Here is a 59,087-nt window from a genome sequence, read left to right on the forward strand (position 1 = left end):
AGTCAGTAACAAAAGAATAGAGAAAAAAACATATAAATGATATGAAAGGAGAGGAAAACTAAATAATAATAAAATAAAACAGGGGTTTGAGTCCAAGAGCATCTCTAAGTTCAGTAAGGAAATACATTTCAGGGCTTTTGTGTCCAGATCTGGAAAATACTTTGAGATGATTCAGAAGTGGGCTCGGACTGTAATATGTTGCTAAAATAATCACATTATTCAGTCCAGATTTTTGTCTTTCATTAATACTCCAGTTTTAGTCCACATCATATACAGAGCAAAGAAATGTTTTAGAGCAAAGCCAACTTTGAGAATCGGTCCAAAGTCACAAACTAAGTTAGGCTGTAATAAAACATTTTCCACAGTCTCAGTGTCGTCTTCACAGAATCCACAGAAAAGTCTTCCAGTTCAGCCTAAAGTGTGAAAACTAAGAAAAGTCGTTCACAAGTTTAAATTCATCGTCATATTTTTGGCCTCCTCATCCTCACTGAAAACAACATATTTCCTTTTCAGCTTGCCAGGCTAGCATTTTGTTGACAAAAGGTTTCTTATCAATCGATTCTTGTCTTCCCTCTCTTGCTGGATACCTTCAACAGTTATCGGTTTCACTTCTACAACAAGGTTGGAATATCTCCCAGTCTGTTGAACCATTGTTTTAAAGGGTACCAGGACGATCTTCATACCTGTATTGTCCATGAAGTGAGTCACGGACCATGGTGCTTTTTGCTCCCAGGTATCCAAAAACTGTGATTTTCTGTTAGCACCAATGTGTCCTTAGTTTCACTTGAGTGTATTATGTGTTGTGAACTCATGCTTGTGTAGTAAGCTCCAGTACAGGAGAGCTTGTTGGTGGAACTTTGACAGCTTTGTGGGCACTTTGAGAATATCATGGTAGAGAAAGTCAATACCTCCTAATTTCTGTGTCTGACAAAAGAGCTCAACAATCTTAGTTTAAGGCTCCGTTCATAACCACAAAATCTAAACTCCTCTACACTCTTAACCCTATCAGCTCATCTCCTGTAGAGACATTTATTATTTTTCTAAATGAAATTCAAATTCACGCTGAATTTGAGTCATTCTGTCACAAACTCATCTCGGATAATAAACTCTTCCAAACACTGTCGTGTTCCTTTGAAGCCATGAATTTAAAGTGGATGTTAGCCGCTCTCTGTGGACCCAGGCGAAGGATTACATTTGGGCTCTGAACACGCCCCCCGGGCCCAGGACGAGCGGCCCTTAGAGTCCGGGCCCTCTGGGTCCACAGCCTCAGTGTTAAGTGACTGACAGTTAGTATCCACAGACACAATGTCTCCACAAATACTCAGTCCATCTGCAGAGACACACAAAACAGCAGGAAGCCTCAGTTTGTGGGTGTACTCATTAATCATGATACTTTATTAATCCTTAAGGAAATTATGTTGGTTACAGTTGCTCCAAGACAGTAACAGGCTAAACTAAACAATACAACATGTTACAGATTTTTCAAATTTAAGAAAAAAAATAGCACTAATATACACAAATCACTCAATTATAAATATCAAGAATATTATGGATGGATGCTGCCCTCGTTTCTGCTCACTAGACTTGATCTGATCTCTTTATTGTCACTGTATAACAAAAGTACCTCTGTGTGACACGGAGTAGAAGTGAGAAACCCAAATGTAAAAACATGGAGCCGTGGGGAGTGTGAAACATGGAGAACAGGCTTCTTTAATCAAACACAAACACAGCGACTAACAGCTCACAGTGGAACACACACACACGTATGTCAGGTATCAGACAGAAACAGGAGAAACATCACTGCCTCTAAAATAAGCACACTGACAGGTCAGCTATGACGTGCTCTACAGAACATCAGCAGCTCGTTTCACTGAGCTCTAAAGATGCACTTTACTCGTCTACATTCGCTCAGAGCCTCACGGCTAACAGCCCGGCCTGCTGACACTCATCATTTCCAGTGTTTCCTTCATTTAACGTGACACACCGACCCTCTGAGGACGGGAAATGTTGAGCTCTGCCTCCCAGAAATGACCCTCGGGCCCTCAGCTGCTTTCCTCTGAAACAAAAGAAGCTCCACGTGCTGCAGGAGGAGGTGGACGGCCAATCACGGACACCTGTGGCCACGTCGGCATTCTTCACCTAACCCTAATGACGCGCTTAGACCAGGGGTGTCCAACTCCAGGCCACGAGGGCCGGCTTCCTGCAGGTTTTAGATCTCACCCTGTTTCAGCTCACCTGAATCAGATGATTAGTTCATTACCCGGCCTCTGGAGAACTTCAGGACATGTTGAGGAGGTCATTTAGCCATTTGAATCAGCTGTTGGATCAAGGACACATCTAAAACCTGCAGGACACCGGCCCTCGAGGCCTGGAGTTCGACACCTGTGACTTAGACCATTTCCTTCATCAAAGACAAGCAGCAGACGGCTCCACCCGTCCATCCACCTCAGCGTCCTGCCAGCCACGACTGCATCACCCAGCTTTGCTCACAGCATAATCACTGTGGCCACCGGAGGGCGCTGCATCAGGTTTGGGAAAACACCTGGTTCAAGGTAAAAGTACTGCATTAGGGGAGGAGATGGTCATTTCTGGCAGACAGAGTTTTTGGTTCCTGCTAGCGCCACCTCGCAGCTGTAGTTAGCCTGGGGGTGGTGTTGCAGGAAACACGATGGAGTCGTTAAAACAGTGAGGAAACCACCGGTGGACGACCACGCTGTGTTCGTCTTCAGCTCCGAGTGGCCGCCGCGCCGTTCGACCTGAGGCGGCCATCTTTGTAGTTCAGGCGTCGGTGGGGGACTCGTCGTCGTCGTCTCCGTAGACCACGCCCTTCAGGTAGGCCCGTTTGAATTCCTCAAACACCATGTCGTCTGATTCACTGCAGCACAGACACAGTGGGAAGGTCAACAGCAATCTTCGCTTCCTGTCTCAGCAGTTTAAGTCACTTCCTGTTCTTGATAAACAAGAAAAAACTGAAAGACGTGTATGTTTACACACACGATGTGTTTGCCGTAAACAGTCACATGACCACACGGAGGCGCTGGGGCTCAATCCTGAGAACTTGCGATTGGTCGATGACCAGCTTTACCACCTAAACCACAGCCGCCCGATGAAGGTTGTAAAAACTAAAGTGTGAGACTTCAGTCTATCAGCGGTGTCAAACATAAGGCTCGGAGGCCACAATGGGATCGGCAAAGCCTCCGATCTCGCCCGCTGGGCAAACGTGAAGGAGGGCAGGAATTTTGGAATTTTAACTGTGTTTTCATTTCAAAATCCGTCCGCTGTTCACACCGAGGTGATGACAGAACACGACAGCATAATATTTTACAGTCACAGGACGAGCGAATCTTCTACATGTTGACAGATTTCTTTGATCTGCTGCGTTTCGTTGTCGTGTGGAAAAAGGAGACGTCTGTTTTATATTATTTATGCCTCTCAGGGATTAAAAGTGGGATTAAGCTTTACAGGGACAGCAGGGGTGCTTTGCTGGTCCGGCCCTCCATGTAAGATGAGCTTGACCTTCCTGCTCCACGTGAGCTACGTCTGCTGTTCTGCTCCTTCTAAATTTAACCAGTCAGATTCGAGCCCCTCCCGCCCTTGTAAGACAGAGAATGGGCCTGGGAAGCCCCAACCTTTCCCTATGATGTCCGTCACACAGAGGAAGACTTCACTGTGTGGGACAGGAAGTGATGTCGTTTACTGTCACACTTACCTGTCCTTGGCTGCAGGTCAGTCAGCATCAAGAAAAGAGAAACAGGTGAAATATGAACAATTCAATTATCTTTTTTATATGGTGCCAAATCACAACAGCTGGCTTCATACTGTCAGGTAGACCCTACAGTAATACACCTGAAGGGTCACACTGGGAACTCACAAGAGTGTGCACCTGAGAGTGTGTGTTTACGTGTGTGTGTGTGTTCACATGTGTGTGTTAAACTCTATTAATCGGTGCTAATCTGGATGTTAATCTGTGTGACGCAGCTTCTTGTTTATATCATAAACTGCTGTCAGCAATACACAAGAAGCAGCTTAAAACATACATGTACACACACACACACACACACACACACTCACACAGCTGGACCAGCTTATGAGCCGGTTTACATGAGAATATGTTCTGTGTGTGTGTGTGTACGTGTGAGTGTGTGTGTATGTGTGTGACTGTGTGTGTGTGTGTGTGTGTGTGTACGTGTGAGTGTGTGTGTATGTGTGTGACTGTGTGTGTGTGTGTGTGTGTGTGTGTGTGTGTGTGTGTTGTGGAAGCTGAAAGAAATCTGTACCTGGTTCAGGTTTGGGATGCATGAGCCTGAATGGAACCTCCAGAGACACCTCACTGTAAAGCAGAAACACAGTTGTGAGTCCAGATGTTTTACACACACACACACACACACACACACACACACACACACACACACACACACACACACACACACAGTGTGTCTGAGCGTGACCCTACCTGGACCCCACCGTCCTGTCAATGAAGGGCAGCAGAGAGAGAACAGACACAAAGCGTCAGATTGCTTCGGAGGTTAATTTTCCCTCTGATATGACTGTCAGGCGCAGCGTGCGGGCACGACCTCGGCTGAGAGAGCGCTCCTATTGGTCAGTGACACTTCAGGATCTCTGATTTGAAAAGATGGAGTTTCATGACCCTGGCACATGATAGAGGTATGTGGTTGATGTCGAGGTCAGCTGACCCAGGAGGCTGTCACAGCCCCACATAGCAAAATTGGTATGGCCCAGATCTGGATGACAAACCACTTATCATGCCAGGAGTCAGACAGCAGTGCCGGCTGGACACCAGATCTGTGCCGGACCCGTCTGCTGTCTGGGGCCAAGCTGTTGTTGACGTTGAAGCTGTTTTTGTTATTCTGTGTCATCAGTCGCTCGTATTCAGAATGTGCTCAAACCACTGCCTCGTCACACCTGAGCTGCTGTAAGTGAGGTCAAGCAGAGGGCCTGTCACGACCTTTGACCCCTACCAGACACCTGAACATGCACACACTGTTAACAGCAGGAAGTGTGAGACTCACCCTGAGGCGACCATCCTCAGCACGACCTTATAGGAGACCAGAATCCCCTGAACCTCCTTCAGGACCTCCTGCTTCACACTGAGACACAGACAGCTCTCATCAGCTGAAGGAAAACTTTCTGAAAGTCATGCAACGCTCTTTCGCTAAGCTCAGGAAACTCAGGTGCTCTCAGCATTGTGTTCTAGCACGCTATGTCATGTGACTGTAGGGAGGTCACGCATATGTGTTCCATGACACACCTGCCAATCACGTGGTTAAAGAACAGGTTCACAGCTCTGTCAGGGGTCACAGACGTCTGAAAGCACGAGTAAGATTTCAGGTTTGTCAGCACAAACTGAGAGTCAGGAACCGTTTGCAGCACAGAGCTTCAGATCATCCAGAGTCCCCGTGGGGTTTCTAACCCAGCAGCTAGAAACAGGTCAGAGATCTGAGACATTAGGAGGGAGACGTCTGAATCATCGAATCAAATAATCGTCTCACTAACGTTTGGGAAGCTTCTGGTTCCACCTCTAAGAAGAAAGTTAAACTGTGGAAGCTTCATGACCTGACAGAACAAAAGGAGACCTCGACTCTGACACTTGGATGAGTCCGTTTCTATCATATTTCTAATTTCAGTGCTTGAGTTTCTGGAAAACATAGTTCAGTCTCCTGGAGGCTTCCAGTCGTCAGAGGTCATCGAGCCGTGATTTAACTGAGGCTCCATCACCTTGATGGCCTGACCGGCCTTCAGGCTCACCTGATGGAGTTTCCGGAGATCTCGTGAGAATGCAGCTGGTCTGAACACTGGAGTGTATTTTGCCCAGAATGCTCTGATGACAGATCTGTCTCACCTGCCAGGTTAAATCCTGTGAACCTGTCCTTTAAAGAGCAGCCGTGTTTCCTGTCTAACACCTTCATTAAAACCTCAGTGTGTCTCTGACATGCTCGATGAAGCCAGGTTGGTGTCCTCGTGTTTAAGTCGTCCATCCAAAGCGAGTCCTCTGCGGTCTTTGTTGTATGCCAGCAGAGGGTGCAGGGTGTACTCCTTCTTCAGACTGGTGCCAGAAGGCACAGAGTCACTGTAACCAAAAACATAACATGATTAGAAACGTCTCTGTCAAACCCAGCATGGTTCAAACTAACCCAGCTGACAGTGTAAGGTCACTAAGAGTATCTTTGGACCGAGATGTATCAGGTACGACACGGGCACATCTGTTTTTAAACAGATCAATGCAAAAATTAAATGTACAGGAAACATCTTCCTTTTGAAAAAAGAAAAAATGTTCTGTCTGATCAAACTGAGACCATGAACACAACTCCTGCTTTAAGTTCCCTCAGAAAAGATTCAAAAATAAATATACTTCTGTTACATCCTTAACTCACCTGGTCTCCTCTTTGGCCACAGACTTGACGTACTTATCGTTGGAGTAAAGGATGACGTGGGTCACCTGCTCGACTAAGCACAGAAACTCAAAGTAAGCCAGCGTGCTGCTGCAGGCAGGGAACACACCTGTCTGCTGTCAGCTGTAGAGGCCTGCAGGTGAGGCAGCGTGTCACCGCCACAGACACCTTTCCTCTTGTTTACAAGGAGCAGCTTTTCTGGTTAAACATCTCCTCAGGTCACAACTTTAAGGCTTCCGTAGGAGCCTGTGTGGTTTCAGTTTGGCCAATCGTGTCTGAGCAGGCTTTGGTTGCATGGCTTTTTAAATTTATGCTGGTGGAAGGAAGTGTTATCAGCTGATGTCTCCAGTCAACCCGATGCCACTGCAAAGTGCGTATTAGACACGCCGTCCACTGTGTCCATTTCACCCTTTGCCCCTCCAAAGAGTGAAATGTGCAAGCGTGCAGTAAGCTGCAGTACCAGCAGGGGGAGACATTTTATTTCAAGTCATTATGTATTGAAATAAATAAGCCAACAAAATAATGACGGGAAAGACATGATTAACATGTTTACATGTAAATACGTATTAGCTGCCTAGCTTAAATGTTTCTGGAGAGTAAGAACTCTGGAATGGACTTCATACAGTTTTTGCTCACTACAGACTTCTTGGCTTTAAATCAATGGTCTCCCCTGATGGTGATGCAACTTCTGCATGCTTGTACATTTCACGCTTTCCTTTATAAAAGGAAAAACTGAAGAAATGATGCTTGGTGGCAGAGACACGCTGCGCTACGTCACCTTTAAGTACTCTGAAGCCAAACTGATGTCACCTGACAAGCTGATGTCTTTGATGTTCCTGCTGGACGAGTTGGTGATTTCAACATTGGCTTTAAGCGGCTCGCCGTGGTAAAAAGTCTGCAGACAGGTAAGCAGACAGGTGAAGTGCTTTCATGAGTACATCTGTGAGAGCCCCCCAGCTTTCAGAACCTGGTGGTTCTGGTGTCTGACTCAGGACCTGACTGAAGCTCTGACCTCTTTGGGCAGGCTCAGTTTCACGTGCAGGGGTTTCTCGGACATCAGGAACTCGAAGGTTGTCTCTGCGCTGGGAAGCAGTTTGCTGTCCTCTGGACTGAACTGGATCTTACGGATGGTGAGACGGACAGAACTCCTGCAGAGAGGACGGAGGAACACGTGAAAGGCTGTCCATCGAGTCCGCAGACTGAGATCCACTCTGGGCGACTCACTGTTTGTCGATCTTCTCGTCCTGGTTCTCACCACAGAAAGCTTTCACCTCAAACTCCACCGCACATTTCTGTCCAGCACACAGAAACACACAGTTTGCACATTTACAGCTCATATCAGTCATCGGGCGAATTGGCTGATTTCAGAGGACTGCGTGAAAACGCAGAGAGAGGGAAGCTGATGTGAAACATCAGTGTGTGGACTCTGAGACTTTGTGGTGCCGAAGCAATGTACAGATGAAGAACATGAAAGGCTGAGTGTAGTGATGGCATTACCTTCCCCACGTCGGACAGTCCGGGCTGCAGAGCGATGGAGCAGGGCAGGTTGTCTGGAAACTGAAGCACAGAGTCGTTTCACAAACGTTAGACTGTCACGCTCGTCCTGCACGGTACCCGAATCGGTACGTCTCATTCTAACCTCTTCAAAAATAAACACAGGAATAGTAACTAATCAAGACAATCTATACGATTAGAAGAGTGAAGCCCACCCCTTCCTCTGTAACTGCGCCACAGACACGCTGGTGACTACAGAACAACGACCTCGCCCGTGTTCAGATTTCAGTCAGTTTCTCGGAGGTTCTCATACAGCTACAGAGAACCCTTCTCTGTATTTCTGAAAATTTCTTCCCTAAAATGTTCGATTGTCTTTCTGAACGGTTAATGATCATTAATTTCTAACCTCTCAGAGAACTCTACTCTTTTCTGCTCAAATGTGGACATCCATCCATCCATCCATCCATCCATCCTATTCTGCTGGAGCCTATCCCAGCTGTCTTAGGGCGAGAGGCAGGTTACACCCTGGACAGGTCGCCAGTCTGTCGCAGGGCTAACACACAGAGAGAGACAACCATTCGTACCTATCTGCAATTTAGAGTTTCCAGTGAACCTGACCTGCATGTCTTTGGACTGTGGGAGGAAGCCATAGAGAACCCTCGCACACACGGGGACAACATGCAAACTCCACACAGAAAGACCCTGGCCTGATGGTTGAGTCAAGCTCAGGACCTTCTTGCTGTGAGGCAACAGTGCTAACCACCGTGACACATTTCTAGTGTGGGTTTTTTGTTGTTCTGACTGGTGCTCTAATGTGTTTATTCATTCTGTAATCAGGTTTTCCTTTTCTACCTTGAGGATTTTGGATGACGATTTAGGCCAGATCTGCACTGGGTACAAAACCTAACACAACAAAAAGGACTCTATTCCAGACATGACAAATGTGGCCTTTCTGTTTTCCATCCTTGAACCTGATGGAGGGATTAAACCTCTTCCTCTGATCTTTCCAGATGTTTCAAGCTGTTCCTCACCTCGAAGAAAAAGGGGAAGGCGTTGTTTCCAAGCTTTCGCAGCAGCTTCTGCTGGATCTTGGTGTGGGTGAGCTTCTCTTTGTCCTGCAGCTCGGGGTAAACCTGCCGGGTCACCAGGAAGAGGTCCCTCCTGAAGGCCACGCCCATCACATCCATGTCCTGACGGCCGTAGCGAAATGTGCATGACAGCATCACGTACACTAACAGACACCGAGAAACAGCAATGAAGCCGCACATCCAAGAACGTGCTGCACCAGGAGAATCTGGCTCCATCAAACCTAAATCAGTGTGAATAGAAGCTGGAGAAACGTCTGTCAGAAGCTGCTTATTGTTCTCTGAGATCTTTTGTGTCGCACCCACCCCACACTGCAGAGAAATGTTCATCTGCACAGAAAGAAGCTTTCATTCAGTGAAATATGTTTTACACAGGAACCACAGTCATAAGCCCTGTGGAGCTCCTCCAGTAAAGCTGGATTTGAGCTTCTCCACACTGACGGGCTGAAGGAGGGAGTCCCACAGCGCCTCCTCCGGGTTCTGCCTCATGTTACTGCACACATTTAAACACACTGACCTTTCTTTCCTTTGAGCTGCACTGGGTCAATCACAATCACGCCATCTGTAGGAAACAGGAAGTGATCGAATCACAACACATTCCTGACTGTTTTAAAGGTTTGTCACTGTCCTCCTACTGGGCATGAGCAGAAATGATCAACTACTTCCTGCTCTGCTACCATCCACATATCCATGGCTAGTTTACAATTAGCAGGTAACCCAGTGAGTCCTGTTTTTCAGTCTGATCACTGCGGTGTATGGATCCCACAGCACAGGCCTCAACATTCATCAGGAGCGCTGTGTGGTGGAAAAGCTCTGTTTAAAGAGTCGGTCCTGGGTCTTTGACCCAGTTTGGAGTGAATTATGGTTTGTGACTCAGATTTCATATTCTAGCTCTGTATTAGTCACTCTTTATTTCTGTATTTCATAGTGCTCTGAACTTTTCATTATTCACATTTCTAGTTCTGTGTTTCTTGTTCATGTTTGGTGTCTTCATTTCCGGTCTGTCCCCGTCTTGTACCTGTATCTCTCTCCTTCTCTGGTCTGTCTTTGTGGCTCTTTACTGTCGTAGTCCTGTCTCTGTGTTCTGCTCATTTGTCTCCACAGTCTGTCATGTCTCCATGTCTTTCTTCCCCAGTCTCTGTGGGGTCCCAGACTCGACAGAGTTTATGCTTTTTTCTCTCACAGGGCTCAGCACATGCAGAGATGTCATGAAGACATAGGCCTGCATCGGTCAGTCCTCCATCTTTAAACATTTTCATGAAACATTTTTCAAACAGCAGTAAAAGCAGAGCGAGAGCAGGTAGTTAGCATCGGGACTCACCGACTGGATCCACAAAGTCGCAGTGATCCACAAAGTCCCTCTTGGCCATGTAGACGGTCACCTGAAAACACACGAGGGTCACGTAAGAATGACTGCAGGATCAAGAGCAAACACCTCCTCGTGCCACACCTCCTGCAGCACAGGTGCCCCTACTAAACCTGTCCTGCAGAAGATGTGTGGATGGGTACGTCTTTCTGTGGGAATAAGTCAGTGACTTGGAGGACACTCAGAGTCTGCAGGAGCTCCACATTCACTCTAAGCAGGGTGGACCATCACATGCTTGCAGAGGCAGAAATGACAGCACAGCTCTGAGTAGAGGTTTTTATTTGTGCTTTTAGTTTCCCACACACCGGGAGCAGGAGGCGCATCGGTTCGGTTCATCGCTGGAGTTAATGTTTTTGAACCTTTTCCCATTCTGAGGTCAGAAATGAAAAAAACTGAATGTTTACCCGCAGGCAAAGCAGACATTAATATTACGGTTACTCTGTCACATGTCAGTTCAATTTGGATTTCAGCACAATGAGATGCCATCGGAACCCAGAGTGTCCGGATTAATTCAATTCAATTCAATTTTATTTATACAGCGCCAAATCACAACAAAAGTCGCCTCAAGGCGCTTTATACTGTACAGTAGATACAGAGAAAAGCCCAACAATCATATGACCCCCTATGAGCAAGCACTTTGGCGACAGTGGGAAGGAAAAACTCCCTTTTAACAGGAAGAAACCTCCAGCAGAACCAGGCTCAGGGAGGGCGGGGCCATCTGCTGTGATTGGTTGGAGTGAGAGAAGGAAGACAGGATAAAGACATGCTGTGGAAGAGAGACAGAGGTTAATAACAGATATGATTCAATGCAGAGAGCTCTGTTAACACATAGTGAGTGAGAAAGGTGACTGGAAAGGAAAAACTCAATGCATCATGGGAATCCCCGGCAGCCTACGTCTATTGCAGCATAACTAAGGGAGGATTCAGGTTCACCTGGTCCAGCCCTAACTATATGCTTTAGCAAAAAGGAAAGTTTGAAGCCTAATCTTAAAAGTAGAGATAGTGTCTGTCTCCTGAATCCAAACTGGAAGCTGGTTCCACAGAAGAGGGGCCTGAAAACTGAAGGCTCTGCCTCCCATTCTACTTTTAAATACTCTAGGAACAACAAGTAAGCCTGCAGTGTGAGAGCCAAGTGCTCTAATAGGGTGATATGGTACTACAAGGTCATTAAGATAAGATGGGGCCTGATTATTTAAGACCTTGTAAGTGAGGAGCAGGATTTTGAATTCTGGATTTAACAGGAAGCCAATGAAGGGAAGCCAAAACAGGAGAAATCTGCTCTCTCTTTCTAGTCCCTGTCAGGACTCTTGCTGCAGCATTTTGGATTAACTGAAGGCTTTTCAGGGAGTTTTTAGGACTTCCTGATAATAATGAATTACAGTAGTCCAGCCTGGAAGTAATAAATGCATGAACTAGTTTTTCAGCGTCAATCTGAGACAGGATATTTCTAATTTTAGAGATGTTGCACAAATGGAAGAAAGCAGTCTTACATATTTGTTTAATATGTGCGTTGAAGGACATGTCCTGGTCAAAAATGACTCCAAGGTTCCTCACAGTGTTACTGGAGGCCAAGGTAATGCCATCCAGAGTAAGAATCTGCTTAGATACCATATTTCTAAGATTTTCAGGGCCGAGTACAATAACCTCAGTTTGATCTGAATTAAGAAGCAGAAAGTTAGCGGCCATCCAGGTCTTTATGTCTTTAAGACATTCCTGCAGTTTAACTCATTGGTGTGTGTTACCTGGCTTCATGGATAGATAGAGCTGGGTGTCATCAGCATAGCAGTGTAAATGTATGCTATGTCTTCTAATGATGCTGCCTAAGGGAAGCATGTATAATGTAAACAGAATTGGTCCTAGCACTGAACCCTGTGGAACTCCATAATTAACCTCAGTGTGTGAAGAGGACTCTCCATCTACATGAACAAACTGGAGTCTATTAGATAGATATGATACAAACCACTGCAGTGCAGTACCTGTAATACCTACAGCATGTTCTAATCGCTCTAATAGGATATTATGGTCGACAGTATCGAACGCTGCACTGAGGTCTAGCAGGACAAGCACAGAGATGAGTCCACTGTCAGAGGCCATAAGAAGATCATTTGTAACCTTCACTAAAGCTGTTTCTGTGCTGTGATGAGCTCTGAAACCTGACTGAAACTCTTCAAATAAGCCATTCCTCTGCAGATGATCTGTTAGCTGTTTGACAACTACTCTTTCAAGGATGTTTGATATGAAAGGAAGGTTGGAGATTGGCCTATAATTAGCTAAGACTGCTGGGTCTAGAGATGCTTTTTAAGTAAGGGTTTAACTACAGCCAGCTTGAAGGCCTGTGGTACATAGCTGACTATTAGAGATAGGTTGATCATATTTAAGATTGAAGCATTAATTAATGGCAGGACTTCTTTGAGCAGTTTTGTAGGAATGGGGTCTAAAAGACATGTTGATGGTTTGGAGGAAGTAATTATTGAAGTTAAAAAGAGTCTAAATGAATATCAATGGTACTGAAAGTAGCTGTAGATAATATTACATCTGTGGGATGATTATTGGTCATTTTTTCTCTAATGATTAAAATGTTATTTGTGAAGAAGTTCATGAAGTCATTACTAGTTAACGTTAAAGGGATTGTTGGAAAGGCTGTCAGTCTCCCCACCGCAGGGAAAAGGGTTACACCACCTGAGTCTGGGTGCAGTTTCCCCCTCCAGGGGCAAGGGTACCTAGACTCGGGGCTTAGAGTACGCTTGGGGAGTGTGATTGTGTGTACAGCGTCTCTCTATGTCTGTCTCCACGTTGGGTGAGTGTTGAGCAATTGTATATGAGAGCATGAGGGTGGGAATAGATGTTTGTATCTGTGTGTGCCTGTATGTCTGTGTCTATATGTCAGGTTGGGTATCAGACGCCACCTCTCTGAGGACATCTCAGGCCCTCCAAGGTTTGGAGGCCCATCTCCCCCCACCACTTCCTCTGCCGGTGGCGGACGCCCTCAGACATCGGTGCGTTGGTGGTTCTCTGTCTCCGGGGGTGGGCGCCCAGGTACCCACCGGCTCACTCCTTGGCGGCTGCTTATTGGGGCCTGGAGCCTGGGGCTCGCTCGGGCCACTTTGGGGATGGGGTGCCCTCGGCCTCACGGCCCGGGGCTCGGCCACTCAGGCACAGCTGGCTGCCGGCGGAGCTCACGGGCACGTCACTGCAACCCCCCCTGGCTTCTGCTCCGCGGCTGCTGAGTGACCCCTCATCTGGGACTCTCCTCAGCTCTTTCTGGGATAGTGGCGCGGCTGCCCCTCTGTTGGTCTTCCTTGGTCTCTTGTGTTCTGGGGGCCTCTGGATGTCTGGAGTCTTGATCTCCTCCATACCTGCTTCATGCCCTGGAGGTCGGGGCAGTGGCCCCCCACACCCTCTAGCAGATCATTACATGAAGGAACCTTTTAAAAACAAGCGCGTTCATGCTCACAGGTGTACACACGGGTGATCACACACACAAATTACACCCTTTTTGGCTCCTACCTCAAAGCACACTGTGCGCTGTCGATCTCACGTGCTGCACAATAATGTTTAATATTTAGTATTTACTGTCATATTCTCATATATCATTGTGATCTTGTTTATTACTCTCGTTTTCTTCTGCTTGCTTTCTTTTTTCTTTCTCAACAGGTGATCCAGGTGATCGATATATGTATTTTTTGTCTGCTTATTCTGTTGGTTTTTGTTTTTTGCCCTTTTTCCCCGTCCCTCTTCTCAGGTTTTTTTCTTTCCCTCTTTCTTTCTCCACATTCTCTCCTCCAGTCAAGTCTGTCCCGTATTCAGCAAGTGAAAATAAAATAAACAATAAAAAGTTGAATCAAATGGACCATTACGGCAAGGCTGGGATGGTCCATTTGGTAAAGTAAATCCGTTGGGCATCTTTCTTCGCCTTTAGACAATAATTCTGATGGCAAAAGAACCAAACGGGACAGGTTAAAAAAAAAAAAAAAAAAAAAAAAAAAGGAAAGGCTGTCAGCTGTGTGGGGGAGCCCCCTTGTGGTGAGAGAGCACAGTTGCACTACTGAGCACATGTTCCAGTGATCAGAGTTGGAGCTAACGCATAGCAAGAGCCACCTGGCAGACTGACTCAGCAGGGGATGTCTACACACGGTGTGAGTCGTGTGCGTCGCTAAAGAACTGTGAGTAGACGTGGAGCCCTGCCTGGAAAGGACAGTTTTAGTCTTTTATGCCAGTTAGACATTTAGTAGATGTAGAAGTGCAATGTGTTTTGACCTGTTCGCTATGTGGCTAGTTCATGCTACTAATGCTACTTGTTATGCTACATGCTTGCTAGCTGTAAGCTAAAGCCATTTGGTGTTTTGTGCTATATTGTTGTTGGTTGTATTGGCAATCAATGTCATGTACTGTAAGGGTTTGGGAGTAGTGTATGAAACTTGTGCATGTAAATGTTCATATAGGAATTCCCATTTGTAGTGCTGGTTAAATTTGAAGAAAGCTAATGAATCATAATTCATGACTTAGATGTTTATTACATTCAGTATTCTGTATATGTTCTGTTCACAGACCACACCACACCCCTCACCACTTTGTAAGCCTGCGGTTGCATTACTGTGTTGCTGTACTGTGCTGTTAAGCTAAGGAATCACAGTAAAGACGGTATAACCTCTATCTGTGCGTCCTGTGTGTTCTGACCGACACCCCAAGGTGAACACCACCGCTATTCAGCCAACGCCTATACAGTCCTGGGTTCAACCCAAATTAACAGGGATGGTTGGCTCAACAGTGCTCTGACTGTTTGTCAGCCTGGCTACAGTGCTGAAGAGAAACCTGGGGTTGTTCTTATTTTCTTCAATCAGTGATGAATAGTAAGATGTTCTGGCTTTGCGGAGGGCTTTCTTATAAAGCAACAAACTATTTCTCCAGGCTAAATGATGAACGTCTTAATTTGTGGCACGCCATTTCCTCTCCAGCTTACGAGTTATCTGCTTTAGGCTACGTGTTTGAGAATTATACCACGGAGTCAGGGACTTCTGATTTGAGACGTTAGTTTTCACAGGAGCTACAGTATCCAGAGTCGTACGTAGTGAGGAGGTAAAATTATTAACAAGATAATCAACCTCTGATGGGGTAGCGTTCAGATAGCTGCTCTGCTCTGTGTTGGTACAGGGCATTGAAGATGATAACAGTGGGTGGATTATATTCTAGATCTTGTTTTAACATATGGCATAGAAACTGAACATTTAACAGTGTTTCCTGAAAACCCTCTCCTGTCTGATCATTTCCTGATAACATTTACATTTACAATAATTGATTACACAGCAGTGGAGAGTAGACTTTATCACAGTAGATGTCTTTCTGAAAGCGCTGTAAGTTTAAGAGTGTGATTAAAGTGGTGGGTGGGTTCTTTTACATTTTGAGAGAAGCCAATTGAGTCTAATAACAGATTAAATGCCACGTTGAGGCTGTCATTTTTAGCATCTACATGGATGTTAAAATCAGCCACAATAATTATTTTATCTGAGCTGAGCACTAAATCAGATAAAAAGTCTGAGAAATCAGAGAGAAACTCTGTGTAAGGCCCAGGTGGACGATAGATGATAACAAGTAAGACTGGTTTCTGAGTTTTACAGCTGGGGTGGACAAGGCTAAGCATCAGGCTTTCAAATGAGTTAAAAGTCTGTCTGGGTCTTTGGTTGATTAATGATCCTGTTGCACACAGAGCGGTGGAGGAAGATCAGGGACCAGAACTTTATGGATGCCTTAAATGGTGTCCTGAGTACAAATCAGCATCCTTTCAGTGCTGATGTTCCCATTAGGGGAAAACTTTAGACTCTCCAAAAGGAACTTTGATATGATCTCTGCTCTGGGTTATTAAACCACATCTTCTCCATGACTTATGATGTCGATGTTGAACTATCTTCAGAACTTACCGACTTGTCACGGGACACCTTTTTAAAGACGACGTGCTTGGGACTCATGCTGAGTGTTGGATCTTGACCTGCAGCATAGAGACATTCACATATCAAACGTTCATCATCTCAAAGTTAAATCACACACAGCCCTCACACCCAAACATCCACTCGTGCATCTATGGATGATTACAGCATCCCAGTAATATGACCAACTGAGAACACAGGCAGCAGATCTAACGCAGTTTTCTTTAACATTGTACAAACATGAAATAAACTCAGACTAATAATAATAATAATAATAATAATAATAATAATAATAACTTTATTTATAAAGCGCTTTCAAACAAAGTGCTGTACAACTATTTAAAACTAAAAAGATAAGTAAAATAAAAGCGATACATAACAATACAGGTAAAAGACACAATACAAGTTAAAAACAGTAAAAATTTAAAAACTAAAAGCGATAGAATTAAGACATGTAAGATAGGGTGAACAAATGTGTCTTCAGCTACATAAAGATGTAAAAGGTCGGAGAGGTATGTAGGTGCCAATCCATTTAAAGCCTTGTAGGTGAGCAGCAGGACCTTAAAATCTGCTCGAACCTGACAAGGTAGCCAATGCAGCGAGTTCAGTACAGGGCTAATGTGCTCAAATTTCCCAGTCCTTGTTAAAATGCGAGCAGCTGCATTTTGCACCATCTGTAGACCTCTAAAACTTTTCTTTGGTAGCCCAGAAAGAAGAGCATTACAATAATCAATACGTGAAGACACAAATGCATGGATAAGAACCTCTGCAGTGTCGCTTGACAAAACTTGTCTGATTCTGGCAATGTTCCTCAAATGATAAAAGGCGGTCTTTGTTATCTCTTTTACATGAGATTCGAAAGAGAGCACCATGTCGAACCACACGCCCAAGTTTTTTACCTTGTCCCTGCAATTTATGACACTGTCTTCAATTCTCAAGATGAAATTTTGGGACAAGTGCTGAAATTTGTGTGGCCCAATGACCATCAACTCTGTTTTATCAGTATTTAGGAGCAAGAAATTATCCGATAACCAGCCCTTAATTGCAGATAGACAAGATTCTAGTTTAGAAACTTCAGCACAATTTCCAATGGTTAAAGGAACATAAAGCTGCAGGTCATCAGCGTAACAATGAAAGGTTACATTAAAAGAACGTAAAAGAACACCAAGAGGCAGCAGGTACATAGAAAACAGCAACGGTCCAAGTACAGAGCCTTGAGGGACCCCGTGCCTCACTGGACAGGTCTCGGAGAGATCATTTTTAAAACTAACAGTCTGAGACCTCCCAGACAGGTAAGATCTCAGGAATCCAGATGATGAACAGGCATTTGGACAAAGAAGACCAGACAGATGTTTCCGTCTGGTGGATGGAGGACTCCAGCTGTGGTTTCTAATGTTTCGGTGGGTGATGGTCTGGGCTGTACTCGGGTCAGTTATGGAGCCGTGCGGCTGCAGGCTGTGCTCAGTGAGGTTTCTTCATTGTCTGGAGTCACAGACGCCATCCAGACAGAGCACATTCTCCTAAAGCTGCAGATGTGCCTCAGCATTAATGACGACGTCACAGATGTGCCAGCTACCCCTGCATCTGCTCGGAGGAGGTGGGGGAGTTTCTGGATCTTCATGTGGATGCAGTGATGTGCTCCACTCATGTTCATGTTCCGTGTTCCATCCACCAACACCAACCAACAACCACTAACATCAACCAACATCCACCAAGATAAAACAACATCTACCAACATCCACCAACATCAACCAACAACCACCAACCATCCACCAATATCAACCAACATTAACCACCAACCATCCACCAATATCAACCAACATCTACCAACACCTACCAACATCCACCAACATTAACCACCAACCATCCACCAATATCAACCAACATCTACCAACACCTACCAACACCTACCAACATCCACCAATATCAACCAACACCTACCAACATCCACCAATATCAACCAACATCTACCAACACCTACCAACATTAACCAACACCCACCAAAATCAACCAACATCTACCAACATCCACCAACTTCAACCAACACCCACCAACATCAACCAGCATCTACCAACACCCACCAGCACCAACCAACATCCACCAACAACCACCAACATCCACCAACTTCAACCAACACCTACCAACACCCACCAGCACCGACCAACATCCACCAACAACCACCAACACCAACCAACACCCACCAACGCCCTCCAACATCCACCAGCACCAACCAACATCCACCAGCACCAACCAACATCCACCAACACCCACCAACATCAACCAAGATAAAACAACATCTACCAACATCCACCAACATCAACCAACAACCACCAACCATCCACCAATATCAACCAACATCTACCAACACCTACCAACATCCACCAACATTAACCACCAACCATCCACCAATATCAGCCAACATCTACCAACACCTACCAACATCCACCAATATCAACCAACATCTACCAACACCTACCAACATCCACCAACATCAATCAACAACCACCAACCATCCACCAATATCAACCAACATCTACCAACACCTACCAACATCCACCAATATCAACCAATATCAACCAACACCTACCAACACCTACCAACATCCACCAACATCAACAAACAACCACCAACCATCCACCAATATCAACCAACATCTACCAACACCTACCAACATTAACCAACAGCCACCAAAATCAACCAACATCTACCAACATCCACCAACTTCAACCAACACCCACCAACATCAACCAGCATCTACCAACACCCACCAGCACCAACCAACATCCACCAACAACCACCAACATCCACCAACTTCAACCAACACCTACCAACACCCACCAGCACCGACCAACATCCACCAACAACCACCAACACCAACCAACACCCACCAACGCCCTCCAACATCCACCAGCACCAATCAACATCCACCAACACCAACCAACATCCACCAACACCCACCAACATCAACCAGCATCTACCAACACCCACCAGCACCAACCAACATCCACCAACAACCACCAACATCCACCAACTTCAACCAACACCTACCAACACCCACCAGCACCGACCAACATCCACCAACAACCACCAACACCAACCAACACCCACCAACGCCCTCCAACATCCACCATCGCCCACCAACACCAACTAACACCTACCAACACCCACCCACATCCACCAACGCCCACCAACATCCACCAACATCCACCAACACCAACCGACATCCACCAACATCCAGCAACGCCCACCCACATCAACCAACGTCCACCAACACCCACCCACATCCACCAACACCAAGCAACATCCACCAATGCCGACAGACACCAGCCAACACTTACTAACACCCACAAACACGCACCCACATCCACCAACACTCACCAATACCCACCAACATCCACCAACGCAAACCAACACCCACCAACATCCACCAACATCCACCAACGCAAACCAACACCTACCAACGCCCACCAACACCCACCTACATCCACCAACGCAAACCAACACCCACCAACATCCACCAACGCCCACCCACATCAACCAACGCCCAACAACACCCACCAAGATCTACCAAAACCCACCAACATCCACCCACATCAACCAATACCCACCAACATCCAGTAGTTCCAACCAACACCCACCCACATCCACCCACATCCACCAACGCCCACCAACACCCACCAACACAAACCAACACCCACCAACATCCACCAACACCCACCCACATCCACCAACGCCCACCAACACCCACCTACATCCACCAACGCAAACCAACGCCCACCAACATCCACCAACGCCCACCCACATCAACCAACGCCCACCAACACCCACCAACTCCCACCCACATCCACCAATACCCACCAACATCCACTAATGCCCACCAACACCCACCCACATCCACCAACACCCACCAACACCCACTAATGCCCATCAACATCCACCCGCATCCACCAATACCCACCAACATCCAGTAATTCCAACCAACACCCACCCACATCCACCAACGCCCACCAACACCCACCAACGCCCACCAACACCCACCAACATCCACCAACGCCCACCAACACCCACCTACATCCACCAACGCCCACCAACACCCACCAACATCCACCAACGCCCACCCACATCAACCAACGCCCACCAACACCCACCCACATCCACCAATACCCACCAACATCCACTAATGCCTACCAACATCCACCAACATCCACCCGCATCCACCAATACCCACCAACATCCAGTAATTCCAACCAACACCCACCCACATCCACCAACGCCCACCAACACCCACCAATACCCACCAACATCCACTAATGCCCACCAACACCCATCCACATCCACCAATATCCCACATCTCTGCAGCCTCCTCCTCTGACTCCACCTCTCCATCCGATCATGAACTGTACGTGAGGGACTCACTGACCTTTACAGTGACAAAAGTTTTTCTCAGATTGTTGAATTGTGTGCTCACATCCTGACACGCAGAGTTGAACCCTCTACATCTCCTCTGAAGCTCTGAGAAGATATTCTCGCCGTTCCACCTCATTTGATGACAGATGATAATCCAGTTTTACTGGGGTTTTTTTTAATCAAACTTAATGCTCCATCATATAAAATCAGGGGATACTACAAAAACAAATGTATGAGTTTTAACTTCTGGTAACTCGTCACCAAGTGTAAAAAGTAATTGATCAGATTTGTTGTTTCACATCAGCTGTGAAGCTGTTTGTGCTTTTAGGTGAAGCTTCACAGAACTAAGGAACATCAGCTGACCTTCAGACTTCCCCAATAAACAAATGAAAACCATCATCAAACACTCATTCACACTGATAACAGATTCATCTTTCACTGAACAGACTGACCTGAAGCTGCAGTGATGAAGACGAGCTGGACAGAAGCTTTGAAGCTGATCAGAACGATCAGCTGTATTTATAATCAGCACACACAGCCTGGTCAGCATGCACGTCATTACAGGGAATAATCCTGCAGGCAGACACACACACACACACACACACACACACACACACACACACACACACACACACACACACACACACACACACACACACACACGTTCACCTTTTCTAGTGGGTTGATGAATTTTCTAAATGTCTGACTGACGGCAACAAAAACATAAAAAACCAAAATAGAAAACAAGAAAAACAGATTTGAATAAAAGTGGAATTAAACAACACCTTTAATCTAAACCCCTGACCTCACCATGAACCTGACCGTTGGAGCTTTGCAGTAAATTTGAACCTTTTAAATTATTTTTCTATCATCTCATATCCTTCATAACTTTTTCAGCTCAGCAGATCTCCGCATCAAACTTCTGGGCTGAAAAACACGTTTAAAGTCTTTTAAAAGATGCAGCCCGGTCGCTTCTACAGCGGCTGCAGGAGTCACAGTCAGAGCACTGAGCCTGCTCTCTGTGAGCAGCTGCGTGATGATCGATCAGAGTGTGAAGAACCTGCAGCAGTTTCATGTCTATTCATACACACACACACACGTATATATATACACATACAGATGTATGAAGACTAAAAGCACATGGGGTCAGATGGTTTTGGTTTGTGTATTGATTGATATTAATATGTCATTAACATGATCAGCAGGATGCGACTCAGCTGAGCCGATAAGTTTCTGTCACTCAGACTCAGCAGTCTGAGTGCTGACAGCAGCAACACACACACACACGCATGCACGCACACACACACACACGCATGCACGCACGCACACACACACACACACACACACACACACACACACACACACACACACACACACACACACACACCTGAAGCTTTGGTTGGACCTGTGTTGGTCCATTCAGCTGCTCGTTGATGTTTCTAAAAGTCTTAAAGGTGAGTCACCTGCAGGACCTGAATGTGAAGACATCGTGGATATCAGAAGTAAGCGGACATGTTAACCTTTGACCTCAGTCACTGACACAGAGACATGAAACTGTTTAAGCTGGTGTGCTTTCCTGAAACGACACACTGGGCTCACACAGGAAGGATATCAGCAAAGAACAAACAAGCAAAAACTGTGTAACTGCGACAGACGTTAGACAGGATTTACATTCACATGTTCTGTAGTTTAAGACATCAGCTTGTTAATCAGACAGCTTTTTCAGCTCTCACAGGCTTACTTGTTGTTCCTAGAGTATTTAAAAGTAGAATGGGAGGCAGAGCCTTCAGTTTTCAGGCCCCTCTTCTGTGGAACCAGCTTCCAGTTTGGATTCAGGAGACAGACACTATCTCTACTTTTAAGATTAGGCTTCAAACTTTCCTTTTTGCTAAAGCATATAGTTAGGGCTGGACCAGGTGACCCTGAATCCTCCCTTAGTTATGCTGCAATAGACGTAGGCTGCCGGGGGATTCCCATGATGCACTGGGTGTTTCTTCTTCACTCACTATGTTTTTATACACCAGAGACGATACTGGGTACACCTTGCTAGTACTAGGTTGCACTCCTGTTACCTTCAGAGTAGAGAATTATTCATGCAAAGTTTCAACAAGGTGATTCCTCAGAGATTGTGGTCTATCCTGAGACATAATGATGCCTCATCTGGAATTTCAACAGGCATCTTGACCATGCCGTGCAAACAGACAATGAGTTCAATTCAATTCAATTCAATTCAATTCAATTCATATAGCACATAATCACAACAGCAGTCATCTGAAGGTGCTTTATATTGTAAGGTAAACACTTCATAGCACACAGAGAAAAACCCAACAATCATATGACCCTCTATGAGCAAGCACTTTGGCGACAGTGGGAAGGAAAAACTCCCTTTTAACAGGAAGAAACCTCCAGCAGAACCAGGCTCAGGGAGGGGCGGGGCCATCTGCTGTGATTGGTTGGGGTGAGAGAAGGAAAACAGGATAAAGACATGCTGTGGAAGAGAGACAGAGATTAATAACAACTCTGTGCAAACTCGAAACCTTTAAGCTTTAGCCTCATTCCTCTGCAGATGATCTGTTAGCTGTTTGATAACTACTCTGTTAATAGTGTTTTTGAGAAGAAAGGAAGGTTGGAGATTGGCCTATAATTTAGACAGCTGGGTCTAGAGATGGCTTTTATAGTAAAGTTTGACTACTGCCAGACTGGCTAAACACAGAGAATGAGTGAGAGCGTGAGGGACATGAAGAAGTGACATTTGTAATCAGACATGACCAACTACACACAGAGGCAAGACCAAGACAAACAGGGCACGAAAGGGAACAAAACTCAATGAACCAAGATCCAGGACTCTCAAAACTGAACATAGGCATGACACAATTCCCTAAAGTAAGAACAAACAACACAAAACACATAATACAAAATGCCGCATGAACCCAAACGAACTCAAAATACTGGGTCAAAACCAGGACCATAAAAATGGAAGTAATTATTGAAGTTAACTCAGAAAGATCAATTGGAGAAAAAGAGTCTAAATGAATATCAATGGTGCTGAAAGTAGCTGTAGATAATGTTACATCTGTGAGGTGATTATTGGTAATTTTTTCTCTAATGATTAAAATTTTGTGAAGAAGTTCATGAAGTCATTACTACTTAACGTTAAAGGGATGGTTGGCTCAACAGAGCTCTGACTGTTTGTCAGCCTGGCTACAGTGCTGAAGAGAAACCTGGGGTTGTTCTTATTTTCTTCAATCAGTGACGAATAGTAAGATGTTCTGGCTTTGTGGAGGGCTTTCTTATAAAGCAGCAAACTATTTCTCCAGGCTAAATGATGATCCTCTAAATTTGTGACACGCCATTTCCTCTCCAGCTTACGAGTTATCTGCTTTAGGCTACGTGTTTGAGAATTATACCACGGAGTCAGGTACTTCTGATTTGAGGCCTTAGTTTTCACTGGAGCTACAGTATCCAGAGTGAAAAGGTTTATGTAACCTAACTCTGACCATAATCTGCTGTGCATCAGCCACACACTGTCCTGTAGTTTCTATGCCATATGTTAAATCTAGAGTGTGATTAAAGTGGTGGGTGGGTTCTTTTACATTTTGACAGAAGCCAGTTGAGTCTAATAACAGATTAAATGCCATGTTGAGGCTGTCATTTTTAGCATCTACATGGATGTTAAAATCAGCCACAATAATGATTTTATCTGAGCTGAGCACTAAATCAGATAAAAAGTCTGAGAAATCAGAGAGAAACTCTGTGTAAGGCCCAGGTGGACGATAGATGATAACAAGTAAGACTGGTTTCTGAGTTTTACAGCTGGGATTGGGACGGTAGGCAAACTAGAGGGGATTGACAGTGTCTGGGACCATGTGGTTGATGTGTGTGAGAACCAGTTGTTCTAGGCACTTCATGGCAACTGGTGTGAGTGCTACTGGCCTGAAGTCAGTTAGGGGACTGGTATAATGGTGGAGGACTTGAAAATTTGTGGAGCTACTGCCTGGGATAGTGACAGGTTGAAGATGTCGGCATACACAACAGCTAGTTGTTCCCCACAGGTCTTCAGAATTCTGGGAGGAACTCCATCGGGTCCCACATCCTTGTGGGGGTTCACCTTCTTCAGAGCTTTCAGGACCTGTGTGTGTTTGACCTGGAAGCCAGTGCCCATGGGGTCGCTGGGGGCCTTTGAGGTTGTGTCTGTGTTCAGCCTGTCAAACCTGGTGTAGAAGGTTTTAAGGCTGTCTGGATGGGTGGCATGTCGGGTGTCTGTGGTAGTTGTGGTTCTTGATCGGTTTGTGACAGATTTAATTCCCTGCCATGTGCTGCGTGTGTTGTGGTATCTGGAACAGCACATGGAGGGTCCAGACCGAAGCGCCTCAGCTGGACTTCCTGCTGTGACGTGTCTGTGCTAACTGCTACTCCGCTGTGCCGTTACGATCTCTGACCAAATACTGCCTTTTCTTCTGTTTCACCACAAGAGTGGGCACACTAAAATGTTCTTTTCAGACCCTGCCCCATGGTACCCCACGGTCAGAGTTGTGAAGTAATGAAGTACAAATACTTTGTTACTGTACTTAAGTAGAATTTTAAGGTGTCTGTACTTTACTTGAGTATTTATTTATTTGAGTATAAGTTTTCTAACAACTTTTAACTCTTATTGTCACATTTTCACATACAAATCTGCACTTTCTACTGCTTACATTTTAAAAACAGCTTCTTTACTTTTGGTTCAATCATTTCAGTTATAATGTTTATGATCGAGGATTCAGGTGGGTTCAGTTACATCAGGTGTAGAAGAAGAAGAAGAAGAAGAATCTTTTAATTGTCCCACAAGGGGAAATATGGGTGTAACTGCAGCCAGAAAGACACATATGCAAACAAACAGTACACAGGACACAGAACAGAAACATACACAATTTTTCTTTAAACAGAGTGCTGTACCGTTATTAAATTAACAGATGATAACAGACGGGTTATATGTCAAAGTTAATTTAGAAAGCTGTTTTTAACCCTCATAATGTCCTCCCGATTTCCACACACCTGTGGTCCTCAGGGGTCAAAAATGTCCCCACTTCATTTGAGTGTTTTTTAAAGTATAAAGTATAAATTGTCAATCAATTCAGTGTTACACCTTAGTTTTACTTAAGACCAACACATTAACACAAAATATACCCAACACTTTACATTTTAGGGCCACCAGACCTTGTTTACATAAAGTGCACTGTGTTTTTGAGCGAAAATAAAACAAGAAAATAAAATATTTAAATGTTCAGATTATTTTGACTATCTGGCTAACTACAGAGTGCTGTATGTTGAACTTTAGTGAGAAAGTTTTTTTTGAACCATTTATATTTTTTAAATGGCAGCACATAATCACACCTGTGGTCCTTAGGGGTCAAAAATGTCCCCATCTGGTTTGATTGATACTTAATTACTATGAAGTGGATTTTCCCCCCACTTTTAATTAAAACTTAATTCAAACATTTTGACACATTTTTTTTAAATTCCATTTCAAATTTAAGTCTGATAAAAACCTTATAAAAATGAATTTGTTCTTTGTTTTCGGGTAAAAAATAAATCAAATCATCAGTTATTGTGATTATCGTTTCACAACCAGAGTCGGTTGCTTTAAAAGCGCTCCCTGGACTCCAAATGACCTCAGCCGCCTCAGCAGGTAGAGTCTGCTCTGACCCTTCCTGTAAACAGCATCAGTGTTGTGGCTCCAGTCCAGTTTATTATTCAGGTGAACACCCAGGTACCTATAAGAGTCCACTATCTCAATGTCCACTCCCTGGATGTTGTAGTACATTCATTTGTGTTTCAACCAATGACTCTTAGATTAATGCACTAAATTCAGCCTTCATACTAACAGTGTTCAGTCGAGGATAAACACCGTATAAACAGTATTACTGCCAGAGTCCATCCATCTATTTTCTTCTGCTTATCTGGGGCCTGGTCGCAGGGGGAGGAGCCTAAGCAGAGAAGCACAGACCTCCCTCTCTCTGGGGAACACCGAGCCGTTCCCAGGCCAGCCGAGAGATGTACGCTCACCAGCGTGTCCTGGGTCTGCCCCGGGGCCTTCTCCCACTGGGACATACTAGGAACACCTCACCCAGGAGGCGTCCTAGTCGAGCCATCTCAACTGCCTCCCCTAACCCTACTATCAATGTAGGGAATGGAAATCAGGCAGGGAAACTCATGAAACATCTGTTTACATCTGGTTGAATTCAGTTGTGTGAATCCACAAAGAGCAGCAGGTCAGCTGATCACAGTCTGAAGATCAAGGATATTAGGACCACCAGGAAGATGATCCCCAAACAGGTGTGGATGACCTTTCCGAGCAGGCTGGCAGATGCACTGAAGACCGAGTCACAGCGTCTGAGGTCAGAGGTCTGAGGCTTTTGGGTGATGAAAAATGTGGTGATGAAGCTGATTGTTGGGGCCAGGAGACAAGCCCAGGTGACCCCGGAGATGATTTTTGCAGCTCGTACTGTCTGCATCATGTGAGTTCCTGATGGATGGATGATCTTCAGATACCTGGAGAGACCAGAGGAAGGAGGCAGTAGATAACTTTACTAATCAATCACAGCAGTTCCTGTTCTCATCTGCAGAAGCCGTCAAGAAGAGAACAAGATTCATGTTTATTAAGCTTTTAATATTCTTATGAACTACAGCCTGAAATCAACAAAGGTTTTCTACCTGTTAGCAGCAATGTACCCCATGAACAGGATGCTGGAGTACATGTTAAAGTATAGCACAGGGATTCCAATGCTGCAGTGGAGTTGGTGGATGGTGATGGAGCTGCTGGTGTAGCTGGTGATACGGAGGGGAAGGCTGAGGCAGAGCAGGAAGTCAGCAGCTGTCAGGTTCTTCAGGTAGACCGTCAGGCTGCTGGGTTTCTGCTGCTGAGCTCGACAGAAGTAAAACTTCACGGTTGTCATGGGATGTGTGCAGCAGGAGAAGAGGACCCAGTGTGCAGACTCCAGGAGGCACAATAGTGCAGTCACAACAGCTTCATTGCTGAACATAAAATAACTAAACTGAAAACACCAATAAACTAAACAGGCAGACTAGCAAACGGAACAAACAGGCTGTGTCCCAATTCAGGGTCTGCAGCCTTAAAGGCCGCATTTTAAGGCCGATTACGTCACAGCGACGCAACGAAGGCTGTCCCAATTCAAAGGCTGCTCGAAATGCGGCCCTCAAATGCGTCCTTCATTTCCCTGAATTTGAAGGATTTGGCGGTGTAGACTTCGTGGCCCAACATATCCCAGACTTCATAGCGCGGCGGTGGGTGTGGATAATTTTGCAGGAAAAAAAAACAGCAGATGGCTGAACTTTTAAAAGTAAGTACTGAATATGATGTCACTTATTTATGTGCAAATGTTGAATAATGGAGAACATTAAAACATTTCTTTTGGCCACATGTCGGCAAAGTTATGTGACATTAGTGATGTTTGCACTAACTTGGTTTTAAAGCCTTTACTTTCAAATATACGCCGTTCAATAGTCGACCTTAATCTTACAGAGAATGTGATGATTTTATGGATAATTAAAGTCAGTCATATATCCACAAACACAACAAGCTGAAAGTCAGTGATGCTGCTCGGTTTGCAGTCCTGAATATCACGGCACAAGCAGGATTCACTGCACTGTTAATGTTAGCTATGTTATATTGCTGCCTCTGCTTCTGCCCAGCAGAGGCAGCAGTGAGTCAGTCTCAGATGTTTGCAGCCTGATACACAAACTGTTCGGTCTCTTCACACAGACCGGCTCACTACGCTTGCAGGCAAAAGACTGCTCCATCACGACGGCTGGTAGCACTGCAGGACTGAAGTGTTGTTTTTTCCCCAGCCCAGATTACTTGGATCATCCATGGAGGAAAAACAAAGATACAGAGACGTGTGATCCGTAACACGTGACATGTACGTGTCACCTTACCCTGCTGCCAGGACGAATGCTTCCAATTACGAAGTTACACGCAGCGTTGATGCGGATGGGTAAATAATGCTGCTGTGTGGGAGCTGTTTGAGTCCCGGAGGCTGCTGCATGGAGGGACTCACTTTCTGTTATTAGCTGCATCTCAACTTAGTCTTAAAAAAGTATCAAATGGATCATGAAGTCCAACAAACGAGAAGCCTGCAGGACTCCCGTGTCTGATCAGCAGAGAGCAGTGAAACCAGTTTCATATGGTGTAACAGCACAGAGGACACATTTCCTGTCTTCACTGTTTCCATGTGAGACAAAGACATGAGACGGACAAACGTCACTTTATTCTCTGATAAGCTGCGATCTTTAAAAAAACTCACCTCCTGTGTTGGCCCTTTCTTCTTTTCCTCAGCTGCACTCGAACCCTGATGGCAGAGGAAAAAGACATGGACCCACACACAGCCGTGTTTGTCTGGTCTCTTATTGCATGGACGCAGTCATATATTGCTGCATATGTGCTTCATTTTTAATTAATCCAGCCTCAGATAATTCATGAATGTATCACAGAGGATCAAGTCCTACAGACTGCTGAACACCACTTCCTGTTCACACTTCCTCCTGGTCAGCCACTTTCTTTGTAATGGTTGAAATTAAACGTGACGTACTGCGTTATGTTGTAAGGACGCTGCTGACATCACAGCATGTAATGTCCACATACATGATCAAGTGTCAGCCAGTCAGGAGTGCAAATGCTGCAGATATTTTAGAGGCTATTGATGAAGCAGCGAACACCAGAGAAGACACGTGGACAGAGAGTGTGTGCAGATTTTGATGGTGCTGCAGTGATGATGGAATAGCTGGGAGACTGAAACAGGATACCCTGCATCATAACAATCCACTGTGGGACACATATTAGAGCTAGCCGAATCTTTTTGCTCTGACACGTCGATTTGTTTCTGGATGTTTTCTGGAAAAGGTTCAAGACACCTGGATCATAAAACCCCGACAAGAACAAAGAGCAGTGAAATGGAGGCGGAGAAAACGCTGATGAAGGAGATGCTACGGCCTCAACGTCGAGTGGGATTTTCTCTTCCGTGACTTCAGTGGAAACGTCAGATTCAGAGTCTGACGGACTGATTCATGTTCTACACAGTTCATAGAAATTTCTGTTCAATTACAACCAAATATTTGAGTTGACGGTTATAATTTTTATACAGTTGTTGTAATTTCATGCAGGGATAGGTTAATTGATTAGTCTAAATTGCCCATAGGTGAGAATGGTTGTCTCTGTGTGTTAGCCCTGACAGACTGGCGACCTGTCCAGGGTGGACCCCGCCTCTCGCCCTATGACAGCTGGGATAGGCTCCAGCGCCCCCCCGACCCTGAAAAGGAGAAGTGGAAGCAAATGGATGGATGTTGTAATTTCTGTTTTAACAATTTTTTGATTGATGTTTTGTTTGCTTTACAATATTATACAATAAAAATAATCTCTACCAAAAACTGAAGCGTGCCCGCCGAAGGGCAACCAGGGATTTTGAAATTTTGAGAGCCCTGCTTCCAGCAAGAATGTTTGGCTCCTTAATGTGAAGAACGCTTCACAGGAAACATCGAGATGTAAAACGAGACGACCTGGGCTCAGGAACAAGAACAGCTCGCCACCGCTGTGAGGCGCTCAGAGAGCGAGCGGCGTGGAAGAACGCTCGTGTGTCACAGGATTTATTAATCAGGATTTTTACAGGACATTTACAATCATCAGGTTACACAATCACACTCGCCCATCTGTCCGTGCTCGCAGCGAGGTTAGTGCTGAACAGTATGTAACACACCTGTGAATCAAACACACAAACCCACACAGGTGTGCTCTGACACAGTTTAATGTGAAGGTCCACTTCCTGTTTGTGGGAAAACATCACTGATGGCGGTTCACTTTACGGTCCAAACGGCCTCATTTCCACTCCGCCCCCTCCTTCCTGTTTCCACTGACGACGGAACCGAGGCTCGTGCTGACCGCCTGTCGAGGCTCGGGCAGGCGCCGCGTTCAGAACACGTGATGTGCGACACGCTGTCCTGCTGATGATGTCACAGCGACACCCACAGCAAGGACGCGGTTCTGTCTGCAGTGGAAAACGAACAACAGGAAGTAGGCAGTACCTGGGGCAAGCGAAGCGGCGAGGTAGAAATGAGGCGTTGCCGAGTGCAGACAGGAACAAACCACACGACAGTTTCTTTAATCTTTGATTGGTCGGTGCACACACTTCCTGTTTCCTGAGGCGTCCTGTGGAGTGAGGATGAGGAGAGGAAGTGTCAACAGTGAAATGTCTCTGCGTTTCCAACGTGTCACCTGACATCCGCCTGCTGTCCTCACATCAGCAGCTGCGGCGCCGCATGTGGCTCCGCCTCCTCCCGGTCATTAAAATGATGCTGAACATTAAAAGCTGCAGAAACAGAACACGGCAGCTCGTCTCCACAGTCTCAGTGGATCCTCTTCATCTTCACCGCGATGAAGATGGCAGAGGGGCCGCCACTGGCTGCCTACAGCCTGACTCCGCCTCCTCGGGCCCGGTCACATGTCTGACCACAAGATGGCGCGACTGCCTTTCTCCACGCTTGCCACGTATGCTCCCGAAGGCGACCAGGACACCGAGTTGATGGCTGAGCTGCAACAACAGTAGCAAGGAGAGGTCAAAGGTCAGCAGTGTGGCGTAAGCCGCTGGCGTGTGGATAAACTGAACGATCTTACCTGTGGTTCCGGTCTAGAGTTCGGTCCACTTTCCCCGTCAATACATTCCAGATGTACAGAGCGCCGTCAGCTGATCCGCCGGCTACGTAGCTCCCGTCGGGACTGAAAGAGAACGAGACACACTGAGCGTGCTCAGATCTCTCACACACACGTGCACACGAGTAATGAGAGGAACCCACCTGAAGGTCACTCTGGTCCAATCAGCTCCACACTTGAAACCCTGCGCACTGAACAAACACACACACAGCGAGTCAGCCGAGGTCACCTGACCATCACATCGCAAACAGAATGAGTCAGTCACATGACCACAGCGGAGCACAGGAAGTGGATCTGCCTGTGACGTCAACAGTGACTCAGTGTCGCTACGGCAACAAAAGTATCCTGGGCACTTTTCTTGGGAGTCTGACGTACGACGCGACCGTCAGTCAGTTTGACTATTTTTATATGTTACAAAAGAGCCGCTTTGTCGTTTCAGTCGTTTTGTCTGGTGAACTCTTTGATGTTCTTTTTGCTGCTGTTCGTTAAAGGTCGGCGCCGACCACCTCGTGTGCGGCTGATCGTTAAAAACACTGAGTGTGAGTTTAGGCACTGCACGGCTGAAAATCATGTTTTACACTTGATTTATAAACCGTATTTTTAGTTACACTATAATGCAACCAACACTCCTGCCTCTTTAAACTGTATTTATCATAGTAGCACCCCCCCCCCAATGTGCAATATCACTGATCCCACTGCACCTGCTCCTCAGATGGCATGTATGTGTATGTATAACTTATCTTTCTTGTGTAAATGTCTCTGTGTCATTGTGTAGATAACATTTCACACACATGGGGAGATGTTTCTTCTTCTTTCACTGTTCTTGTAACAGTGACAACAAAGAGCTGTTCTTGTTGTTCTTCTTGTTTTTGGAGGTCATTTAAATATAAGGTGATGTTTCCTCACATCACCCCGCCCTACAGACCGCCTGCCAACTCAGGTGAGATGGACTCGCCATGTTTCTGCTTCCCACCTGCACGGCTGTCTCTGAACTTTGACCGCTTCGTGTTACACTGGGCCCGCCTCACCTGAGCGTCTGCTTCACGGCGTTGGTGCGCAGGTCGACGATCTTCACCAGGTCGTCTCTGGAGCAGGTGAGCAGCTCGGTGCGATCGTGGTTCAGATCCAGAGATGTCACTCTGCCGAACAGCTCCAGCTCCCGTACGATGCTCTCCGCTCTGATCTCACACACACACGCACACACACACGCACGCACACACACACGCACGCACACACGCAGACCGAGCGTGTCATCACCGTGACACAGAGTGATGTCAGAGATGCTGAGTGATGACGGCGTTCGTGCGCCGCTCACCTGATGTCCCAGAAGCGAACCTTCTTGTCAAAATGTCCGCTCATGACGCACTGCTCGGTGCACACGATGTCGTTGCAGCTGGAGCCCGCGAACACCGTCTTCATACCTGCACAGGTGAGCGACAGTTAGCTCGGGTGAGGACTCACCGAGACTGAGCGAGCGTGCACTCACGTACAGACTTTGCTGCGAAGGTCCCACAGTTTGAGCGTGCGGTCGTAGCTCCCGGAGACGATGCGAGCGTTGTCCAACAGGAAGCGAGCGGAGAGGACTTTCCCGCTGTGACCCGTCAGCGTGTGCTGCCGGACGGACAGAAAGACACAGGTTAAGCGCAGGTAAACACACACACGGGTCATCGGCAGGTGACGTCTGCCACTTCCTGTCAGTACGAGGAACCCTGGCGACTTCTGACATGCAGCTGACCATGTCACCGTGGGGACATCACCTGACAGGTGACATTAGATGGACAACAGTTTTCTGGCCTCAGAACAGGTGTGAGATCACCACTCAGACCCCGCCCCTCGGCCTGATGCTCCATGCTGATTGGTTTTGTTGGATGACATCATCACAGAGAGGCTGTAGGAGCTCTGTACAGACCTCGCAGTGATGTCACATCCTGTGTGTCAGCAGCTGCCGAGACCATCGCTGCACCACTAGAGCATGATGGGAGCAGAGAGCGGGGCTGCTGGGAGCCAAGATGGCGGCCGCGAGGGGGAAGAGCTGAGCTTCAGACCTTTTACATGACATCACTGACCAGGAAACTGAGCCGCCACTTCCTGCTGGGCTCAGGTGTCGGACAAGAGCGCGTGGTTTAGCTCGGCGCACGCAGACAGGAGCAGCTGACCAGGACGTTGGTCAGGTGACCCTGTCACCACCAGGGGGCAGCGCTGCAGAAAAATGTGTTTCAAACAAACCGGTGCAGAAACGCGGGGGCCGGCCGCTCTGAGGTGCAGGCCACATGGAACCTTTCTGCTCCGTCCGAGCTGTTTGTTCTACTGCAGCTGCCGTAGCTATGGTTACTCAAACAGCTGACTAATCTGCTGACACACGGTTGGATTTACAGTGAGCGTGTGTGGTGCAGCTGTGTGACAGCTGGACGTGCTCACCCTCAGTCTGTAGTCATCCACGGTCCAGATCCGGCTGGCGAAGTCGTTGGAGGCGGCGAGCAGGTAGGAGCCCTGAAACACAGGAAAGCAGGTCAGTCTGAACAGGAAGTAACGCTGCCGTGTCCTTCCGCCACGTGACCACTCACAGCACTGTCGAACTCGATGCTGGTGATTCCCGCGTTGCTGCCGGTCAGAGCTCCTTTGGGCTCACAGCGACCTGAACGCAATCACAGGAAGTGATTTAGTCACGTGACCTGCTGCAGCTCCGGGGTTATTCAATCAAACATCCTAGTGCATGCAAAACAACTTCCTGTTTAAACCCCGCCTCCACTCACCTGCCACCACCTCCCACAGCTTCACCCTGCGGTCCATCCCTCCTGTTGCTAGGAGACGGGAGCCAGGGCTGAACCTCACAGCATTCACCTCGCCGTCGTGGGCTTCCTGAACACTCAGAGAGAGAGAGAGCGCAGACTGAGACACGGCCGAGCAAGTCATCCCGACGATGATGAAGAGTGGCGGTACTTACGAAGACGTGCAGCGCCGTGGTGGGCACGCGGACCTCAGCGCAGACGCCTGACGGGGCCTCGCTGCTCTCCGGTGAAGTGCTGAAAGAGTTGGCGCTCCGACGCCTGCTGAGGACGAACAAACGGTCACCTTTCATCGACAAGTGACAACGACGGTCACCTCGAGGCGCTGCATGCACGCTAGACGCTCCAATACAGAGGAGCCCCGAGCCAGCACGCGCACACACACACACACACACACACACACACACACACACACACACACACACACAAGGTGACCGTTGTTGTCACTTGTCGTGTGTGCGTGCATGCGCCCACAGACGCGCACACACACACACAAACATAAACTAATAATGGACAGTCAGTAGGTTTCAGACCAAACAGATCAACATTTGTGGCATTAATGGAACTAACTGAACATATCACTAATAAAACACAGTCGGTGTTTTCATTGACCTAAAAAAAGCTTTTGACACAATCATGAAATATTCCTCGATTAACTGGAGCACTACGGCATTAGAGGAGTGGTGCTAGAGTGGGTCAGGAGTTATTTGAGAGACAGGCAACAATTTGTGAAGCTTGGTGAATATCGGAGTGCCTGGACTTTGTTTGTGGAGTTCCACAGGGGTCAGTATCGGGACCACAGCTGTTTATCCTGTGCATCAATGATATATGTAAAACATGTGATATATTACAGGTTATTTTATTTGCAGATGATACAAATATTTTTTGTGCTGGAGAGAATTCACAGCAGCTTTTGGAAATTGTCACACAAGAAATGATTAAACTGAAACAAGGTTTGACAGAAACAAGTTTTCACTAAATTTGAATAAAACTACATTTATGTTATTTGGAAATTGTAAAAAAGATGCTGGAGCAAAATTGTTGATAAATAATGTTGAAGTAAGTTTCTCATACAAAATTTCTGGGTGTGATAATAGACAACAAGATGTGCTGGAAACCTCACATAAAGCATATACAAGCTACACTGTGCAGAAGCATCTCTGCACTGAGTAAAGCTGAACATTTTTTGCCTTCCAAATCACCCCGGGTACTTCACTGTTCACTTACACCGCCATATTTGAAATACTGTGTGGAAATACACACAAAACTTCACTTCAACCATTATGTAAAAAGAAAAAAGCAATCAGGATAATTACTAAAGCTGGATTTAGAGAGCACACTAACATTATGTTCTTGAAATTAAAGATTCTGAAGTTTATGGATCTTATAAAATATAAAACTGCAAAAATTATGTACAAAGCCAGATGTGTTACCATGAAATGAACAGAGGATGTTTTTGACAGAGAAGGGGACTATGAGGGGAAAATTAAACCTGAAGACTCTTAAAGCGCGGACGAAGGTTAAAACCTTTTGTTACCGTTTGTGGGGTAAAACTGTGGAACAGTTTTCCTGTGGACCTACAGCAATGTTCAAGCATCAGTCGGCTCATAAAGATGTTTCGAAAAGTGTTTTTGGAAGAATATGAAACTGATGAAGTTGATCATTGTACTATAACTAAACTGTATCCATCACTGTAGCTATGTTAACACGTCCTTCATTCCTTGTTTACTGTGTGGGGTAAGTGATGATGGGAATCAGGGGTAACAATGAACAGTGGGATTCAGAATGCTGAGCATGGTAGGGACTAATAAGCATGTTATACTTCCTACTCCGTTTCAGACTTAATAATTGTCATTTCATGTCATTTAGACTGTTTTTTAAATTTATTTTCTTTTTTTGTTTTGTCTGAGCACATACGTGTGTGTATTTACATATATATTTGCACATGTAAATTCAAGTATGTGTACTTGTACATATCATTTTTTCTGAAATAAAGATACAATAACACACACAGACGCACAGACGCACACACACAGACGCACACACACAGACATACCCAAACATGAGGGAGATGGAGTCAAGCAGCCCCCCTGGAGGCTGCTGGGAGATCTTCTTACTGCGGACAGAGACACATCGTCACACACATACTGAACCTCCGTAGAGGTCAAAGGTCAGCGGGCACGTGCGGCCTCACCTGGGAGTCCTGCTAAGCGGCCGGCTCGGCGACGTCTCTCCCCCCGCCTTCCCGGCGTCCTCGGTCAGCACCTCGATGTCGTCGTCCCTGCGGAGAAGCAGAGCAATGTGAGCAGGCGTGACAGGAATTCCTGTGTCACTGTTGTTCCTTTATTTATTCCCGTCCGCTGTAACCATGGCAATTTCTCTGGGACATCTTATCTGATACAAACTCAGACACGCACGCTTCAATGGGCAGCGGTTCCTTGGCAGCATCAGCAAGCTCCTTCTGCAGTTTGGCCTGCCGCCGTCTGAAACACACACACACACACACACACACACACACACACACACACACACACAGATGAAGATGACCTGAAGTGGCAGCAGCAGACCTCCTCCCGCCTCCAGCCGCCCTGCCTACCTGCTGTCCTTCTCGTTCTCGGCGTTGAGCCGGTTGGCCTCCTGAGCCTTCTCGGCCATCCAGCGCGACACCAGCTCCTGGTTGTCCTCGGTGGTCTTCCTCAGCTTCTCCTCCAGGGCGGAGAAGGTGATCTGCAGGGCGTCGTACTCGTCCTTCAGCGTCTGGTTCGCCCTCTCCAGGTCCTGTGAAACATGAAGTCACGTTAACCTCACTGCTCTGAGGGGTGACGCTCGCACGTTCTGGGCAACGAAGGTCTCAGCTTGAAAACTTGAGATCAGCTCCCTGCTCCTCCTCCTCCGCCCGACGCTCCGTGCTGATAGATTCTGTTGGATGACATCATCACAGAGAGGCTGTAGGAGCTCTGTACAGGCCCCGGTGTGATGTCGCATCCTGTGTGTCAGCAGCTGCCGGCACCACCGCTGCATCACTGGAGCATGATGGGAGCAGAAAGCAGGGCTGCTGGGAGCCAGAGGCAGCAGGAGGGGATTGTGGGTAATCAGACCTTTTACTGCTCATCACTGACCTTCATCATCTTACTCGGTTTACAGATAAAAACGATGACAACAGTTATTGGTCAGTATAACAGAACTGGTCACAGGTGGGAGGGAGTGACTCCACCTGTCCGTCACAGCTACACCACCTCAACCGCACAGGTGAGCCACGTGAGGCGGTCCTACCTGCAAGCAGCTCCTGAGCTCACGGCAGTCGCCCTCCAGGCTGGAGATCTGCTGCTGGTACTCAAGCATCCTGCAGGGGGCAGCACAGAGGCAGGGTCTGTGTTACTATGCGTGTGTGTGTCTGTCTGTGTGTGTTACTGTGCGTGTGTCTGACTTGGCCTCGTTGTTCTGGATCTCTCGGTCCTTCTGTTGGATCTGGTTGTTCAGTTCGATCACGCTCTGGGCCAGCTGATGACAAAAAACAGGAAAATAACCAATCAGCTGTTTACAGGACTGTCACATGACCAAGTCAGAGGAAGCAACATACACACAAACACAATAAAGACCCTTTTGTACCTACTCGGATCGGCTCGGCACAGTTTTCAATTCAATTCAGTTTTGTTTTTTTTGTTTTTTTATACAGCGTCACAACAACAGTCGCCTCAGGGCGCTTCATATTCTAAGGTCGACCCTACAATGATACACAGAGAAAACCCCAACAATCATATGACCCCCTATGAGCAAGCACTTTGGCGACAGTGGGAAGGAAGAACTCCCTTTTAACAGGAAGAAACCTCCGGCAGAACCAGGCTCAGGGAGGGGCGGGGCCATCTTCGTGTACATATATGTGTTTGAGAATTATACCACGGAGTCAGGGACTTCTGATTTGAGGCCTTAGTTTTCACCAGAGCTACAGTATCCAGAGTCGTACGTAGTGAGGAGGTAAAATTATTAACAAGATGATCGACCTCTGTTGGAGTAGCGTTCAGATAGCTGCTCTGCTCTGTGTTGGTACAGGGCATTGAAGATGATAACAGTGGGTGGATTATATTCTTAAACTTAGTTACAGCACTTTCAGAAAGACATCTGTGATAAAGTCTACTCTCCACTGCTGTGTATGGAACGCCAGGACTGACATCATGAATTAATTAAATACACCATTAAATAATTAATTAAATAAATATTTATGACACGTTTAATTAATTAAATTAATTATTTAATGATGTATTTATTTAATTCATTTTGGCACTTTTGGCCCCTTCAGCTATCACCATGAATTTATTTTATCTGTCAGCCTCACCCATCAAACTAAGTGGGCGGGGTTAACACTGCCACTGCAGCTTCTCTAACATCTAATTGGTTGCCGTGCAAAGTAAGTCAAGACAGGTCGATCCTAGATAATCGATTGGATGTGTGGACTTGGGGCAGCCAGGTATCCCAGAATGCATTTCAAATCACAGGCAGCAATGGTGGTGGTGTAAAGTTTTAAAATACCCCGTTTTTCTGTCACCAGCTACACTTTTAACAGTGTTTTAGCCGCGAATATCGTGGCGTAATCTTCACACGTCTGCTCAGGTTGTCAACATAGAACATGTTTGTGCTCAGATGTTGTCAGAGATGTCACTCGCTCTGCTAACAGTCAGCTGACAGAGTGTAGAGCTCACAGCCCCAGTGTTCCAGCTTCACTGGTTTTCTTTTTCTACGTTAACCGGTTTGTTTACGTACTCCACTCTCCCTGTTCCACATGTTGCATTCACAGATTCTCATTTTCACGATCGTCTCTTTCCGCCTGCTCTTGTGTCTCTGTGCTTCTGTAACATAAAGAACGAGCTGACATTTTTCTCACGACATCCGCGATCAGCTCAACAGGCCCTTAGTTTACCTGCATACCTGCTCACCTGTCAGCTGTTTAACACCTGCTGCTATTTCAAGAAACACCATAGCTGTGTCCCAAAACGTAGGCTGCATCCTCCTGAGGCCGCATTTGTAGACCGATTACGTCAAAGGGACACGACGAAGGCTGTTCCAATTCATAGACTCCTCCAAATGCGTCTTCATTTCCCCAGATTTGAAGGATGGGTCGGGTGTGGCCCAACATATCCCAGAATTCATAGCGTGGCCCAGCCAATTCCAGTTTCCAACAATGGCGGCAGCTGCTTAGTTTTAATATTACTCTTATTAATCTTTCTGGGTCACAAAATAAACTTTTAACATATTTTCAGGCGAGAAAGTAGCTGTGTAAACATCAAATATCTGCTCGGTTTATCAAGACATCACATATTTGCAAAAGTGCTCCGACGTTCTCGGAGACGTCTGTTACCCACCAGCTCGATAGCTGACCGGGAGCTCGAGGGTCACTGGAGCCGCCGAGAACGGCACAACTCCCGGCACATCATTTTCAGATCACCGCCGTCTTTGGCTACTCAGGTTAAACGTGATATATAAGTCACTTAGACAACCTAAAAATGTTATTGTTTGGCTGTTTTTAATGTTTTATTTGTTCGTGAGTAAATCGGTTTGGCTGAGATTAAAGTTATTAGATTAGATTAGATAAAATAAAACTTTATTAATCCCCCGGGTCGGTTCCTCCTTGGTTTTCACACAGCTGAATAAACGTCAAACAGAAAACTGATTAAACAGAAGTGTGAGATGGTCGAGAGTTTACTCCAGTGTCCTGTTATATTTTAGACAGCAAGGAGCAGACGGCCGAGTTTATTAAACTCCACCCAGACAGCGGTGACGCTAATCTGAAGGTTAGACCGTCCAATTTCACAGCCTCGCTCTTCCGGCCTTCTCGGTCCTTGAAGGACACGGCCCACGTAGACCGCGAAGGCCGGGTCCTCAGGAGGATGCAGGTTTTGGGACACAGCTCACGTTAACTGGTGATAGTCATAGTTTAACTGGGCAGCCGGTGCTCGATATAACGCAATGTCGGCGCATAATTCTGCATAAGATTAGTAAATATAGTTTGTTTCCTGAGCGCAGAGCTGCTGGAGCTCGTTTCCCTACAGAGCACTTTACAGGCGAACCCAATTTATCAGCGGCTGATGTCACACAGCTTTGAAACCTCACCTGAGTTTCAGCTCAGTGTTAAACACTGGACTCAGGTTCTGTCTGTCGGGTCACGTTTACTTCGCTGTTTTATTTACAACTGAGAGAATCTGTTTACTAAACTAAAATAAATGATGTTGATTTGTGTAAGTTTTTTTATGTTAGTGTTTCGGTCACGTTATGTTTACCTGTCAAAGGCTTGTTAGAAACTGTGAAACACATGGTGCAGACGTCTGGATGTTAGAAGAAAACTAATACTGCTCACGAATGAGACTAAAGGCAGGAAGGTGTCCTTTAAAACTACACATTAATAGGACCTCCATATTATTTCATAGTTAATGATATAGCGCGTGTATTTCAGTAACAGCCTACTGATTTCAGTGTAGTGAACAGTCACACAGCTCCGTGGGTGTTATCTGTGATACTGCTTAACTATAATTTATCCAAGTTAACTTCAGTTAACCATTCAGACGGTTCTTTTGCAATGACAAACATAAACACTCATGTCGTCGGTAGGTTTCTGCTGTGCCAGCTGTTTACGTTTATGCAGTAACCATGGTAACCACGCACTCTGAGCGGCTGGATCGACGCAGGTCAGACAACAATTTTACACATATGATCTTAAAACAGGACACAGCCACTCTACGTGCTGGCCTCATATCAGATGTGAACGCAGACTGAGTCTGTGTTTGACGTTTGTTTCTATCTAATCTTCCTCTCAAACATTTAAACAGCAGCGAATCTGCAGCTGAGGGAATACAAACTCAAACTGTAGTGCGCATGCGCCAACCAGCATGCAGCCTGTTACAGTCGCTCCTGCTTTTTCTCGTTAGTTTAGCTTTTTCTTACTTGCTCTTGTACTTTCATCCATTTATTATCGTTCCCTCAATCATGTGGATTGAGAGAGTTTTTGTTCTGCTGGTGGCTGTGGAACTATTACTTTTATCGAGGAACGGGACCACGGCACAACTCCAACATACTGCACAGACTGTTTACTCCAGACATGAGCTGATCGCCCTGATGCCGGTCAGACCCGCAGACGTACCAGCTGAAATCTGGAGAAACACACATCGGGGATGCAGAGGTCGAGGACAGAAGAGGAGAAGGAAGGAGACGGTGAGACAGCGGCGGCTCGAAGCGAGGAGCAGGTACAAACCGTGTCTGCCGTTATCAAATAAAATCGATGAGCTCTCAGCACTGCTACGGAGTCAGAGGGAATACCAGGAGTGTAGCCTGATGTGTTTCCCCAAATCATGGATGCACCAGGACATTCCCGACGAGAACGCTTCCACACTGTTCGGGCGGGCAGGGACAGCATCGCTAGCGGTAAGCAGAAAGGAGGTGGGCTTGCTGTTTTAGTTATCAACCAGTGGTGTACCCCCGCCAACATAAGAATCAAAGAAAGGATTTGCTGCCCGGACATTGAACTGTGTGCTGTCGGACTCAGGCTGCATTATTTACCGAGGGAATTATCTCATGTCATGTTGGTGGCTGTTTATGTTCCTCCCTCTGCTAACCCCACCGCTGCATGTGACACTATCAACTCGGCCATAGCCCGGTTACAGACTCAGCACCCGAGTGCCTTTATTGTGATCTCAGGTGACTTCAACCATGTCACACTGGACAATACACTACCTACATTCAGACAATATGTGGACTGTCCCACCAGGGGGGAGAGAATCCTGAACCTACTGTATGCTAATGTCAAGGATGCATACAGCTCCTCCTCCCTCCCCCCACTTGGAAGGTCAGATCACAACCAGATTCACCTCACCCCCCGCTATGTGCCAGTTGTGAGGAGGGAACCTGTGGAGCATTAGGAGGTGGTCAGAGGAGGCCTTAGTGGAACTACAGGGCTGTTGATATTTAATATACCTTTATTAGTCCCACAAGGGGAAATTTCATGTTTTGAGGTGACTGATTGGGAAACACTCTGTGAGCCTCACTGTAAATAACCCTAAATGCCTTTATTTAGTTCATTGCACCTTATTTTGACACTCATCGTTGTTTTCTACTACTAACTTCCTGTTTGGGTGTAGAAGCTTTTATTTTGATGGGACAATTTCCTGTAAGACTGTTTTTGGCGCAGTTTTCAGCAGCAGTCGCGGGAGTTTGAAATGTCATGGTTTAACGGAGCCTATGGAGGTATCTTTTGTTATTAGCAGCCCCCTTGATAGAGGCACAAGGTATGGTTATGACATAAATAAGGACATGTTTAGATGTTTTTGTGACAGAGGCTTCATTTGTTAGATGTTACGTTGAACGTACTTTATGTTATAATGTTTACGATTGTAAGAGTGTGGATTGTTTTGCTTACACGCTGTTTCTATGTATACATCCTCAGCTCTTACGGTGAGATTGATGGTTTACTGCCATTAAACCTTCAAAACGTCATCAGTAAAGTGTCATCCTTCATTCGGGGGGGTTCGCTACACTCACGCTGAGGACATCAATGGGCTTACTGAGCGTATCACGGACTACATAACTTTCTGCACCGACTTCATTGTTCCACCTTTTGCTGCAGTTCCAGCTGCCAGTCTTTTAGGGTATGTCTCTACCAGCTTTGCACATCTACAGACTGATTCTTGCCCATTCTTCTTTGCAAAACAGCTCCAGCTCAGTCAGATTAGATGGACAGCGTTTGTGAACAGCAGTTTTCAGATCTTGCCACAGATTCTGGATTGGATTTAGATCTGGACTTTGACTGGGCCATTCTAACACATGGATATGTTTTGTTTTAAACCATTCCATTGTTGCCCTGGCTTTATGTTTAGGGTCGTTGTCCTGCTGGAAGGTGAACCTCCGCCCCAGTCTCAAGTCTTTTGCAGACTCCAAGAGGTTTTCTTCCAAGATTGCCCTGTATTTGGCTCCATCCATCTTCCCATCAACTCTGACCAGCTTCCCTGTCCTGCTGAAGAGAAGCACCCCCAGAGCATGATGCTGCCACCACCATATTTGACATTGGGGATGGTGTGTTCAGAGTGATCAGGGCTCGCAAAATCGCTAGCCCGACGTCCCGGGGCTAGCGATTTTTCCAGTCGGGCTACCAGAATCTATCCCTGCCCTGCCCGTCGGGCTATCATAGGAAGGAAAAATATATGTCAATGCTTTTGCATTCTTTCGGAAATGTAGCTGGGTAAATATGTCATTGGCATCGGTGAACCACTGTCAATATGTGACTATGGCTGCTCAATTAATCGAATTTTAATCTAAATTACGATCTGGGCTTTCAACGATCATTAAAAATGACTGAGCCGATTATTAGCACCTCCCTCGTGCTTTACTCTCGCGCTGCTCCGTTTGGCAAATCGAGCGCACCTCTCTGCGTTTCGAACACGCGTCACAACAATTAAGAGGAGCTAACAGAGGGAAGCTCGGAAAGCTAAGCAGAAGTTATTTGGAGAGGAGAGTGACTGCCGTTGGCTGAAAAGAGGTAAAAAAAACCCTTCAGTGGTGTGGAAACATTATGGGTTCGCGGAGTCAGACGTGGATCAAGTAGACATAGTGTGTAAACTTTGGTGTCGTAGCTGCACCACAGAGCGACATGGCAAAGTTCACTAAACATAGATGTTTACATTTTATTTTTATTGCAAACATTTGCACTGTTATCTGTATTTGCACACTATTTTATACTATTTTTTGACAATCTTTAAAGCCATTATTCAATACATTGTTATTGTTAAATAAATATCATCAAATAATCGAGATCTCAATTTCAGTGAAAATAATCGTGATTATCATTTTTGCCATAATCGAGCAGCCCTATATGTGACATATTGAAATCGCATTTGAATTTGCGCTTGTTTTTTGCTTTCACTTTGCAATCGCGCGAACTGTGTATAGAGAGCGACAGTACTGATTGGTGAGTGACGATAATTTGCGCACCAATTCCTCTGACATCGTCTTATCAATCGTTAGTTTACTATCAAACATGACAAGTGAAATCTCCCGCAGGAAGCTTAAACATGTGAGAGGTTGATCGCGCAGAGAATCGCTGAGCGTTATGTGAGTGCGTGTGTAAAGGCAGCAGGATATATATTTTAGTTCTGCTGAGCCAAATAAGACCGGTCAGGGTGAAGAAGTGACAGCCAAAGAAAAGCTTACCACAAAACGGAAAAGTTATGACAAATCAGACTATAAGGCAAAAAGAAAGTGCAGCTTTATGGTTTCATGGACAAAAGAATTTCTGTGGCTGCAATATGACAAGCTAAATAACCAGGGGTGCACATAAGAGGTCCGCAGGTGCGCATTCGCTGTCAAAATAAAATACGCGCACAGGATAAGAAGTTGCAACGCGCGTTTGCGTCCATAAGATTTTCTGGAGGAGGACAGACATTTGTTTAGAACTCTTAAAGATGTCGAAGAAGCTCCTTTAAGCAATTACTTTGGTGTTCCTCCACCTCCAAAGAAATGTCAGAAGGAGTCCGAACCACAAAAGAAGCGCGTATTCCAGGAAAAGTGGTTGCAGGAGGTGAGCTGGCTTTAAACAAATGATGAACGCACAGAGATTTGGTGCAGAATGTGCCATGAAAATCCCACTCTAGCGGACAAAAACAGTGCCTTTTATATGGACGCAAACGCGCGTTGCAACTTCTTATCTGGTGCGCGTCTTTTATTTTGACAGCGAATGCGCACATGCAGACCACTCATGTGCACCCGTGTAAATAACATAATGTTCTGCCGGGTGTGTTGTTGGTTTCCCTCGATTTCTGAGTCGACAAGTGCCTTTGTTACTGGGACCAGTAATTTTAAGAAAGGCCCCCATTAGAACCCATGAGAAATGCAAGAAATGGATTATTGCTCAGTCTGCAAATAACATACTAAAAATCAACCTGAAAAATCTGTTTAGAACAGCCTACTATGTTGCAAAGAGTGAACTACCACTGGCAAAATTTAGCAGTCTTTGCAAACTTCAAAAAGCAAATGTCCTAGATCTTGGTTCCACTTGCCTCTTACCTGTGATTTCAGTGGAAATTTCAAATTCAGGATCTGACACAGACTGATTCATGTTCTACAGTTCTTACAAGTACATAGAAATTTCTGTTCAATTACAACCAAGTATTTGAGTTGATGATTGTAATTTGTGTTTCAACAATTTTTTGATTAATGTTTTGTTTCTGTTACAATATTATACATTAAAGTATAATATTGTAACGGAAACAAAACAGGAAACAAAACATAAAAAAAATTGCTCCCTTTTTTATTCGGGCTACTTAAATTTATTTTGGGCTACCAAAAACTGAAGAGTCCCTGCCCGAAGGGCTACCAGGGATTTTGAAATTTTGCGAGCCCTGGTGATGTGCAGTGTTAGTTTTCTGCCACACATAGCGTTTTGCATTTTGGTCTCATCTGACCAGAGCACCTTCTTCCACATGTTTGCTGTGTCCCCCACATGGCTTGTGGCAAACTGCAAACGGGACTTCTTATGGTTTTCTGTTAACAATGGCTTTCTTCTTGCCACTCTTCCATAAAGGCCAACTTTGTGCAGTGCACGACTAATAGTTGTCCTATGGACAGATTCCCCCACCTGAGCTGTAGATCTCTGCAGCTCGTCCAGAGTCACCATGGGCCTCTTGGCTGCATTTCTGATCAGTGCTCTCCTTGTTCGGCCTGTGAGTTTAGGTGGACGGCCTTGTCATGGTAGGTTTACAGTTGTGCCATACTCCTTCCATTTCTGAATGATGGCTTGAACAGTGCTCCGTGGGATGTTCAAGGCTTGGGAAATCTTTTTGTAGCGTAAGCCTGCTTTAAATTTCTCAATAACTTTATCCCTTGATTGAGTCTAATTAAAAGTCTGTCTTGGTCTTTGCTTTTCAAGGTTTTGCATTAGGTAATAGGACGTGGTACCTTTGTAGTACCAGATACTTCTGTAGTACCTGTACGGACGGGGTTCCAAGCGAACTGAGCAGGTACTAAAATGTGACGTCATCAGACTGCATGTCACCGATTCGCTGGTCAGTGGCGTCACTCAATGAGTGTCCCCCGAGTCTGGAGAAACGCCGTCGACCTTTGTTGTAGCGTTTGTGACGCTACAACAACTCCGGCACCCCCCGTGTGCGGCAGCCTGTTACAGCAGCTCTGCTCATTCTGAGTTTCTTTCTTTCTTATCTTTTTCTTCTCGTAATTTTTTATAACTAAAGTATTAGTAATTAGACTCTGCAACCGTGTTCTACCGTTTTGTGCTAGTTCTACTTGTTTCTACTTTTTTCACCCGTGTCTGGGGACCCAGAGCAGGGATCCTTTGTTTACTTTGAGGATCAGCTGTTAGCGCTGCGTCCCGCAGCGGTACAGTAATTATTGGAAATGTAAGATCTTTGCCCAATAAGATGGATGAGCTCACGTCGCTAACCTGGTCACAGAGGGAGTACCGGCAATGTAGCATCATGATGCTAACGGAGTTATGGCTAACACCGCTAACTCCGGACACGAGCGTGACACTACCGGGATTCCAGCTGCTGCGAGCGGACAGAACGAGAGAGAGCGGTAAGAGGAAAGGAGGGGGACTGGCAGTGTTTGTGAATGACAGATGGTGTAACCCTGGGCACATCACTGTGAAAGAACAACTCTGTAGCAGAGACATTGAGCTGTTAGCCGTTAGCATGCGTCCGTACTACCTGCCCCGGGAATTCTCGCATGTTATCGCGATAACAGCGTATGTCCCCCCTCGGCCAACGCGGATGCAGCCTGTGACACTCTCCACTCAGTGGTCAGCAGACTGCAAACACAATCTCCGAGAGCCCTCCTCATAATATCAGGGGACTTTAATCATGCCTCACTGGACTCCACACTGCCCACCTTCACCCAGTATGTGACCTGCCCAACCAGAGACAATAAAACACTGGACTTACTGTATGCCAGTGCTGAAGAGGCATACAGTTCATCACCTCTCCCTCCCCTGGGCAGATCTGATCACAACCTGGTGCACCTTGTCCCTGTGTATGAGCCCTTAGTGCGCAGGGAGCCACCAGCCACCCGCACAGTGCAGAGATGGTCGCAGGAGAGCGAGGAGGCTCTTAAGGATTGTTTTGAGTCGACTGTGTGGGAGGTGATCTGTGACGACCACGGAGAGGACATCGACAGCCTTACTACATGCATTACTGACTATATTAATTTCTGCGTGGATAACACCGTACCTACCAGGACTGTACGGTGTTTCTCCAACAACAAACCTTGGATTACCCCGGAAATTAAAGCTGTCCTCAAGCAGAAGAGGAGGGCCTTCAAATCCAAAGACAAAGAGGAGTTGAAAAGGGTGCAGAGAGAGCTGAGGGGACTGATAAGGAATGGGAAGGATAGCTACAGGCAGAAGATGGAGAACCAGCTTCAGCAAAATAACGTTGGTGAAGTCTGGAGAGGCCTCAGAACCATCTCAGGCCACAAACATCAGAACTCTCTGCCTGGGAGGGATGTGAGGTGGGCAAATGAACTGAATCATTTCTTCAACAGATTTGATTCAGCCATGAGGCAGTCTCCAACATCGGCTGCAGACTCAACCACCCCTACTGCTGCTGTTCCACCTCTAACACCTCAGACACTTCACACCTCCTCTATTCACCCTGCTCACTCCTCCCCACCCCCAACAACAGCATCCAATACACAATCAACACAAGGCTCCAGCCTGTCTCTCTCAACCACCCAGGTTAGGAGGGAACTGAGGAGGATTAAAGCCAAGAAGGCAGCGGGTCCAGATGGCATCAGCTCGAGGGTCGTCAGGTCCTGCGCGGACCAACTGTGTGGTGTGATGGAGCACCTCTTCAACCTGAGCCTGAGGCTGGGAAGAGTCCCACAGCTCTGGAAAACCTCCTGTGTTGTACCAGTGCCAAAGACTTCACGCCCCAAGGACCTCAACAGCTACAGGCCGGTGGCTCTGACATCCCACCTGATGAAGACCCTGGAGCGGCTGGTCCTGGCTCAGCTTCGGCGCCTTGTGAGCTCATCACTGGACCCACTTCAGTTTGCCTACCAGCCTGGCATTGGAGCGGATGATGCCGTCATTCACCTCCTACATCGCTCCCTCGCTCACCTGGAGACCGCTGGGAGCACTGTGAGAATCATGTTCTTTGATTTCTCCAGTGCCTTCAACACTATTCTTCCCTCGGTTCTGAAGGACAAGCTGGAGAACTCTGGAGTGGACCATCACCTCACTACCTGGATTTTGGACTACCTCACCGACCGACCACAGTATGTGAGGACTCAGGGCTGTGTGTCGGACAGGGTCGTCTGCAGTACGGGGGCCCAACAGGGAACGGTTCTGGCTCCGTTCCTCTTCACCATCTACACTGCAGACTTCTCCCACAACTCCACCCAGTGCTTCCTGCAGAAGTTCTCTGATGACTCTGCTATAGTCGGCCTCATCACTGATGGGGACAAGGAGTACAGAGGACTGACTCAGGACTTTGTGGACTGGTGCCAGCTGAACTACCTCCAGATCAATGCCAGTAAAACAAAGGAGCTGGTGGTAGACTTCCGCAGGCACAAACATCCTCCACTGCAACCACTGAACATCCAAGGTATGGACATTGAGGCTGTGGACAGCTACAGGTACCTTGGTGTTCATCTGAACAACAAACTGGACTGGACTCATAACTCAGACGCCCTCTACAAGAAAGGGCAGAGCAGACTGTACCTGCTGCGGAGACTCAGGTCGTTTGGAGTGGAGGGCCCACTCCTGAAGACCTTCTATGACTCTGTGGTGGCCTCAGCCATCTTCTATGGTGTGGTCTGCTGGGGCGGCAGCATCTCTGCTGGGGACAGGAAGAGACTGAACAGGCTGATCCGAAGGGCCAGCTCTGTTCTAGGATGCCCTCTGGACCCAGTGGAGGTGGTGAGTGACAGGAGAATGGTGGCTAAGCTGTCATCCCTGTTGGACAACATCTCCCACCCCATGCATGAGACTGTGACAGCACTGAGCAGCTCCTTCAGTGGGAGACTGCGGCACCCATGGTGTGGGACGGAGAGATTTCACAGGTCTTTCCTCCCCACTGCTGTCAGACTCCACAACAAAGACTTTAACTGATCAAACACACACATCCACACATGTGCAATAACACTAATGTGCAATAATCTTTCTGGCATCGCTGTATTTTTACTCAGTTGTATATAGCATTTGTATTCTATTTTTATCTTATTGTATATTTTATTCTATTTTATTCTACTGTATATAGTATTTTATTCTATTCTGTACAGTTGTGTACTGTATTTATTCTTATTTTATTTTATTCTAATTTTGCTTCATAACTTTTGCACTGTCCACTTCCTGCTGTGACAAAACAAATTTCCCACGTGTGGGACTAATAAAGGTCATCTTATCTTATCTTAATTATTTCGCTCGGACGCATTGCTATGACAACAACCAGCAAATTAGGATGTACTAAATTGTAATGGAAAACCAGTCGATCGAAGCAGGTACTGATGAACACACACGCAGGCTCCTGTTGGATGCAGTGTGGTTCTACAGCCCAAAGGTGGCATCATTACACCAAACCAGAGGTCAAAGGTCAAAAACTAAGCCAGAAACAGAATACGTTCATAAAACAGGAAAGCAGTTCAGCTTCAGCCTGTCCGCGGATCACTCTTTACGCTCCGTTTGGAGCTGTGGCATCATCGTATTCAGAGGTGGAGCTCTCCAGCACAGGACTGCACCTCCACCTGCCCTCGCTCACTGTGATGAGCAGCAGCAGGAGGGAGAACTGAAAGTCAAACATTCACACTTCCTGCTATAAAGCCTCGTGTGTCAAATGTCAGCAGCTCAGAGTTTCCATGAGTCAGAGGATGTCAGCTGACAGAAAGTGGCAATCACAGCTGACTTCCTGCTCCGAGTCACCGACACGTCACACTGACATCAGAGAGACAAGTCTCTGTTCTAACTGACATCACGTGACTCCAAACTGTCCGTCAGCTATCACTGTGACATCACTTCCTGTTAGTGATGGTCAGGAATCATGTGATTAGTTGCGAATTCCCTCACATGATCAGAACTGCGAGCAGGTCCCTGCGACTGACGTCCTGTCATCCTCGCCTGTGGCGGCGGTTTAAGCAGTGGGTGTGGCACAAAGAGGCGCTTCAGTCTCGGGTGGGCCAGCGGTGTGTGGGTGAAGCAGAGCCTCGCTTCACCACCAACACGTGAGCGGCCACAGCGCGTCAGCAAACACGCAAACAACCCTCCATCCACTGTCTGTTTAAAACGATGTCACGGCGCTGCGACTAGTCACTCTGTTGCCGGATTATTGAGGAGCAAACTGAGCGTGTCAGACAGGAAACACTCCAGGTTTCCCCGTACCGTGTGCACCATCACAGCTCAGTAACTTGCACCTGTACGTCCCCCTAACCCCGCCTCCCCACACACACGCCTCAGGCTCGGCGGCACGCCGGCAAGCACTCACCTCGCCTCGTTTCTTGTGCAGCTCCGTCAGCTCCTCCTGGTGCCGAATCCTCATCTGAGCCATCTCCTGCTGAAGAGCGTCGCTGCGACTCGAGTCCGCCGCACTGCCACGGGACACAGAGACACGTTAGACGACACGCCGACGAGTGACAGCACACACCAGCACGCCTTACACTCACCTGGACTCGTGGCCTCTCTGAACGTCATATTTGTCGGCCTGGTAACGCTCCGATAGGACGGCCTGCAGGTCCGCCTTCTCCAGGAGACGGTTATCTGAAAACCCATAAATACATCAACAACAATGACAACTCAAACAACATGGACGCTACGCTGTAGGTGGCTGACAAGTGTGTGGGTGGAGCTTCCTTCTGTCAGCTGCACTCAGGGTTACGTCAAGTCCTCCTGAGCGTCGACACGACAGCTCCAGTCAGCTGTACAGGTGTGTGAGCTGCAGCCATGTTTAAATCCAACATGGGAGTCAGCACCGTGTTAATGTGACGGGGGCGTCACCACAGCAACCTACGAAGCAGAGCTCTGAAAGCCTTTACTGCGATGAGTCGATGCTTCTGTGGGCACACTGCTCTGTGCTGCCTCTGCTAACTGCTGTTAGCCGCTGTCAGTGGAGCTCACGCTGCTGGACTCGGACACTCTGTGACCAAACTGAGTCGAACTGAGAACGTAGTCCTTCTTCATCAGAGTGGAAGTGGGATTTTTAGGACACTCAAGCTTCTAATCAGCTCCTGCTGTTGTTTGGCAGGGCGTAGTCATGTGGGTCTAATCTATCGGGAATAACTGAGTGTGTTCATGCAGGTTTGTGTGTCCTAGAGCTCTGACTTCAGTTCAGACTTAAGGAGGAAGATGAAGAAATGTTCATATATAGCTCAGCTACTTGCGATCTTTAACTTCAAACCAACTTACAGCTGCTGCCTTACAGCAGTTTTTAAAATAACTTTAAGATTTCTATCTGAACCTCTGGAAACTGGAACATTCCAGGGAATTCTACCCAGTACAGAGGGTTAAAGAAAGAGTGTCTCACACTGCAGGATGATCTCCTCGAAGGCCTGTCTCTGCTCTCGGTCTCTGAGCTTGAGTTGCTCCGCCACGTGTTTCTTCCACAAACACTCGCCTCGCCGCTCCGCCATCACCTGCTGACACACACACAAACACACACAGAGCTTTGACCTTTAATGCAGTCTCCACCTGTCTAACAGAGGGCCAAACACCTGTTCAGGTGAATTGTTGTAAGAGGGCCATGACTACGGAGGAAGTGCAACATATCCAGGCTTTCTTTGAGTTAACTAGATCAACAAAACCTAACCTCAGTCAGAGCCAACTCTCTCTGATAACCTGGGCTCTCTGCTTCAGGCTCAGTGTGCACCCACATGAAACAGGGGTATTCTGCATGTCATGCGACTCTTCCTCCTCACAGAATGACCCTGTGAGTGCTGCTTGCACCAATCAAAGCCATGATCACTGATGATGATGATGATCTGAGAGCTGAAGCAGCAGAATCTTTGGCACAGAGCGGGAGAATAAAATTTGATTTACAGTGAATGATTTGGTGTCTGAGCGCGCTCAGTGCTGCTCTTTGTCTCTAAGGTGACGGCTACACATTACAGCTGTTTCCATGGAAACATGAACACTTGCTGTCCCACAGCCTGATAAAGGAGACGTGAAATCAGATCAGAGGGAATAACCGTAAATCCCGGACTACAGAGTGCACCTGATTAAAAGCCGCATGCTCAAATTTTAGAAAGAAGATCAATGTTGTACTTGTACAGGCCGCACCGGATTTAAAGCCGTATGTGTTTCACTTGTAATATGAAATATTTACACAGAAATATTACACGTGAGGATTTTTAACGTTTAATTTAATCCGTAAGGTAACATAAACATGGTAACATAAACGTTATGGTAACATACAAAAATACATACTGCAAATGCTTTTTTTCCTCGAACAGCACCTGTAACACGGCTACCTCTAAGTAGAGATGGCACGATACCACTTTTTTATGTCCGATACCGATATCATAAATTTGGATATCTGCCGATACCTATATGAATCCGATATAGTATGTTTTTTAATCAATAAAACAGGTTTTTTAATATCTTGCTGCATTTTGTATAAGTTCATACTCAAGTTTAAATAAACAACAACACTAAAGCTATTCTGTTATACCTGTATGTAAAAAATACACTGCACCCAAAATATTTCATAGTTCAGCAAAACTGATCAATCTAATGAACTTAAACCTGCACCATCCTCCCTATTCTGGTATTTTAAAGAGTACTTAGCAGAAATATTAAGCAACCTAACTAATAGGGTTGCAAACTCCCAGCAAAAAAAAAAATAGGGAACCACCCTCCACCTCATGATGCTTAATCGACGTAATCAACCTTAATTTGATGCAGTGTGAAAAAAAAAATGCACAGAAATCAATTATTTTTCAAGAATAATTAAATAGATTCAACATCTTTCTTCTACAGAATTGCAGACTGCACAGATGGTATCTTCCCAAAGGAAAAAGTACTATAGCTTACTAGGGTATATTAGACTTAACAGTTACTATATACAGTAATGGACTTCTATACATTTTACATCAAATTAAAACTTTGGGTGTAAGATTCAGATAATTATTTATTAAAAGCTAGACATTTTAAATGAGAATAAGAAAGATAAGTATGTCTTTGTGCCCCCTTTTCCCTGTTCATGCCCTATCGGCCCCCCTGGCTAAACTTTGCTAGATCCGCCCCTGCACATTTACCAGCTACGTAGAAAAGGATCCTGGTGTAGAAAGTAATATTAAATAAATTCTAACAACAGCTTATCAAGGTTAAACGTGCTGCTGTTGTTCAGCCGCTGGTTTCCTCTTTCTGGTGCAAAGTGGGCCAAAAACAAAGAAGAGAGACGGACTCGCGACAGAAAAGCCGATCAGCTGATCATTGATCAGTTTCAGGATTGAAGTAGCGGCAGGAGAGGGAGTGAGAGAGAGAGGCAGTCGCTAAATATATCGGTTGTTAAGCTTAACGTGGGAATGCTTTACAAACATTCAGAGATGAACTTACACACTTGCTTTACTTCTCTCTGGAATAACTTCCTCGGAGATGAAATGCTGGTTTGCTAGCGAGGCTACAAATAAACACAGCTGCTCTATCACGTGAGCACACTGCTCCGACGTGCTAAGGCTAAGAGCTGAGTTACGCCATGTCGCAAGTTTTGTGAGGTGCTTTTTTTGATATTTAATGGATCGGATTATATTTTTTATTTCTCTCCGATATCCGATCCAGTAATTTACGTCAGTATCGGACCGATACCGATACGTAATATCGGATCGGTCCATCTCTACCTCTAAGTATACGTACGTATAGGTAACACACAAATTACGTTGCTTATGTTTTTTTTACGGAACAGTGCACAAACAACATTACAACGTCTCTTAACAACCGGTAAAAAATATATACCGTCTATATACTACTTATCAATTTAAGTGTTACCAGGCAAAATGATTTTGGTCGCATGCATTAGCCGCACGTCAGTATAAGCCGCAGTGTTCACAGTGTGGGGAAAAAGTAGCGGCTTATGACCCGAAAACTACGGTAATGTGATTGGTTGAACAGATGTGTTCACTGTTTGCAGAGTGACTCAGCAGGAGTTCTGCATCACATGACCACATGACCACATGCAGTCTTAGCTGCTGGGCATCTTTTACTGCTTTCCGGAAGAAGCTGCACACTGACAACATGCTGCACGTAAAAAAACAAACAAACAGAGGAAACATCACCTGTTCTGCATCTGTTTCCATGGTGATTCAGCTTGTGGAAGAGCCGATTGGGCCACAGAGTCTATGTCAGCTGATAGGTAATAATAAAACCTGTAATCTGTGTTAAAATGGCCTAAATAGGCTCTTAAGCCCCGCCTCCTAGATCTTTGTCTGAAAACACAGGGGCTCAGGCTGCTCAAGTCTCACCTGGCCTTTCAGGTGTGCAACCTCTGCTGCGATCCCTCTGACACCCAGCAGAGGCCCACTGTAATTGGGCCTCTGTCTGTATCTTAATTATCCCTTGGGGATAAATAAAGTCTCTCTGACTCTGTGAGTCTAACCCGCAGACTGCCATGTTTAACACCTGACAGGGTGTGGAAAACACGCCTAGGTAATAACCTGCATTATTGGGGGCGTGGCCTCTTTGACTAACGGCTGTCTGTAAATGGACAGGTCGGATACAACTACTGGAGTGCTCAAAGCACTTTAAAGCGCACACACACACACACACACACACACACACACACACCTAAAGAGTAACTCAGGGTTCAGTGTCTTGCTCAAAGGCACTTTGGCACCCAGGGCTCAAACCACCAAACTTCTGATTGCTATATAACCTGCATGCTCACATGAGCTACCTGGACCTCTGTCCCACCCCTTGTGGAGATGAGTCCAGTTACGTCGGATGACGTCACTCTGATCAGACCCTCCTGGTGGCGGAATAACTAAACCTGTGAACTCAGGTGAGGAGCACAGGCGACAGCGACGCGGTGAACCACGTGATTAAACTCCCACAACAAAGACAAACACACTGATGACGTCAGGTGGACCCCGGCTCCCCTGAGCGGACGGCTAGCTTCTCTGTTAGCATGCTAACATAGGAAGAGCAGTGCTAACAGGCTAACAGGCTAGCGGTCCTCTGAATTCCTCCGCCCGCGGTGGGCGGCAGCGTGGCCGCGGGGAGGGCTCCTGCGGGCGGGCCTGGGGTGCTCCGAGGCTCGCAGCGAGGCTGCTCGCGGACTTGGACCCCCGTGACTCAACACGTTAGCATGCTAGCCGCGGGGCTCGCAGAGCGTAGCGGACACTCACTGCGCGTGTGTGCGTCCCGGACGGCGGCGCGTGTCCTCCGCAGGATCCCCGTCCGCCTCGCGCTCCGGTCTCCGGTTTCCGGTGATTTTCGGTGAATTTGTCATCAAACGACACCTGAGCTGCAGCCGCCGCTCCACTTCTGCGCCATTCTGGCTCCAGCGCGCACTTCCGGGAGGCCGCACGAAGATGACGTCAGAACTGATTGTTTCGGTGAATCTTTATTGACACTGCGTGAACGAATGGCCCCGAATGAGTATGTATGCGTGGTGTTCCGGTGTTGTGCCCAAAACTGATTGCTCGTATTTAAACTGCTATAAATAACTTGTTGTTCTATAATATGTGAAATATATGTCAAATGTTTCCCTCATGAATGACATCAAGCTATCCTGAGCCACAAACAACATTCCTGTCACAAGGTAGACGCGGCAATCAGTTTTTGGCAGTGACTTTTATATATCCTTTATTTTTCCAGTTAAATAAATCTCCTTGACATTACTGTTAAAAAACACATTTTTAATCTGGCCAAGAGGACGGCAGATATTGCAACAAATATAACAACAGCTCTGTAAACATATTTCAAGTGGACAAAAAGGACCGGATTGGTTATAATGTAAGTACAATAACACAGAGTTATAAAGATACTTGAAAAACATGTCATTTTTAAATTTTATATATAACCCCTCTGTTCACCAAAGTCTATTTACCAACATATGTAAAGATATTACACACAAAAAACACAAAGAAACATTGGAAATCACTTTTTGGCACAACACGGCAGGTGTTCAGCTCCGAAAAGCTTGTACTTCCCAGTTAAAAAACACAAGACTTTATTCCACAAAAGAACAAAGTCCAAGCGCAGCAGCTGCCTCAGTCGCACACAGATGACATGAAACACATACAGTACACAACGTTTCACAGCTTGTTGTCCTGATGTGGTCCGGATAAAAGGCGATTCCAACAGGAGACTGCATGTGCTTAGAAACAGGATCCTCCTGGAACAGAGCTCTGACCTCTTCATCACAGGTTCAACAACATCAGAATTACAGACAAAGAAATAAAAGCTCCAGTTTTAGACAGGATATGAAGAGGAGTGACATCACACATGCTTGTAGGAAGCTGAGTAATAATAAATGTGTTGTTTAGAGAGGAGGAAGGAAGACAGAGCAGCGTTCTCAGAAGAGTTCATCATTGAAGATTTCTTTATAAAAATCTTCAGCCTTTGCTTTTTCACTGCAGAAGATTTCTTTGATTCTTATGAGCTGAAGAGTCAAGGATCCATTCCCAGCTCTGCAGCTCACCTGGAGATGCCGCTGCATGAGTACTGAAGCCTCTCAGAGACAGAGCTCAATGAGCACCGACTGAAACTGAAGTTTCGTGAGCCTCGTCTTTGTTGGTCTTTAGTGAGAACGATACCGAACAATCAAATCTCACATTTATTGATGTGAAGACAGAGACCTGCTGCTCTGTAGGAGACGTGAAGTGTTTTAATAGCTAAATGAAATTTGGCTGGAAACTTGTATCGTCTGCTGATTGTGTCAACATCAGTTAAGTCACAAACTCCTCGAGGAAACCTCCCTGCTGCAGCACACCTGCGTAACATGACGATCATCGGGATTTGGGGCTGAGCGTGCAGTCAGGTGTTGCTAATGACCTGCTGATGTTACTCAGGTGTGCTGCAGCAGGGACACCTGTAAAGGTTTCAGGCCCTGGAGGACTGGACTCAAACCCCTGATGGGCCCAGATTGTAGTGACGGTCTCCGAGCTGACAAACAGGAAGAAGCAGACATGTGGAGACGGGACATCCTTGATGATGTCCTCTGCAGATACTGAAGCTGAGAGTTGAGCCACAGTTTAATGCAGTGCTTACAGAGTTCAAACATCAGCAATGAAGTTTCTACCAAACCCAAATTTATCAGGATGTCCAAAATGAGCCTTATGTTATTTTTTATATGTTTCTCATAAAACCTGATTGTGTCTCATCAATAACAGATTTTAATTAACGCTAGAATTTTGAGATCATTATTCAGTAAACAATTAGGACGCCAGTCATCAGTGACCAAGAGCGGTTATACCCCGAGTTAGAGTTGCTGGGATGGTTTTGTAAACTTTCTATATAAAGCTGCAATAAGAAGGGAGCTGGCTCATCAGAGAATATAAAATTCAGCCACGAGTCCATCTGCTCCAGGAGATTTATTGTTTTTGAGCTGACAGATTGCAGTCTGTCACATAATTCCTGATTCGATTTGGAGATGGGATCTACCTTCAGAGAGTTTAAAAGGAAGTCTGACAAAAACTGGAGCTCCACAGATTTCCATTTCCATGTCATAGTATTAGGAAATAAATAAGAGCTATCAGTAAGTGTCACATTAGTATATATGTCTTTCTAAACTAAAGAAGTAGTGAGAGTTTTGCTCTCCTTCTTCTAACCTTCTTCTTTCTAGATGTGATGAGAGCAGCTTTACTTTTCTTCATATAAAGATCGTCTGGTTTAATCTGCAGCTCAGCCACTTCGTTCAAGGTCTGTCAGGGAATCTGGATCCATCCCAGAGACGGCAGCACTTCATGAAATCATTTTTATCTCTTCAGCCTTATCTTTGCTTTTCACAGCAGATTCTTTTAAGAAAACACCAGATTCCAAATTAGTTTTCTTCTTTTTTTCCTTTTAATCAACTTTGTGATTTCTATTTGAACTTCCAGTAAAAGGACGCTGTGTGAGCGCGGTCACGAGAGGAGGGTTTGAGGATCAGATCAATGGCTTTATGGTCCATGTGGGTAACATCTTAGCCTCAACAAAATTCATATCTAGACTGAGAGATTATCCAGAAGAAGATTGGAGGTTATGATGCAAAGAAGCGCGTGGGATCAGAGAACGCCATACAAACAACCTGCCGCCATCTTGGACTGGGGCCTCGGCTGGGCTGTCCCCAGTTTTCTGTTTACAGCTGTTACCTGCGCACTGTCACGAGCTCCGTCTGATGAGCCCAGGCGTAAGTCTTGGTGGACGGTGTCCACAGGTAGCGTCCAAGCATAGCACGCGCACACACACACACACACCGCAGGTGTGTCTCACCTGTGTGACGGTCAGCTGATTCAGTGATTACAGGTGGAGGTGTCTGAGGGCTCCAGCACAGCCGATCTGTGCAACAGACTGACTCTCCTGCTCCTCTCGATTCAGAGGGAGGTGCTGCTCTTTTCCCGTTTTCATGGCGAATCCTTGTATCAGCGCTCCGGTGATGATGTCGTTCTCAAGATGATACTTGAAGCTGATCAAACCAACCAATCAGCTTTTGGGAACAAAGGGTGCATTCCTATAGTCCATTTTGCTGTGTAAAGTTCCTCACTGGGAGGCGTGACCCGTAAGTATCTGCATGCTGGTCACAATCAGAGCTCTTCCAAATCTCCAAACACGAAGGAAAGGAGCTTCAGTGCTTCCTTTATAGTAGGGTACACCGGACCGTCCTGAGAAAATGCTGACTGTGCATGAAAACATGGATACAATAACCAAAGTGCAGCAGATCAGATAAATGTTAATCATCACTGCATTTTCCATTGAATCCATGAGCTGCTGATACATTTATAGTTCCACTATCATCGCTGTTACACT

General features: G+C 46.2%; 3 protein-coding genes and 2 non-coding genes across 9 annotated transcripts; all 5 read right to left on the minus strand.

The window, feature by feature from the left end:
• Positions 1-1,364: 1,364 nt before the first annotated feature.
• On the minus strand, positions 1,365-21,196 carry LOC134641817 (S-arrestin-like). Of its 3 annotated transcripts, XM_063494416.1 has the most exons (16): positions 21,136-21,196; positions 16,271-16,338; positions 10,311-10,371; positions 9,507-9,551; positions 8,936-9,135; positions 7,908-7,967; positions 7,635-7,702; positions 7,423-7,558; positions 7,221-7,305; positions 6,393-6,465; positions 5,951-6,088; positions 5,031-5,108; positions 4,454-4,468; positions 4,278-4,330; positions 3,710-3,719; positions 1,365-2,875 (listed from the first exon to the last, which is right to left on the minus strand). In XM_063494416.1, the coding sequence occupies exons 2-16, from the start codon at positions 16,316-16,318 to the stop codon at positions 2,779-2,781; spliced, it is 1,167 nt and encodes a 388-aa protein (XP_063350486.1). In that variant the 5' UTR covers positions 16,319-16,338; positions 21,136-21,196; the 3' UTR covers positions 1,365-2,778. The 3 variants fall into 3 exon arrangements, with proteins under 3 accessions (XP_063350486.1, XP_063350487.1, XP_063350488.1); XM_063494417.1 differs by lacking the exon at positions 1,365-2,875 and having other exon boundaries at positions 3,710-3,731; XM_063494418.1 differs by lacking the exons at positions 1,365-2,875; positions 3,710-3,719; positions 4,278-4,330; positions 4,454-4,468 and adding an exon at positions 4,501-4,931.
• Positions 21,197-26,870: 5,674 nt separating this feature from the next.
• On the minus strand, positions 26,871-30,219 carry LOC134641826 (lysophosphatidic acid receptor 6-like). Its single transcript, XM_063494429.1, has 3 exons — positions 28,987-30,219; positions 27,377-27,697; positions 26,871-27,214 (listed from the first exon to the last, which is right to left on the minus strand). Exons 1-3 carry the CDS (start codon positions 29,052-29,054, stop codon positions 26,944-26,946), a joined length of 660 nt encoding a protein of 219 aa, XP_063350499.1. The 5' UTR covers positions 29,055-30,219; the 3' UTR covers positions 26,871-26,943.
• An 87-nt stretch (positions 30,220-30,306) lies between these two features.
• atg16l1 (ATG16 autophagy related 16-like 1 (S. cerevisiae)) lies at positions 30,307-55,675 on the minus strand. Of its 3 annotated transcripts, none has more exons than XM_063494407.1 (20): positions 55,484-55,675; positions 51,670-51,778; positions 50,813-50,906; positions 50,635-50,737; positions 37,596-37,669; positions 37,442-37,511; positions 36,765-36,946; positions 36,586-36,651; positions 36,363-36,449; positions 36,225-36,284; positions 34,327-34,432; positions 34,136-34,241; positions 33,947-34,017; positions 33,801-33,872; positions 32,873-32,993; positions 32,698-32,803; positions 32,411-32,560; positions 31,526-31,573; positions 31,347-31,448; positions 30,307-31,263 (listed from the first exon to the last, which is right to left on the minus strand). In XM_063494407.1, the coding sequence occupies exons 2-20, from the start codon at positions 51,773-51,775 to the stop codon at positions 31,170-31,172; spliced, it is 1,818 nt and encodes a 605-aa protein (XP_063350477.1). In that variant the 5' UTR covers positions 51,776-51,778; positions 55,484-55,675; the 3' UTR covers positions 30,307-31,169. The 3 variants fall into 3 exon arrangements, with proteins under 3 accessions (XP_063350477.1, XP_063350478.1, XP_063350476.1); XM_063494408.1 differs by having other exon boundaries at positions 34,327-34,429; positions 51,670-51,781; positions 55,484-55,674; XM_063494406.2 differs by having other exon boundaries at positions 51,670-51,781; positions 55,484-55,673.
• LOC134642121 (small Cajal body-specific RNA 6) lies at positions 33,174-33,449 on the minus strand. Its single transcript, XR_010095852.1, has one exon. It is a non-coding gene; the product is annotated as a small Cajal body-specific RNA 6 (non-coding RNA).
• LOC134642120 (small Cajal body-specific RNA 6) lies at positions 37,016-37,288 on the minus strand. The gene has a single exon (XR_010095851.1). It is a non-coding gene; the product is annotated as a small Cajal body-specific RNA 6 (non-coding RNA).
• Positions 55,676-59,087: the final 3,412 nt, after the last annotated feature.

Source organism: Pelmatolapia mariae, linkage group LG14, assembly GCF_036321145.2.
Source record: "Pelmatolapia mariae isolate MD_Pm_ZW linkage group LG14, Pm_UMD_F_2, whole genome shotgun sequence".
Taxonomy (NCBI): domain Eukaryota; kingdom Metazoa; phylum Chordata; class Actinopteri; order Cichliformes; family Cichlidae; genus Pelmatolapia; species Pelmatolapia mariae.

What these genes read in the sequence shown, in the direction of transcription:
- atg16l1 (XM_063494407.1), bottom strand. Translation starts at nt 51,775, where the DNA reads ATGGCGGAGCGGCGAGGCGAGTGTTTGTGGAAGAAACACGTGGCGGAG. An exon ending in ATCCAGAACAACGAGGCCAA is followed by an intron (nt 37,512 to 37,595) that starts GTCAGACACACG and finishes TGCCCCCTGCAG; the next exon opens with GATGCTTGAGTACCAGCAGC. An exon ending in TCCATCTCCCTCATGTTTGG is followed by an intron (nt 34,433 to 36,224) that starts GTATGTCTGTGT and finishes GTTCGTCCTCAG; the next exon opens with CAGGCGTCGGAGCGCCAACT.
- LOC134641817 (XM_063494416.1), bottom strand. Translation starts at nt 16,318, where the DNA reads ATGAGTCCCAAGCACGTCGTCTTTAAAAAGGTGTCCCGTGACAAGTCG. An exon ending in CGACTTTGTGGATCCAGTCG is followed by an intron (nt 9,552 to 10,310) that starts GTGAGTCCCGAT and finishes TGTTTCCTACAG; the next exon opens with ATGGCGTGATTGTGATTGAC. An exon ending in AACTGAGCCTGCCCAAAGAG is followed by an intron (nt 7,306 to 7,422) that starts GTCAGAGCTTCA and finishes ACCTGTCTGCAG; the next exon opens with ACTTTTTACCACGGCGAGCC.
- LOC134641826 (XM_063494429.1), bottom strand. Translation starts at nt 29,054, where the DNA reads ATGTCTTTTTCCTCTGCCATCAGGGTTCGAGTGCAGCTGAGGAAAAGA. An exon ending in AGAAAGGGCCAACACAGGAG is followed by an intron (nt 27,698 to 28,986) that starts GTGAGTTTTTTT and finishes TTTTATGTTCAG; the next exon opens with CAATGAAGCTGTTGTGACTG. An exon ending in GGGTACATTGCTGCTAACAG is followed by an intron (nt 27,215 to 27,376) that starts GTAGAAAACCTT and finishes TGGTCTCTCCAG; the next exon opens with GTATCTGAAGATCATCCATC.